Source organism: Triticum urartu, chromosome 3A (genome assembly GCF_056163025.1).
Source record: "Triticum urartu cultivar PI428250 chromosome 3A, HENAU_Tu73, whole genome shotgun sequence".
In the NCBI taxonomy this organism is placed as follows: Eukaryota; Viridiplantae; Streptophyta; class Magnoliopsida; order Poales; family Poaceae; genus Triticum; species Triticum urartu.
Window position 1 is genome coordinate 705,675,164 of NC_141875.1, and position 72,089 is coordinate 705,747,252.

A 72,089-nucleotide genomic window follows, 5' to 3' on the forward strand; every position below is an offset into this window, starting at 1 on the left:
TGAAAGTGGCGTTGCCTACTTCTATATGCTCCTACCGATGCTACCTTTTCACATGGTAACTATTCATTGGCTTGTCCTTCTCATTTGTTGTTCAAAAGCAATTCCTCGTGTCGTAATTGGTTGACAGGGATAGCTTGTGTTACAAATTATGTTGGCAGATGCTTCGCCATCTACAATATTTGGTACGTAATGCCAATGAGCAGGAAAGCACTGAAGCATCAATGCCATTCGGTAGAATTAGTCGAGTCCGTACCTGCTCAAAAGTTTCCATCCGATAGAGAAAAGAACGGATGGAATGTGGAGATCTTTCTTTGCTTCGAAAGCAAGACTACAACTTTGGTGAAGTGGTGGTACGTGCTGATCCTATTATTCTCCACTTCAATTTTGAGAATTAAAATATTTGGATGGAGAAACACCAAGTAGGCAATTACCAAGCTCATGGACAAGTAACAGAAATTCGGATGGTTTCGAGCATCTCCGCGTAGACGCACACACCTTGACATGACTTCACGGGATAAATGTCGACTTTCCAAAATGCACCCACGGACTTCCTCCTGCCTCTTTTGGTAGCATGGCAAAAGGCTTTTAGAATTGTGGCATGATTTGTTTTCTTGAGAAGGAAGTGATACAGCTTCTTTTTTAAAATCCTTCACTACGAAACATGTGCGAAGAGGGGAGTAGTAGCAAATGGCAGAGTAGCGCGCAATATATCATCGTGGAATCTTCGCACAATATTTGTATGGGCTCTCATCATAAACTTGTAGGGTTGGCTCTTATTTTTTGTGGGGTATCTGGAAGTACGGGAACCAATGCATGCTTTGAGAGCAAGCTCATTAAGTCACTAAGCGAACTAATATGTTACCTTTGCGCTCATTTTTGAATTATTGAGCAAGTCCACCAAAGCAGCATGACAAATAATATACTCCCTCGGTTTTATAATGTAGTGCATATGATTTTTTTTAAAGTCAAACCTCACAAACTTTAATTTGACAAAGTTTATAGAGAAAAACAACTACATCTAGAATTGCAAATATATATCGTTAGATTCATCATAAGATGTACTCCCTCCGTCCCAAAATAAGTGCCTCAAGCTTAGTACGGAGGGAGTAGTTTCATATTTTTCACTATAAATTTTGTCAAAGTTTACAAATGTTGACTTTTAAAAAAATCTATATGCACTACATTATGAAATAAGGGAGTACCCAGTTAGATGCGTCTATACTTCAACATGAGGCACTAAAACATTATCATGCCGGTGATCAGGTGTCGACAACTGGGGACCAACTGGTTGTGAGCACCGAACCTTTGCTTTGCGGAAGTGGATGAAGCAACGGACAAAGCGGTGGACATCAGGAGGCCGTGCAAGAAGCAAGCAAGAACAAAAATCAAAGAAAGGTGGTTCTTTTTTTTCTGCGGCACTGTCTTTTGTGTAGTAAGTTGAGCAGCCAAAACTGTTGAAGATAATTTCGTAATTTTTTGGTTTCTATGCTCACTTTCTTGCTATTACTGGTACTATCAGAGAACAGAGATAGCATCAACATAAGATGTTTATATTGGCAAATACTACATTTCTGCGTCTGGATGATGTTAGGCAGTGTAGTGCGTTTCTTTTCTAGTATTAATAATATAAAAAGTGAAATAATACTCCACGTGTTGCTGTGGGAATTGAATAACTTTATTTGAGCGAGATTTGGATGTATGAAACAAAAATTTCTGGATTGATAATATGAGAACTGAAACTAAACATACATATTTTTTTATTTAGTTAACAATATTTACTGAATACAAGTAGGATAATATACTGATCTTTTTCTCATGCATGGTTGCATCTTGGATATTTGCCTATGCATGGTTACATGCTGTGGCGGAACCTTCTCCCATGCATGTATGTTCACATGCTGAAATGAAATGTTTGCATGTTCAAAGACTTATGTAAGTGGGGATCACATACTTAGTCATACAGGGTTGTAATACACACATAAGCGGACCACAAAGAAAGTTCAATATACAATCAAGTCCATCTTACACAAAGGCCCCCACCCCCCAAAAAGGAAATCAATCTGATCCATGAGTGAAATTCCAACTTCATCGGAGACGCTCTAGCCACGGTCTATGCCTACCACCTCGCTGATACCCACCAATGGATCAAAGGCCACAATGTGGAGGTTGAAGATGAAGGCAAAGGGAGACAAGAACCATCGGCCAATAGTAATTCTAAACCGCACACTGGAGATGATTTGTTTAAGGATCCAACCCTCCAGTTGTCGAGGTCAACAATGCCCAGACTGAACAAGGAGAATAATCTAAGCCATCTCTATAACTCCTAGGAGCGCCAGATCTAAGGAGGGTGATGCGAGATCCACCCCCACCTTTCTTGTCGTCTCACAACGAGCAAGGAGGAGGAAACGATAGCCATGCCTGGCTGCCAGATCTAGCTCTTCGAGCAGCTTATTGACATAACCCTAGAAAACTCCATGTCTGCACCATAAGTAGCTTGATTCTACCATGGAAGGCTATATAGAGAGAGAAGATGGTAGGCCACCACAAGCTGCCTCAATGTTTTGCACCGAACACCACCATGACATTAGGACATGTGCATTTAAGGCAACTAGTAACCTAGGCCTACTATGTACTATAGCGGCCCGAACTCCGCTCCGGTCCCCACTCTGACCAGCGACGATGTCACAGGATGAGTAGGTGGAAGGGGTAATGGAGACAAGGCAACTCTCAAAAGGGTGAAATCGGGGGGGGGGGGGGGGGGGGGTAAACGACGAAATAGAGGTGCGTCTGTCACAGGACGAGTAGGTGGAAGGGCCAATGGAGACAAGGCAACTCAAAAGGGTGAAATCGCGGGGGGGGGGGGGGGGGTGTAGAGGTGCGTTTGTCACAAGACGAGTAGATGGAAGGGCCAATGGAGACAAGGCAACTCTCAAAAGGGTGAAATCGGAGGGGGGTGAAGGAGGCAATAGAGGTGTGTCTGTCACAGGACGAGTAGGTGGAAGGGGCAATGGAGACAACGTAACTCTGAAAAGGGTGAAATTGGGGGGGGGTAGAGGTGCATCTATGGGTTGTACGCATCTTAATTTGTGTATCACCTTATGATCATGGAAATGCTTCAAACGAATAAACATGGAAATGTTGTATTTATGAAATTAGTAAACTAGTAGTACTAGTAAACACTAAAACATAATTAGCATACAGTACAACGACTCTCGAAGATGAATTTATTACATTTTTTTAACGGAATTACAAAACGCGAGTACACGAATACAAAGTAAAAAGTGCTTAGACTAACGAACACGTGTGTAATACCCAATGGCCACAGCCCAAAGCGTTTATCACCTCAACGGAAATGCAGATTAGGTAGGTTGCTATTGTGCCAAATTTGTTCGATCTTCAGTCAATTCTCTTTGCGTTGGAGCCTGAGCGCGAATGCCTGCAGCGAGAGGAGCACCTTCCTGAGCCGGTCCTTGGCTTGGGCGTCGATGAGGTTCCCCTTGTCGTCGAACTTGGGCGGGTCCTCGTACGCCCTGATGTGGAGCTCCGGCTTGTTGATGAAGTGCAGGTCCAGGTATATCCCGATCTCGCGCAAGTGGAGCGACGCCCTGCCCCCGCCGAAGTCGCCCCCCGCGCAGATGATCGCCGCTGCCTTGTCAGCCCAGCATTTGTGTGTGCCCCTCGATGCCCAGTCCAGCGCGTTCTTGAGCGAGCCGGTGACGGAGTAGTTGTACTCGGGCGAGGCGAAGAGGAAGCAGTCCGCGGCGCTGACCCTGTCGCGGAACGCCTCCACGGCCGGCGGGAAACCGTCGCCACCGTCGGTCTCGAGGTCCGGGTTGGCCATGGGCAGGCCGGAGATGTCGACGTGGTCGATGCGCAGCCCTGGAATGCACTCCTCGCACAGCTCCTCGGCTGCACCACACATGCAAGGCACAGTCAGCACTGCACATAATCCCCACACATCAGGTACGAGCACATGGCTACTATGAACATTTTGTTGGCAAGTTTAGTTATGCAAGGATGGTAATTTTACTTCGCAAACATGGCATTTTCATATTTCAGTTTGTTTTTTGACAGAAACTTGCCATGTATTACTACAATTCATCGAAAAATGTAATGGCCGGAGTGCCACGTACATGATGTGTGACACTTACCGTCTAGAAAATTAAATAGGGAAAAGTCTAAAATAAACCTTGAATTCATGCTCTTAGTTTGAATTGAACCCTAACCTTCAAATCCCTGGAACCGACACTCTGTACTCTCTAATCCCGGTCTATCCTGGCGGATTTCTGCTAAATGTTCCTTTGGTGCACTGGAAAAAGGGCAATCCTGATCTAGTAAAACATACTAGTCTCAACAAATATAGGGGCACACTGGAAAATGCATTGTGCCGCTACTTGTAGCACGTACCCAAAAAAAAAGTTCCCCACGTATCACCCTTTTTTATACCAAATTCATTTTTTTATATATTATGGTGGAAGTATCAGCTTGACATGGCTAAACTGAGCATTTGTTTGCAAGGACTGAACTAACCTAAACTTTCTATTTACTACAAAAAGTAACTTCAGTTGTATCATATATATGAGGTTCACTTACCTGAATACAAGAAATACAAGGAAACAGCTAATAATGACAGAAACAACCGAACCAATCAGGATCTGATATATGCTCTGTGCTAGCACGTTAGCTTCATATTTGAGTGAGATAGAAAGAAGGAAAATGGAGAAGATGAATCTGACATGTGTTTCCGCAAAAAAAGAAAAGAAAAAAAGAATCTGACATGTGGACTAGTGTAGTCCGTGAGATTGTGTAATCCCTACCGGAGACATCCTTTCTCCCGGTGCACCAAATAAGTATTTTGTAGAAATCAACCGGGATAGACCGGGATCAACGAGTATAGGGTGACAATTTCAGGATTTCAAGGCTAGGGTTCAATTCAGACTTAAGAGTACGAACTCAAGATTTATTTCAGACTTTTCTCAATTGAATATGTTCAAACATACCGGCGCGGATGAGGCCGTGATGCCACGAGTTGTTGCGGAGGGAGCCGCTGAGAGCGGCCACGCGGAGTGTGGGCTTCGCCGAGGCCGCAACGGCTTCCATTTTCCCCTTGTTTCGAGCTTGATTTCTGTGATGACCTGAGAGTGAGTGGCTGCTTGGGTCACTGGTGTGGAGCTCGATCAGGTGAGTGCGGTCCATTGGCGGAGGAGACGGCTGCCTTAAATAGATGACCAAAAATCGATCTCAGCCAGGTCATCGTGAACGTCGGATTCGTTGACGTGAAGCTCGATCAGGTCTGAATTCGTGACATGTACCGGTCAGTAGTGGAAAAGCATAGATCGTCATCGATGGCATCATGTTTCTTATAGTTGCCTAATCTAGGAACAATATTATTGAATACTACTCATGGATGCACGTGGGCATATGGCCAACGACCACTCCACTTTGAGGGAGACAGCCAGCAGCCGGCACCTCTGTATTCAGACCTCATCGATGGCGTCACTCGCCTCGCCGTTTCGCGGGTACGGGAAACTCCAACGCATGAACCGAATGAGGTCAGTTGTCCTCCGAGCCCTCGCCGCCCGCGTCTTGCTTGTACTGAGAGCCGACCCCAAACGTGCGGGCGTAGGCGTGTGCACGACCTCACACCGACGCCATCTCCGTTCATGTCCCCGCCACCACCACCTCCCATGATCGAGGAGGAGAAGGAGGAGGCCGAGCTCATGAGGCGGGTCATGGAAGACTTCATAAACACCCACGACGAGTGCCAATGGGAGGGCTTTGAAACCCAATTGTCCCTCTCTGTGGACAGCGATGTGGCCATCCCGGAGCTGGCTTGACCGTCAAGGAGGAGGTGGTGGAGGAGCCGCCATTGCCGTGCGAAACCCGCGCCTGGTGGGCAAACGGTGGAGTTGGTCGTCCTCAGCGCCGGAGATGGCCGACGCGGTGGGTGTCGGGCCATGGTCATCCATGCCATCGCGGTTAACAGAGCAGGAGCAGGAGCCACGGGAGGAGGTGTTGCAGGCACCTTCGGTCTACAGGGGCCGCCAGCCCACCTTTGGCAGCCACCTCCATACATTGACCTCACCAACGACGACGACGAGTAGGACGGCGGCTACTGAAGATGACGGCGGCCTCACCAGCGACGGGCCTTATCTAGTTTAATTTATGTCTCTTAAGTTTTAGTTTAATTAAGAACTGTGTTGAACTTGGCTACTGTGAACGTGTGGACTTTTTAATGTTTATATTAATATTTTTATATTATTTGCAACATTTATTTGGGTTTTTCTTGGCAAAATTCAAGCCCAAATATACAGACAGTTTGGGATGCGGCGGGTCGGCCGCACGATCACAAGCAGCCGGGCGTATCTGTTTTTCTACCCTGAAATTCAGAATTTTTTTTTTGAGGGGTACCCTGAAATTTCAGATAAAACGGACATGTGTTTGGGGTCCTACGTTGGAGTTGCCGGTCTTGTGCAGATCAAGGTCTTCTTCTTTGGACGAGACTAAGAAAAACGAGGCGAAAGGGGCCGGCTCGGTGGCTGCGTTCCCGCTGTTTTTCATTCGATGCGATCCTACAGGGTTTCTCTTTTCAGTTTTTGTTTACTTCGCTTTTCTGTTTTAGTGTCTCTTTTTTATATTTTTATTTTTATTTATCGAATTTTTATTTTGGATTTAGTTAGTTTTTTATTTTTCTGATTTCGGTATGGTTTGTTATATCTCCTGGTTTCTGTTCCTATTTTCTCCTTTTGCACTATTTAATTTTTTATTTTCTTTATACAATATTTTTTAAATAGATGGTAAGCAGTTTTTAATATATTTTAAAAAGTATATGATGAATGTCTTTAGTACACGGCGAAAAGACCCACTGAAAAAAAATTAAACACAAACAAAACATTTTTGTAAACACGAGGTGACCATTTTAAATATTTTTAATTATTATAAACATATTTTTAAATAGTTAACTATGTAAAAAACACTGGAAACCCGGCTCAAAAAATAAAGATAGAAAACCTTTCATTGGACGATACATTGCCAGAGACGGCCGCCTACTACGCTCCAACTTGTGTGAAGTCTCGGCTATCGTCAAATACAAGGAATTATGAAAAGAAATCCATAAACCAATTTTTTACAGTCCGGTGTCGATCATGGGATTTTTTAGTGACTATACATGACTAAGGCGCAACTTGTTCCAAAACTGATGTAGGTCCAGAACGGCAAAGTACAAACGGCTGCTCTACCTAGCTGGATCCCCCACCCATTGGACCATCGCCCAACTTGCCACTGACAAGGCCAAGAAGGGGAGGGGAGGAGGCCGGAGAGGCTGCGGGAAAAGGGAATTCCTATTTGCTGCTCCTTGCGGCAAGTTAAAATATTGTTCTTCTTTTTTCAAAATGTTAATAAATTTCAAAAAATTCTGGTGTTTCTCCCAAATTTTAAATACTTTACACAAATGTTCTTATTTTAAAATTTTGTTCCCAAATTTAAATAATGTTCGTGAATTACAAAAATTGTTCAAACATTCAAAATATGTTCCTATTTTATTTTTTGTTCACAAATTGAAAGAATGTTCGTGACTTTCAAAAATTGCTCACATATTTGAAAAACTATACAACTTTTCCAACTTTTTCTTGGTGTTTAAGAAATTGTTCAGATGTTCAAAACATGTTCATGTTTTTTCAATTCTATTCGTAATTTTCACAGAAAATCGCAAGATTGAAAAAATGTTCGCTTTTTGCAATTTTTGTTCAGGTTTCAAAAAAATGTTGAAAAGGTGAGATTTCCCCCCTTTTTCCAAATTTTGTTCACAAATTCAAAATCGCTTCATGATTTTCCAAAAACAATGTGCAAATTTCCAAAAAATGTTCCCTTTTTAAAAAATTTGTTCAGGTTTCAGAAAATGTTCAGAAGGTTAAATTTTCTCCATTTTTTGAAATTCTGTTCACTAATTCAAAAACTGTTCGTGGTTTTCCAAAAACAAATGTTTAACTTTGAAAAAATATTCGGGGTTTCAAAAAAAATGCTCCTACTTTTCAATTTTTTTTGCACAAATTCAAGAAATGTTCGTGATTTTATAAAATGGTAGAAATTTTCAAATTATTTTCCTTTTCCAAATTTTGGTCAGAGTTTCCAAAATTTGTTTACATATGCAGAAAATGTTCATTTTCAATTATCATTCAGATTTCCAAAAAATGTTCATGTTTTCGAAAAACTACCAAGTGTTAAAATTTGTTCAGGAACTCCCCGTTTTGCTAAAAAAAATTAAGATTAATTTTTTTGATTTTCCATAGAATTTTTCAAATAAATTTCAAATTTTTAAATGTTTTGGATTGAATAAATATTCACTTTCCTAAAAAATTGTGTTTGAAATTCCCCAAAATGTTTAGATTTGTCGTCTCTTTTGTAGTTCTTTTAAACCACGTTGCATTTTCAAACAACAATTATCTTGTATTACACTGGTTCTGTACCTATTCTTACTGCCAGGATGTGCGAAGTACAATTCCTGTCGCGCCAAACATTTTTAGGAATTTTATGCCACTAAAGGTTCTCAATAGCTTGCGTCACATATTAATCAAGAAACATCAGCAGCTCATGTGGCTTGGGACACAAAGTCTGGAGTCACATGTCCGGAGTTCGAGTCCTCCATGTATTGCGCGATATTTTTTCCTTATTTGTTTTGCGCGTTGCCGTGTTCGCTACCTGGGCCGGCCCGTTAGTTTGGCACTCTGCGCCAAACTCCGACATTCTACTGCAGAACGCTACAGATAGAAAGGTCCCGCGGGAAAAGGAACTCTCTAGGAGGAGGTGCAGAGAGCAGAGGTGAATCCTAAACGGCGCTCTAAGCGCCCGTTATAGTGTTATCGGTACAGGGCGCACACCCCCGCTCGACAATGGGCCAGCCCATTTGTTATGTTATTCCTTTTTGTAAACTGCTGCAAAAATGACGCTGGTGTGGGTTTCGAACTCACGCAGCCAAGTTTATGTACAAGACACACTAACAACCCCAGCCAACCTTCCTTACGTGCTAGCAAACAAGTTTGTACCTCTTTTAATTCTTTTTTTTCCATTTTTTTTCTTTTTCTTTTCCTTCTTTTCGTTTTCTTTTTTCTTTTTTCCAATTCGATACAACAACTTCATCGGATTTTATGAACGTTTTTCTAAATTTGATGAACTTTTTTCAAAATATATGAACATTGTTCTAATTGGATAAACATTTTCCAAAATCGGTGAACTTTTTTTCAAAATCAGTGAACTTTTTTTAAGTCGATGAACCTTTTTAAAAATTCCTTGCATTTGTTTTCAAATTCGATGAACCTTATTTTTAAATTAGTGAACTTTTCTAAAAGTTTATGAAAAATTTCAAAATTGATCAACTTTTTTCAAAATAAGTTATTCTTTTTTTCAAATTCGATGAACTTTTTGTAAATCGATGAACTTTTTTTTAAAATTCGTGAACTATTTTTTAAGTTTGTCAACGTTTCTTCAAAACCGATGAACTATTTTTCAATTCGATAAACTTTTGTTCAAAATCGATGAACTCTTTTTCAAAACAGATGGATTTTCTTTCAAATTGATGAACTTTTTTCAAAATCGATGAACTTTTTTCAAAACCGATGAACTTTTGTTCAAAATCAATGAACTTTTTTCAAAACCTGTGAACTCATTTTTCGAAACGATGAACTCTTTTCAAAATCGATGAACTCTTTTTGTTTTTTTCAAAATGGATGGCCTTTTTTCAAAATCGATGCTATAATCAATGAACTTTTAGATAAATCTATGAAATTTTCTTGAAATCGATGATCTTGTTTTCAAATTTACCTTTTCTTTTTTCAAAAAGATTTATATTGGCTTTGCTAAGGAAACGTTAACTAGGATGGTTTTTCTAGGAGTGTACAGAAGAACTAGTGCGGTGTAGTGGTTATAGCATCAAGCCACGAATGATCTTGTGCTAGGTTCGAATCCCACTGTTCCCATATTTTCAGTTCGGATTTGTTTTTTTCTTCTTCATGTCTGCTTTGTTCACTCGGTTCATGGGCCGGCCCGCTACGCGTCGCTAGCGAGCGCCGGTAGAGCCAGCCGGCGCCTGAAGCGCTGGTTAGGAGCTCCCGAGAGCAGATGTTTATTTCAGCCAAATCATTCAAAGCATAGTGTGAAAGACTTAACCGTTCATTTATTTATTTTTTACGAGAAAACTTCCGATCTATTCCCATCTATTCATAATATCATCATTTATTTGACATGCAACTATTCTAAAATAACCACTTGCCTCTTAGCACACAAAGTACTTCACGAACTTCTACTGTATTGTCTCCTAGCGCGTTCATAAGACTGCTCACAGTGGGGAGTAACATAGAGTAGTAACTTGCTGATGTTACTAGTCTATGTTACTACCTCCATAGTGGGTAGTAACATATGAGTGGTATCATGAAATATTTTATTTATTAGGCTATATACTCATGATGCCTTGAAATGTGTGATGTTACAGTAACTATCTAAGTTACCACAAACCCCTCTCTCCTCATTAATTAGCTGGCACATAAACAATCTTGTATTGAAATTTGATGTTACTAGTTAAGTTACTCCCATTGTGGTTAGTCTAAACTTCATCAAGGGCGTGGCCCAACTAGTAGTTATACATTCAGTTAATTTTTTTCCATTTTTGTACGCATAAACGGCCCAGCCCCAGCCATGTAAACGCAGCCAAGGCATCAGCCCATATAATAGCGCAATATACGTAGCTTTCCAGCCATCGCTACCAGTTCGCAATTAGCCCACGATGCCATGATCGCTAGCCCAACCACACCGTTTCTTCTTCTCGCTCGTCTGATCAGGAAATAGATCTCGCTCAAGCGATCACGCTGCGCCGCCAGTTCCCCTAGTGGCGATCGCTCGACTAGACAGACGAACGTCCAGACCTACGCCCAGTCGGCTGGCGCTCGGAGCCTTGGATCGGATCATCTCTCGCATCATCGGAGCTACCCCCTCTAGCGCTATGTTCTGCGCCATCTACACAATGGACTGGATATCTGACCGATTAGGTTTGTGATCTCTTGTACCCTCTACTCTTTTTCCCTAGTTCGTTTTTGATCAACCGAAATCAAGGAATTGGTAATGCTAAATTTTATTTCTTTGTTATTTGTTAACAGGAAAAAATACCAATCAAAGATGAAGAAGACCCGGACAATTAAATCTGTTTTTCAAGCAACATTCAAACAGCCTGCATCAAACACATCAATGAATGACCAACCGAACGAGTAGGACTCGGAAAAAAATGCAAGGAAATGCAATGGTTTACTACCTTGTGCACTTTACGATAATATTTTTTTTGTAATTCATATGAACAATTGACCTAGTACATGTCCATTATCTTGATTTTAATTACTCTATTTTATGCTTACAGTTTCCGGTCCTAATATTGCTGGTGAAGAATGATGTCCTCAAATAAAGCAAGTCCTCACTAATATGGTACAAGGGTTTCTTCTCACAGTAAAAATGAGCTTATATTTCATTTTTTTTGTTAACTATTTCTTTTGTCGGATTTCTTCTCAGAGTAAAAGTGAACTTATATTTCATTTGTAATGGTGATGTACTTCTAACATGCATTTGTACGCGGTATTTAACGTTATTTGTAGTCCCCCACATTTTTTTATTTGTAGTCACTTTAGTTTTAGCCCTAGGCTTTGAGAAATCCTGGTTCTGCCTCTAAACTTCATGAACACAAAGTATTAACCTTCACGAACTTCTATTACACTGTCTCTTAGCGGTTCTCTTCACACACAGTATATTTTTAAAGGTACTTGATCCATTGTATTTATCTCTTAGGTGTTGTATCTAAGGCGCTTTATGTGATGTGTTTGGACCTCATAATTGCATTTCCACGGTGTGGTCTTGTTGTACCATGAAGTAACATAATTAACCGCTTACACACACAATTAATTGTGTAGTCTAAGGCATTTTATGGTGATTGGTTTGGAGATCATAATTGCATTTCTACAATGTGGTCTCATTGTACCCATTGCATTTTTAAAGGCAGTTGACCCATTGTATTTATCTCTTTGGTGGTGTATTAGGTGGTGTATCTAAGGGGCTTTATGTGTTTGGTTTGGAGATCATAATTGCATTTCTACACTATGGTCTCATTGTACCATGAAGAAACACAATTAACAGTTTACACACACACACACACACACACACACACACACACACACAAGGATGAATATATGAACGTAGATTTAATGGTGTTCATACCAAAACTACTAATTAATATATTGTTGTAACAATATGAAATGTTATTTTTGGCTATATGAATCAAATAGTGTGTTGTGTGGTTAAAACTTATTTTCCCACCCCAGGCTAAGATCCTGAAATTTGACGCAAGAATTTTTTCTTTTGTCAAACAAAGCAGGTTGAATAGGGTACAGTTGGTTTCCAAAAATATCTGTTTTAGATAAAAACAAATAAAAAATTATTTTGAAGCCTGAATACCGAGATCTTGTCCTTGTGCTTGAGAATGGTTAAGAATTATTCTTTTCTGCCGCAAAAGACCTCTTTTGTAGGGGGGTTCAATCCCGTGATCTCATTACTCTCACTCGAAAGGCCCACCACAACAACATCGTGACATTTTTGTAGATCCTAAATCTATGGTCTTTGTATATAGTTCAATGTTTAAAATTAAATTTATATGATTGCTTTAACAATTCAATGTTTCTGCGGTGACAATGGAATTTCTAGTACTGAGCAAAACAATCATCTTGTAAAACAACATTTTGGCAACCGGATTTGGATGAAACCCTAAAATCGCTTAAAGTTGGTCACAACTTTCTGCCAGACGTTGATGCCCCCCCAAAACATGATAAAGTTTAACACGCCGGTCTCCCATGCTGACATTGACTCGAACCAACCAAGCATGATCCTGGCCACTCCTTCTTTCTACCTGGATGGCACCTCAACTCCTAACGGCAAGGATGATCCAAGCTTAGCTTACCTTAATTAATTCTTAGTAGTTGTTGATGCTTGCTAGGATTCCAATCATATTTACATATTGACAATGAAACTGGCTTTTGATGCATGTTCGCATAGGCCTCCCCCACATATAAATCTGCAATGCACGGTTATAGATCTAGTATCATAGCCAATTCCCTAGGTTTAATTTCGCAACACCTACCACCGCTGCTCCACATCTACTATCTTTTATTTATCGCGAGTTTAGATTACAACATCTAACTTTTATTTTGTAGTACTTTGTTATCTTACGAACTATCCCTTTGATTCCCACAAAGTACTTTCAGTTTCGTAGTCTAGGTAAAGTAAACGTTCAGTGCACATAGGGTTGTGTCATTGGCAGATAGAATGAGAGAATATGAAACCTACCTTTAGCTCCTTTTCGGTTTGACACTCCATACTTATCATCTCCACTTTGGAAAGACGACAATGCTCATTGCATTTGGGGATTATCAGGTCTTGTGGGGATCAATGTTCCCCAATGAGACATGTTTACTTCAATGCCCAAATGCAGTTGAAAGAACATGCGGTGCCCCCATGTTTGGTTTTGGTAATTGATGACAATCTCTATGGACTAATGGTTGCCTTGAGTTATATTTGAAGGTTTTGTCCATAGGCTTTTCTTGGAGTACATGTGTTGGTTTCAAGGAGAGTTTGTGTCGACCAAGGTGCTATTCAAGAAATTATCCAAAGATTGGTCATTTGAGAGTTGAGCTTATTGCAAGCATGTCTTGAAGAAGAAGATTGTGTGATCATTCATGTTTACCTTCAAGACATCATCCAAACGAAGAGAGTTGGAAAGATTCAAGGTTGATCAAGACTAAGTCAAGAGTGAATCAAGTTGATCAACTCACAAAGCATAGAAGATGTACCGAGAGGGATCAAGTGATCCCATGGTTTGGTAAGCATTGTCCATTGTGCTTTGTGTACTAACCCATGGTCTATGTGAGAGTTCTACGTGGGGTTAGGTACATGTTCATGGGCTTGTGTCAAGAGGAAGATATCTCTCAACCCATGGAGAGGATGACATCAAGTGGTGATCGTCATCAAGATTGCCGTGTGCAAGTTCAAGTGGATCATCGCGAAGAGATCAAGTGCTTGAAGCTTGCCGGCCATTGTGGTGACAATGGACTTGTGAAGATGTGCCGAAGAGTGGCTCACCCATAGTGGTCTATGGGGGAGCAATCATCTAGTCTTCATCGTGCCAACGCAATCAAGAAAGGTGGTCCAACTTGAGGAAGTCAAGATCGTCATCATCTAGCTCAAGTGGACCATGTGCAAGGCAAAGGTTTGCCCTTGATAGGTTTTCTATTTTACCGGTCTCATGATGGTAGTTGGGAGACCGGGTTATAGGATCGATTGCCGTACTATCAAGGGGGGCTCTCGATGAGTAGCTTAATCGTATCATTCGTAGAGAGCTCAAACCATTGCATCCTTGCATCATCTTTCTTGGTTCTTGTTTGGTTCTCTTTGTGAGTCTTGGAGCTTATGGTCATCTTGATGACAAGCTTGAGTTCATCGAAAACGGAGTTCGCATGCATCTTCTATGATGTTTTCGATGTTGGAGGTTTTGCCGGTTCTTCTCGGTTGGAGGTTTCACTCCTCTATTTGTTGGCACACCTCCCCTACCTCTTCTTACTATAACCAGTCGTTGTTTTGATGCTACTCGTCGTCTTGTTTTCAACAAGCTTGAGTTTGCTCAATTCAGAGCTCATATGCAGAAGTTATGGCAGTTCTGATTTTCTTGAGTGTGGTTTTTGTCAGGGTCCCAGCGGTAGTACCGTGGTACCCAGCCGTAGTACCGCTGAGGAGTCACAAGCGGCAGTACCGCTCCGCAGTGGTAGTACCGGCGGTGACTCCGCAGCAGTACTACCGCTGGCTTACCAGGTCCCTACCGCGTCGATTCGAGGGGTCTTTTTCTGTGTCGGTTTGTGCGGTACCTCACTGTGGCAGTAGTGCGGCAGTACCGCTCCTTAGCGCCAGTACCGCCCTTCCTCCGCGGTAGTACCGCCCGGTTCCCTCTTTCCCTTTACCCTTTGTTCTGCGTGGTAGTACTGCCGAAGGGAGCGGTAGTACCGCTTAACCCAGCGGTAGTACCGCTGTCTCCTGCGGTACTACCGCCCTAAGGTTCTTATTTTGTTGCTCCTTTTCCCTGTTTCTTCCACCTGAGCGGTAGTACCGCTCGTGGAGCGGTAGTACCACTCGTGTGCGGGCTGAGCACATAACAGTTGGATTTTCCCCCTCCTATAAAAGGGGGTCTTCTTCCCCATTGAACCTTATCCTTTGAGCTCGTGTTCTTTCCCCATTGTTGACCTTCTTCGAGCTTACTAACTCTCAATCCCTCCATGGATTCTTGCTAGTTTTTGAGGGAAAAGAGAGAGGAGATCTAGATCCACATCTCCACCAATCACTTTCTCCTCTATGTGAGGGGAACCCCTTGGATCTAGATCTTGGAGTTCTTGGTGTTCTCCTTCTTGTTCTTCCTCTCATTTTCCTCCCTAGCATTAGTTGCTTCGGTGGGATTTGAGAGAGAAGGACTTGGGCACTCCGTGTGCCCTTGCCATTGCATTTGATGCATCGGTTTGAGTTCTCCACGTGATACATGGAAGTTACAAGTTGAGAAGCTTATTACTCTTGGGTGCTTGGTACCCTTGAGCTTGTTCCTCTTGGGTGCTTGGGCTCCCTAGACGGTTGTTGGTGTTCGGAGCTCAATCATTGTGGTGCAAAGCTCCGGGCAAGCGTCGGGGTCTCCAATTAGGTTGTGGAGATCGCCCCGAGCAATTTGACGGGTACCGGTGACCGCCCCCAAGGGTTGCCAAAGTGTACGGGTTCGGTGACCGCCCCCAAGGGTTGCCATTTGTACGGGTTCGGTGACCGCCCTCAAGGGTCCCTTAGTGGAATCACGGCATCTTGCATTGTGCGAGAGCGTGAGGAGATTACGGTGGCCCTAGTGGCTTCTTGGGAAGCATTGTGCCTCCACACCGCTCCAAACGGAGATTAGCATCCGCAAGGGTGTGAACTTCGGGATACATCGTCGTCTCCTCGTGCCTCAGTTATCTCTTACCCGAGCCCTTTACTTATGCACTTTACTTTGTGATAGCCATATTGTTTCTTGTCATATATCTTGCTATCACATAATTGCTTATCTTTCTTAGCATAAGTTGTTGGTGCACATAGGTGAGCCTAGTTGTTTTAGGCTTTGTGCTTGGCAAATTAACCGCTAGGTTTATTCCGCATTTGTTCAAGCCTAAACCGTAATTTTTTTAAAACGCCTATTCACCCCCCCCCCTCTAGGCGACATCCACGATCTTTCAGCAGTGAGTAGGAACATAACCTCTTTCGTCTACATTCCCTGCTACATTCGGGGATTATCAGGTCTTGTGGAGATCAATGCCCAAATGGACATGTTTACTTCAAATACAGAACAAAACCAATATAAAAAATGCACAACATAGACTCAATCAAATATCAAATCATCCTACCTCAAACCTCGCGCGCGCGAGAGAGAGAAATGTGTGAGGAGGGAAGACAGGAGCACAAAAAGAGAGCAGAGGGGAGGGAAATGAAAAGCCAGTTATGGGAGGGGGTGTGGAAAACTGAAGCACTGGTTGCACAGACTCCTCTTCTTCCCAATGTGATTGGTTTCTCCCCTTACCCTTTGCCTACCATGAACCCCTCCACTTACCAATTCCCTTCCCCCAAATTTGACCCCTCTGCTGACCATTGCCCCTCATCGTCTCAAAATTTGGGGGGGGGGGTGCGTTTGAGATGCCTAACCTCAGCCCTTCTATGTGAGGTGGAGACACGAGACACATCGACACACCATGACGATGCTGCACAGCGAGACGCGGCGATGCACCATGGCGACGACACGGGATCGCAAGCTAGATCATGACTACATGCCTGTTACGGAGAGGCTTGGCGGTGCCAGATCTGACATCCTGTGGTGTGATCTTATGGGTTGAGGAAAGGGGCAGAGCTGAGTACATTGGTGTTGGAAGCATGTGGGTGGTTCTAACTAGGAAACCTCATCGAATACTTCCCAACTATAGGTGGCTTCAAACCTTTAACTGCCTCCAAGAATTACTGCATGCAGTTCCAAATTTCCATCCGACTTGACACCAAAATAACCGCCGCTGCTGGATTATTATGTACAGCTTTTTCTACTAGTGTGGGGAGGCATGGTCCGACTGATAGTGAGCCCGACAGACTATCCCGAATCCCCTATTCCTCCCCTCGATTTGGGGACAGGGTCGGTAATTTTAGACGTTTAGTCCCGTCCATGGACAAAAGAGGAATAATGTTGGAGGCATAAAAGTGTCTAGACCTGACATGTACTCCCTGACATGCCCTGAAGTCAGATCTTGGCCTTGGTGTGCTAATGATTGTATAATTTTTTGTGTAAGGATAACCAAACAAACAAAACGTTTGTGAAAAATAAGAATTAGACTGAATGATGTTAAACAAACAAGATTTGTAATCTACATTGATGCCTAATTTTATTACCTTTTATGAGCCAAAGAGGGACCTACCTTCCAATTTGATATAAAGAAATCATATGCCTAATCAAGTTACTAATTGGGACTTAATGGCTTGTGCGTTGTAAGTTGTAACTTGTATATTTATTCTCGTTTCATTTCTGTTTTTGTTCTTTTCCCTCATAATGACTCATGTTTTCCATCCTTAATGAAACCAAGAAAAAATCCTTTTGTAAAGAGCAACCAAACTATCTTAATAAAACAAATCACCAAGATTTTTGAATTTGTTTGCACCAAATGAGCTTATTCATCATGGTATGGCTACCATGATACACATAAGGGGGCTTTTTCGGAAAGGAGGTGGGCCTTTGATTCAAGGAATTTGATTAGATTTGTACACGAGATGTATTTCAATGTTTTTTCTATATAGGTAGTCTGATTTGTCGGACTTCGATACTTAATATTTTTGCTTCAAACTCTTTTAAACTATATTATCAGGAAATTTTCATGAATTCAAATATCCCGTTACAATTTATTTGTGATTTTCGATGATATCAAACACTCTGTGATATAAAGAAGTGTAGTTTTAAATCTTGAAGAATTGAAAATAACATGTCACTCAGATCATGTATCTATTTTGCTCATGTATTTTTACTCCGGCTCATTTGAAGCGAGTGCTCCTAAACCCGAAGACCCGCCCATAGTATAGAGAGAGGGAGTAGAATCTTGCGAATAAAAGAACCCCTAAATCCAAAGACCGCCCATAGTATACGGAGAGCGAGTATAATCTTGCGAATGGAAGGACCCCTAAATCCGAAGAGGGGTATGTTTGGATTCTATATGAAGTGTACCTTGCAATTTTTTGGTTCTGACCCAAAAATTAGTCTTTGTTGGAATGGTTACTAAGTTTTTAATATGTCAAAGTACTTAAGCCAACTCTAGTTTATTTTCTTAGCAATGTTAACCAACTCATGGGCAATCAAAGCTTAACCAAAATTTAGACTAGCCAAACCAAGCAAGTTTGACCATAAACCAAATGCACTCATAGTACCCCCTCCGTTTTTATTTACTCCGCATATTAGATTTGACTGAAATCAAACTTCATAAATTTTGATCAAGTTTATAAAAAACAATATAAAAATTTACCATAACAAATCTATATGATGTGAAAGTACATTCAACAACGAATCTAAAGAAATTGATTTGTTATTGTATATGTAAATATTTTTGTTTATAAATTTTGTCAAAATTTATAAAGCTTGACTTTGACCAAAACTAAGGCCAACTCCACCGCGCGACCCCAAACGGATGTCCGGATTGGCCGGATTTTGTCCCTTTGGGGCGCCGATGGGTTCGCCCGTGTCCGGCTTTGTCAGATGGGTCGTGCGTGCGCCCACCGCGCGGCCACACCCCAAAACCTGTCCGGGGTGGACGTGAATAAAAAAAATATAAAAACTAGAATGAAATAACTAAAAAAGTAAATAAACGCGTTTAAAAAAATATAAAACATATATAGGGGTCGGCCACAAAACAACCCAGTTTCCATGGCCACTTAAAAGGCCTAGTTTCATAATTAACATATAAAAACAAAATTAAAAAAAGCCTCCCGCGCGCTCCTGCCGCGCCGGTCGGTGTCGTGGCCGTCGTCATCTTCACTGGCCGCCCGTGTTGCTGTCGTCGCTGACGAGGTCGACGTAGGCCGGCGGCGTCCACAGGTGGGCCGGCGGTGCATGGTAGACGGGGGCGGGCTGGACGGCCGGAGGTGCCTGCACCACCTCCTCCCGTGGCGACGCCTCCCGCTCCGGTGACCGCGGCGGAGTAGGGCACCAGTTCACGCCCACGCCGGCGGCCATCTCCGGAGCATTGGAGGACCATCCCCACCCCTGGCCCAGCAGCTGCTGGAACGCGGCCGGCGGGTCCTCCTTCATCGCCTCCTCCGTGACGGCCGCCATCTGCAGCTTTGGGAAGGCGACGTCCCCGGCGGCAGAGAGGGCCATGGTCTCCTCCAGGTCGTCCCACTGCCACTCGTCATGCGTGTTCATGGAGTCGTCTATGACACGCTGCAGAAGATGGGCCTCCTCCTCCGCTGTCATGCGAGGAGGGGGAGGTGGCGACGGAGACGGGGAAGGCGACGGCGTGGGCGTGACGTCGCGCACCCGCCTATGCCCGCGCTCCTGGGGAGCAGGCGCTGCGCGCTCCTGTCGTGGCCGCCGCGGCCCCGTCGAGGTGCCGGCGAAGAACGACACGTGCCTGGTGTCGTACTCGTCACGAAACCAGGTGTCCCAGAGTCCGGAGTCGGGGCGTACCTGGGGTCGTAGAACAGGTCGTCGGGGAGGAGGCGGTAGCGGCGCTCGATCTCCGTGTCGCGCGCACGGCCGCTCGTCGGGACCGGCGGGATCGGGACCCGGTCGGCGGAGAGATGCCAGTTATTGGGGAGATGGACGTCGCTCCAGGGGAGCGGCGTCCTCGTCTCCCAATAACGGCGGCACACCGACGCGCGGATGTAATGTCGGTCGCGCTTGCCGGCGGACGTGGGCGCGACGGAGAAGGCTGGCGGCGCGGGGGCCCGGCGTGGTGGCGATGGCAACGCGGGCTCGCAGCGGCGTCCCGACGAGGCACCAGCCTCGCGGTCGTGCTTGCCTTTGCGGCCCATGGCTGCGGGCGGCCGGCCGGCGAGGTGTTGGCTAGGGTTTGGGACTGGGGCTGTCGGGTTTCGAGGAGGCCGCGGGATGGCGTGGGGCAGTGTGGACGACGACCTGTCCACGCTTCCCACTTAAAGAAGGACGGCGACCGTTCGACATGCGGATGACAAGTGGGGCCGTCCGCTCGTGTGCATTGATGTGGGCGGGTGGGAGATAGGTGGCCGCCTGTCACGCGGCTTCGACGCGGACGAGGGACGCGTCCGTTTGATGTCCGTCGCGACCCAAACCCGACGCAAGTTTGCGCTTGAAATGGGTCGGCCCGGACACAAAATGGACAAGATGGGTGCGGGCCGTCGCGCGCTGGACCGCATCCTTTGTCTGTTTTACCTCAAATGGACGGGGCGGATAGGATAGGGTCGCGCGGTAGAGTTGACCTAATACATGGACTAAATAAAAACGGAGAAAGTAGCAGCACACACGGAAAAGAAGTAGGCCGAGGTATATCACTGTGGTCCGGTGGCCGCCCTCCACGAGCTGGAGTAGCAGTACCTGCTGCAGTGGGCTCTGCGGAACCGGAGCACGCGAGAGGGATCGCCTGGAAATGGAGCAAACTAGCTCGAGCCACGAGGAAGGAAGACTGCCGCATGCATCAGCTGCCTTTTCAGGTCTGCACACTCTTCTCCAAGCTGCCTTTTGACCCCGAAGCTGGCAACGCAACGGGCGGAGATGACTGCTGGGTGCGAAGTGGACTGCGGCACGGCACGCAGGGAACAGGAGGCGGCCCCCATGGCCTCGGGTGGAAGCTGCCTGCCCTCGCCGCCTGCCTGGTTCCCGAGAAATCACCAGTCTGCTCCATTCACCAGGCCATGAGATTCGCCGCGATTTTCATGGGACGCCGCGAGCGGCCGGCAAGTTGCACGACGGCAACAAAGGCCCTGTTTGGATCCCTAAGTTAAAGTCAGTTTTAGTTAGTTGAGGTTCAAATAAGCCAGAAGTAACCAAATATGATGGGTTAGTTTGGGGTTAGTTGGATCTAACCCATCCCAAAAAACTAGCCCACACTCTAGCCCACACTAGAGGAGCTTATTTGAGTTAGTTCTCCTAGGTCCACTAAAAAAAATAGTAAAAAAGCTTATCTCTTCCATCCAAACATGGTCCAAAGTAGTCAAATGATTGAGAAAGAATATTTATTATTAATCTAACACTATCATCTACACAGCTCTTTAGTTAGAGTTAGTTTAAGGTTAGTTTAGGGTTAATTTAGGGTTAGAATCTAACTCTAACCTCTAACTGGGTTAGAGTAACCAAACAGGGCCAAAGTCAGCGGCCGGCACACTAGCCAGCTTTTAAAATAAATAATTTTTTTGCATCGGTAACAAAGTCAGCGACCGAGACACTAGTCAGCCTTAAAAAAGAAAATGCATTGTCCACGGCCGAGGCCTCGATAGTTTAGACCGTCTTGGTTAAACATCTCCTTTTATTGGTTCAGAGCAACTCCAACGGGCCGACCCAAACGGACGGCGTTTTTGTCCGCTTTTTGTCCGTTTGGGTCGGCCGGCCGCCCGCCGACCGCCCTCTTTTAGTTTTGGGTCGGCAGTGCGCCCAACGGGCCGACCCATTTTCGTGACCGCGGGTGTTTAACATTGTGCCGTCGCCCTGGTTTTGGCGCTTCAGCGCACGGGAAAGGTTCGCGCGCGGGGGGAAAGCGGCCTAGCGCGCGCTGGTTTTGGCGCTCCAGTGCGCGGGAAAGGTTCGCGCGCGCGCCGCGGCCGGCGCTTGCTATAAAGAAGGCGCTCCATCCACACTCTGTCGGCCGCCCACTCTCCCCGCCTCTACACCACCATGTCGATCCGCCGCCTGGGCGCTTTGGATTTTCGCGGAGTCCGCGAGCGCCGCTCCGGTGCCTTCTCCGCCGAGATCTGGTTTTGCGAGAAACGTCTCGTCCTCGGCACCTTCGACACCGCAGAGGAGGCGGCCCGTGCGCACGACGCGGCGGCGTGGCGCCTCTTGAGGCCTTGTCGGGATATGAATTTTCCCAACGTGTCGAGCCAGCGGGCGCATGATCTGGCGCCTCTCCCGCGGCTTTTCACCGACGAGGATCGTCGTGTCCACCGGAGGCGGCAGCGTCGCCTCGCCATCGTAGAGAAGGACGTGGAAGCCTTGGTGGTGTGGCGTGGAGGCTATCCGCAGGACATCGTCGACGAGCGCCAGTTTTAGAAGCAATTGAGATCGGAGAGGGACGCGAGGAGGAGGGAGCGAGCCGCCTATCGGGAGGACAAGCGTTCGCGGAAGCAGGCAGCTCAATTGAATCTGGAGCTACGAGAAACTTCGGGTTGAGACTTTGAAGACGAGCAGCTTGCTAACGCCTACCTTCAAACATCGGAGGAGGACATTAACGAGTCGGAGTCAGAAAGCGACGAGTAGTGGTCTTTTTCTTTTATCTGTGTACGCTAGAACTATCTATGTATCCATTTTAATCTGAAAAAATGGCCGGCGGCGTCGGCGACGTAGCAGGCGGGCGAGTGTGTGAATCCAATGTGCCACCGACCAGCGGGCCCGGTGAGGAAAGAGGGCGAGCACGCGCGCGTCCGTCTTGTGTCCGCGCCGATGCAAATCAGGCTCAAAAATGGGCCGGGAATGGGTCGGCAGGCGGACGAAAGCGGACACGCATCCGTTTGGGTCGGCGCGTTGGGCTGGCTTTTTTGTCCGCGCCGACCCAAACGGACGGCCGCGGACGAAATGGGTCGCCCCATTTGGAGTTGCTCTCACGAACCAAGTATTTCTCTTCCAGGTCATGTTGGTCAGCTCGACACTCATGATTGCTAACGCCACATCTTTTTCCTCGGTGTCAGCATTGATGGCCTCAATCATGAGCTTCTTTGATTAGGCGGCCTCCTCAATATCGAGCTTCCTCCTCTTGGCGCCCTCTTTCATGTCAACCTTTTTCATTTGGAGCTCCAAGTATATCTTTCTTTGCTTCTCCTCTCCTCTATCACTTCCTTTTGAGTCATTATGCCGCACAAGGTTGCGTGCAAGGCGATGGATGACGGATCACGCTTCTCGTCGAGCTTTGAGTTGGTCTTTCCCCTCGGTCTCTTGAGCAAATCTCCATTCTCGGCCACGGCTGCCTTCGCCGGTCATTATACCAAGTCACCAATGCCTAGGCCACTCACGTGACGGGCTTCGACGCTCTCAAGCGTGTCGCAATCCTTGTTGCATTCTTATCGAATGAACCTCCATCTCTTTTGAATTGAGTTGCCTCGGGTGCTCGCAAACATGTAAGGCGCAAACTTCCTCTGCTCAAAAAGGGTTTTATGAACTCTCATCCTAAAGACAGATCCCTTTTGCTCGGCACCTTTCATGAGATCTTGGCCTATCTCCATCCAACTCTTGCAAATCAAAGTGTCCTCCTCTTTGTTGTATGATCCCGCACGAATGCTTTGTTTCCTCTTTGTGTGTGTCGGCCCTTTGGGTGAGCTCATCGATAAAAAACGGCTCCTCCGCAATGTTGACCTCTTCTTCCACATCTTCACGATACATGTCATCATATCCATGCGATGAGTTGACATGGTCGTCGACCTCCTCTTCTTCATGGGCACCGAAGGTGTCGACACCATATTGGTCGCGGCCGTCTTGGCTTTGGGTCATGTCGGGATCGAAAGCTTAGCCTTGGCCATCGACGTGGAAGACCCGGCCACGGCCCTCGTAGATGACGTTCTGCATGAACTGGCTGTAGTTAGGGTTGTCGGTCATTCGCGACGGGAGTAGCATTTCGTCGAACAGCTTGCGGGCGCCGGCATGGTCGGTCGTAGGAATTGACCGGGGCTGCTTCCTTTGCATCCCATCAGACAAGTGGGTTACACCAATAAACCCAGGCGTGACATTGAAGTCGATGATGACTGGGATGGTGGGGGTGTCCGGCGCGATCAGGCAGCCGTCTGGCGACGTGGAGAACCGGGTCTGGCCTTGTAGCCGTGGTGGATGAAACCCATGCATCTCCAGTGTGACGGAGGAGCTCGGGGACGGGTATTGTGGAGGGCGAACGGCCGACGTGCCTGTGCTCGCCACGGCCATGGCAGAGGTGGAGAGAATGGCCAAGCCGGACCGACACAAACACACACAGATTCTAACTCTTTTTTTATCCATTTACTATCTTGTTTTACTAGTCCCCTTCGTATTTTATGTCAAATTTTGATCATATACTTAACTAAGAAAATATTAATGCATGTTACTAAAAAAATCATTGGATTCGTATTTAAACCTAATTTCAAATGATTCGTATTTGAACATAATTTCAAATGAGTATTTTTATGACATGCATTAACATTTTGTTAGTTAAATATAAGGTCAAAATTTGACACAACATACAAAGGGGACCAATAAACCAAGACGAAGCTAGTAGGTCGCTTGAGGCCAGCATCCGGCCTCATCCGTTCAAATCAGGCGGTGCGCCCAGCCGGCCGACCCATTTGGTCCTCCTCACTAAATTGTATTCAATAAACGTATTTTACGCAAATAAATCTATAATTCATGCCAGCATTATAGTTCATGCCGACATACATGCCAGTGGCCAACATACATATTAGCACGCAACAAATTCGTCTTCTCGTCCATAGTTCATGCCGGCATATATGCCAGAACTCAATAAAAACGTCTCTTTTGGCCGTAGTTCATGCATCTTGGTCGTAGTGCATACCGGCACACATGCCTGCATACGAAATTATCGCGTCTCGGCCATGATTCATCCATCTCAAGCATCTCATTCGCTTCTTCTCGAACCAAGTCTTTTTTCTTGGGGACACCTTGCTCAAGTCTATCGTCATGATCTTTATTTCCTTGGAGATCCGTGCGAGCTTCACCTTGGTTGCTTTTGTCCAGGCATAGCTCTCCTTGATCTCAAGCTTCTTTTTCAATGAAGATCTTCATTTGCTCGTCTTTCTCTCAGTGCTCCCTCTCCTTCCTCACTTCCTTTTAGGTCATGAACCCCTTCAGAGTTTCTTGCAACGCAAGTGTCAAAACATCACGCTTGTCATTCAACTTGGAGTTCATCTTCCCCCTCCATCACTTCTCACTTTCACTTGGCTCAACGATAGCCGATGGCCCCCGCCTTTCTTTTGCGCGGCATATATTGCTCCTTATATTTTGGGTACTCGCAACTCATCATCCAACAATAGGTCAAGGTGAATGGCTTGTCTCCATGTTGCCTTGAAGCAGTACAAAGATTGAAATGTCTACAAATGAAGATGGAAACAACAATATACATTGATATGCAATGGAGATGAAAGCATCAAACAACAAGGAACACACATATGAAGAAGGGGAAGGAATTGTGTGCCATCTCTTTGATGCCTCCGGTGATGTTCTAAAGGGTGGCACAAAACTTGTTGCACTCTAGTTAGATGAAGGCCCACCTCTTTTGGATCAACACATCGCTACGGTTACTCTCAAACTTGTAGGGCTCGAACTTCCTACGTTCATGGAAGTATGTATGGACCCTCATCCAAAACGTTGTGCCTTTTTCCTCGACACCAGTCTTGGGATCTTGTACAATTTCCATCCAAGATTCACAAATCAACTTATCCTCATCATTGGTGTATCCTTCCGTCCGGATGCTTTGTCGCCTCCTTTGTGCACTTGCTTGCTGAGATAGCTCCTCATGGAACAATGGCTCATCGTCTATGTCCACACCATCTTCTTGCCCTTGGTTATCTTCTTGCACGTGGATGTCCATGTCTTCTAGCCCTTCACTTTACTAGTTACGGCCATCTTGAATTTGGATCTCGTCGCCATCGTACACTTGGCCACCCTTGTAGATCATGTTCTCCTTGAATTCATTGTAGTAGGTCTGGCCAACATGAATCGGCGTCGGGGTTGGCGGTTCGTTGAACAGGTTGCATGTACAGGGAAAGTGCCCGTAGGGATCTCCTGTATACGCTTCTTTTGCATCCGGCGGATTGGCCTACCACAGGTGTGACAGTGAGGTTGAGGGCCGCCACAACGGGAATACTGGCGCGAGTTCACTCACTTCTGGTGACCCGGCCCAAGGTGACCCGGTGAAGCGGGACGTGCCCAGTTCATGTTGAGGAAGGATCTCGTGTGTCATTGGCTTTGTCGAGGTGCACGACGACTCCAAACATGACGGACGGACAACCGACAATCCCATGCTAGCTGTGGCAATAGCCGTGGCGGCAACAAGAAGGACCGGCTCGCCACAAAACCCTAGCATGAGGTGGGCCTATTGCCTGGCCTTGGCGACGATCACATCATTCTCCGCAATGACGGTCTGGCGTTGCGCAACTATAGCTAGGGTGGCGGCGGCGTCGTTTTTGTCCTTTGCGACCTTCCTTTGGCAATCTCTCTTCGCCGTCTCCTTTGGCATCCGCACCTTCTTCGGAGGCTTCTTTGGGCGACGACCCGGGTGGCCGTGCAGTTGACTGTGGCGGCTGGGAAGGAGGTGATGATAGGGTTGGACGCGTCAACCATAGCGCGAGGGCGGGAAGGTTTTTGGAGAGAGGAGAGAAATGGGGTGGATGTGCCACCAATGGGTGGGCCAAAGGGAGGACAAGGGAGGGTGTCACGGGCGTCCACGCCATGTCCGTGCCAATCAAATCCGGTCTAAATTTGGGCTAGAAATCACTAGTGCAGAACCGGGCTATAACACCGGTTCGTTAGGCCCTTTAGTGCCGGTTCTTCTATAACCAGCACTAAAGGGTGGGGACTAAAGGTCCCCCCTTTAGTACCAGTTCAACACGATTACTAAAGGGCCACCACGTGGCACGAGCCAGCGGCTAAAGGTTTTTTTTTGGAAAAAAATGATTATGATTTTTTTCCGATTTTCAATTTTCTTAATTATATGACGATTTAGTCTCTAATCATCCCTCATAACTGCTCAAGTGTGGATCACTCATTCCAAATCGTCTAACTTCCCGGTCGGTCACCCATCCTCTCACTACTCGAGCGTAAGCACGCTTAACTTCCGAGTTCTATTCCTCCTAGTTTCCCAGTCTGCACTTGTTGTTTTGCTGGAAATAGTAAGCTATCAATCCTATTAACCCTCCGGAGTTTAGCTTGAGCATGAAGCCACACGTTTCACCGTTTGAGTTTTGAAACTATTATTTAAAAAACAATAATTATTTAGTAACACTAATATTTCTTGAATAAGTAGTTTGACCATGGTTTGACCAGATTTGACCAAAATTCAAAAAAACTAAAATGATTATTTAGTAACACTAATATTCTTGAATAATTATTTAGTAACACTAATATTTCTTGAATAAGTAGTTTGACCACAGTTTGACCAGATTTAACCAAAATTCAAAAAAATTGAAATTTAAGCATATCTTTTTTTCCTTTTAGAATTTGAGGATTCTAAAAATTTGTAAAACGGCCTACATCGGTCAAAATCAGATGCGGATTTTTGTGCTGAACATTTTGATATATTATACGTTTTTTTCGACATCGTATGCAAAAGATATAGTCGTTTTAGTTTTTCATCACACTTTTTTGCAAAACATGTCGAAACCTATGTTTTTAAATTTACCTAACTAGTAGATGTGTAGTAACATAACTATATCTCGAAGAATTTTAATTTTTGAGGTTTTTCTCATTTTCTTTTGGTTTTCTTTCAAAACTGAAAAGGCGGTTGGGAGGGGGGGGGGGTAGAGTTTGAAAATTGCCCTAGGTGACACAAACTGAGACTAAAAGTCTAACATTTAGTGCAGGTTTGTGACACAAATCGGGACTAAAGGTCCTCGTGGGGCCCTGGCCTGATGCCAGCCTGCCACCACCCCTTTAGTACCGGTTCATGGTACGAATCGGTACTAAAAGTTCAACACGAACCAGTACTAATGCATAGTCGTTCGAACCGGAACTAATGATACCATTAGTACATGGCCAAAATCAAACCGAGACTAATGTGTCTCACGTAAGGTCATTTTTCTACTAGTAAATGGATGGCGGTTGATAAAAAAAGACATATGTCCATTTACGTCGCCGCATGGGCCGTGTTTTTCATTCGCATGGACCCAAACGAACGCGGGCGGACGAAATGGGTCGTCGTGTTGGAATTGGCTTTAGAGCATCTACAAACGTGGTCATCTAATATGCCCCCTATGCCCGCCGTCACATCCGGACGTGTTCGCTGGAGGTAACCGAGCATACTGTATTTCTCATACTCCATAGCCACATCTCGGATATGTCCTACCCCAAATTCATACAAAATCATGGAAACGACATATTGTGCGTAGATCATCATATGAACATAGCAATCCGACATAAATGACCTATAAACATAGTCCAATGCGACATAGATATAATAACACATAAAAACTACACAATCGGATCCAAAAGGGCCAGCCCCTAGAGTTCATCATTTAACTAAATTAGATACTAATTGAAACTAAGAGATAGGGCGGCCGGATTTCACCACTTCCTCGTCGGATGCTTCCCCTTGAGGTCTTGGCGGTTGTCCTCGGCATGGACTTCAACGGCTCGAATACATCATCATCATCGTCATTGTTGTCCGACACAGAGGAGCACGATGCAGTTCTGCTCCATCAGGAGTTGTGCGGCTCTCTCCACTGCCGCTGCCATCTGCATCGCCAAGCGCTAGGACTTCTCGAGCCCTGTGCGAAGAGATGCCACATTTTCATGGCGACCACAGCAGGCGTCTCCACTCCACGGGTGTGTAGGAGCGGCGGATGGCGTGGTGGAGGGCCTTGTCGTCATCGCCGGCGGGGCAAAGGCTCCGACGCGAATCTGCAAGATCTGCACTTGACACCCAACTCAGCGAAAACCATCGATTCGGCTCGTTCCTCCTCAACTGATCCCGGGCTGCTTTGAGGTTCGTACGAATATGAGAAATTTTGAGAACTTCATTGAAATTTTGGAAACTTCATGGAAATTTGTTAACCTGATTGTGGACCGTGTCGTTGTGAACGACGAAGCCTGTTATTAACCGGAGCCCAGCTGATAACTAACTAACCTCGGCCGAAAGAAAGTCTCTGTCGCTTCGTGCCGTTTCATCCTGAGTTGATTTGACGTGAGACAGACCGGAGCCGAAAAGCGGCATTGGCACCTTGGCAGCGGGCGATGGCCAAGCCCAACGCCTCCGATTGGACGTCTCGGTCTCGGGGCCTCGATCCCTGCGTGCGCCGAGACTCGTGCGACAAGCCAACGGATCCGTGGCCCGTCTCGCTCCCGCTAGCAAGATGCGTCGTCTTCCCCGCTATAAGTAAACTTGTTCCCACCTTCTTGTTCCCGTATTTTAAGCTCAGCTAGGAGCTCTTTCACTATTCATCCCACTGTAGTGGTACTCTCAAGTCAAGTGCGAGCACGTACTAGCTCGTATATAAACCTCCACCACCTGCTAGCTTCGACTCCGATGGCGGGCAACGAGGGGCTGATCGAGCCCGCGCCGGCGCCCGAGCTCGCGCTGCTGCCGCAGCCGCAGGCGTCGGCGCAGGGGGCGACCCCCGCGAGCGCGCGGACGAAGCCGCGGGGCCGGCCGCCCGGGTCGAGGAACAAGCCGAAGCCGCCGGTGGTGGTGGTGCGGGAGAGCGCGGGGGCGATGCGGCCGGTGGTGCTGGAGCTGGCCGCGGGCTGCGACGTGGCCGGCGCGGTGGCGGCCTTCGCGCGGCGCCGCGGGGTGGGCGTGTCCGTGCTCTGCGGCCGCGGCGCGCTCGCCGCCGTCACGCTGCGGCTGTCGACCTCGGCAGGTACCTCACGCGCGGTCCGGCTGGATGGGCGGTTCGACGTGCTGTCGCTCTCCGGGACGGTGCTGCCGGCGGCCGGCGAGGGCGCGGGCGCGGCCCCGACGCCGTTCTCGGTGTCGCTCGCGGGGGGCGACGGGCAGGTGGTCGGCGGCACGCTCGCCGGGGAGATGACGGCCGCGGACGGCGGCGTCGTGCTGGTGGCCGCCACGTTCGTCACCGCCGAGGTGCACCGGCTGCCCGCGGTGGAGGCGGAGGCGGCGGTCGAAGGCGATGATGGCCGGGGCGGTCGTCAGGAGGAGGAGAAGCGCCCACCAACATCACCCCCGCCGCCTCCGCAGCAGCAGCAACACCAGCAGCAGGCGATGGTGGCCGCGAGCGCCGCCGACGTGGGCCACGTCGCTGCCTACGGCGGAGTTCCGGGCTGGGGCCCCGGCGGCCATCCAGGCCAGGTGGGGCACTACGCGCAGCATGCCGAGCAGATGCTCTCGCCGTGGGGCGTGTTCCCAGACTCACGCGCCGCCCCGAACCATCCTGCGAGCTCGAGTCATCACCATTACTTGTAGTATCATCACCGTTCACGTTCGTCCTCCTGTTACATACGGGGAAGTAGATCGTTGTTGCCAACATCTTTTTGGGTCTGTTTTAATTAGTACTCCTACTCTAGTCCGTATCACATTGTGCGAGTTGTGCGATCGAGCAGTATATGCAATGGTTTCTGGTAGTGCATGCAAAAGATGGCAGGTGGTTGCGAAGAAAAATGAGCATGAGAATGAACGATCCTTTGATGAATCATTGTTGAGCTGAATATAGAGATCGAACGCTCTGATCACAATGGCACGTACGCAGACCCAACTGTGAAACAAAGCCATTGGACTATCTGCTGGTCCATGTTGTGGGTGGAGCTGGCCGGCCTGACACGGCCTTGTGCACAATGGCTAGATGCTGTGTCTGGGAAGGAGCTAGGCATGCACGCAGTGGAGCTGCGGAGCACGATGATAAAGAGAAGATACTGCTGCATGTGTGTGCCTGCCTGCGGCTGCACGTATTTTCCTCGGGAAGGCGCGACATTGTGGGGTTTCCGATGTAGTCCATGCATGCAGCTGCCACGCATAAATAAAAGCTGAAGCCACCATGTGGTACAGTACGGCGCTCCTGCTGCCACACTAGCTTCACCTCCAGAGACTGGGGTAGAGGGAGCAAACTAGTAGCACGTCGAATCGCATTCTCGCTGCAAACATTTTTACCGAACCAAATAATATGAATCTACATTTCGTTGTTGAGAACAAACGTCAAGATGGCCGAGTTGGTCTAAGGCGCCAGTTTCAGGTACTGGTCCGAAAGGGCGTGGGTTCAAATCCCACTCTTGACAATTAGTTTTTTATTCATCAAAGAGAACCGCACATTTCGGAATCATGACTATTCAACGCCGTTTTACTCTGCTCCGTCTCGCCATTTTTTTTCTGGAGGAACATAACTCCAGTAACATTGGACTTGTGAAGTTCGCTGTTGATGATAGCTTGGCGCATATCGTGCTGTCATGGACTTTCAAGGGCATCCCGTTATGATCACGGCGAACGTGCTAAGTTTCAAGCCTCCAAAATGATTTTTGAGCTCGCGCACTGCCTCACGATATGCGATCACGGTCGGGTCCTTCGCGTCGCACTCCTTTATGATTTGTTGCACCACCAGATTCGAGTGTCCATGACACAACAAACGGCGAGTACCAAGTGATGCGGCAATTCACAAGTTGTGCAACAATGTTATGTACTCGACAACATTTATTGAACATCCTGAAGTGGATTTGAAGTATGTAGTCGAGCTTGTCATATTCGATAGAGATGAGAACGACGCTAACCCCCGAGCTTGCGAGCATCTTGGAGGTGTTGAAGTACGTAATCCAATGCTCTGACTTCACCTTGGTCGGCAGGGACTGGGTTTCAATCCACTCGATGATGAAATCAGCTAGCTAGAGCTTCAGACTTGATGGCTTAGGCGGCTCATAGATGATGTCGTGAGCCGCTAGATCGTTGACCCATTTTCCCACTCGGCCAGTGGCGTCCCTGTTGCCGATGATATCTGACAAGGGGGCACTAATGACCACAATGACCAGGTGGTCTTGTAAGTAGTGAATCAGCTTTCTCGGACGTCATGAACACGCCATAGACTAGCTTCTGATAATGAGGATATCATTGCTTGAACTCGGTGATGACCTTACTTGCATAGTAAACAAGTCGCCGGACCTTCTAAATTCGGCCTTCCTCCGCGCTAGCGGCGAAGACAGTCGGGGGCCGAGCGGGGGCCAGAACCCTCTATTGTTCAGCCCGCTTCAACAATATTTTTGAGCCCCCCCCCCCCCCCCCCCACCCCCACCCCCTCAACAATTAGGAGCAGGGACATGTACTACTTTTATGTTGGTACATTTGTTAGTATAGTCCACTCCATTATCAAATAGTACCCCCTCCATTTTTATTTACTCTGCGTATTAGTTTTGGTCAAAGTCAAACTTTGTAAACTTTGACAAAGTATAGAAACAAAAATATTAACCTATACAATAACAAATCAACACCATTAAATTCATTATCAAATGTACTTTCACATCATATAGATTTGTTATGGTAAATATTTATATTCTTTCCTATAAACTTGGTGAAATTTTAGGAAGTTTGATTTTAGTCAACTCTAATATGCAGAGTAAATAAAAACGGAGGGAGTACATCTTACTACGCACACGACAGAAAGGTCCAAGCCCAAGATGGTAGCCGAGCCAATAACCGCACGTATGCAGCCCGAGTTCTCCGAAATAACTAATCGATGGATCCTTCCGCTCCTGATTAGTTCTTCCCAGATCTTGTCACCGTCGGTACTAGGGCGGGGCTTGATAGCATCCAGCCGCCGTTTCAAGCCCTGAGCGCTTTGTCGTGGACTATCTGCCGATCAGTCGTTCCAAATGACCTTGGTTTGTCGTGAGGTAAATTGGACACCACGATACACACATACACATTGACGCATACAGATGATTCCCTTCATGTCTGTCATGTTTATCATTGACTCATTCGATCTGTTTTCGTTTCCAGTCACGCCTAGGTTAGGACTTCATCAAGCATTGATGTCAGCCTCTGTAGACTCGTAGTTGTTGAAGATGTACCCTTTGGCCCAAGACGCTTCGTTGAGCGTTGGTGACCAATGATGATCGTTGCATGCGGCGGAGGAACGAGAGGCTGGATCTGATCTTCTAGGTATGTGCTCCAATAACATTGATAACTTTTTCTAGTAAAACACTAGTTTACATTATGGTTTGGAGTACGTATTGGTAGCCATTACCGGCGGCAGGATATGACCAGGACCCAGGAAGCCATCGATGTTGAGTTGTATATTTTGTACATTATATAACATTGTACTCTTTCAGTGTACCGATCCTAAATTGTAAGATCTGAGCTTACTCCCGCATGGCCTGCGTGCCTAACTCTTCGGGACTTTCTCTTTCTCTATGTAAACACTGATTGTACCAGAAACACTCAAGGAAATCACAACACAGTTTCTAACTTGGTATCAGTCGCTAGGGTTCCCCCATGGCTGCGGACGATCTCTCCTCCTCCCCCGCCGCCGCCACGAGCTCCACCACGTCGCCGGGCTCCCTCTCCTCCTCCTCGGCGCCTCCTGCCGGCACCACTCCCCCCTTCGTCTTCGGCACCACTCCAGTCCTCTTCAGCGGCTCCTCACCTGCCACGGCATCCCAGTTTGCCCCTCTCTTCACCACCGCTGACTCTTCTCCCGCGCCACCGCCGGCCTCCTCCCAGACCCATCCTATCTTCCGCGACCACATCACGAACCACATCAAGTTTCTTCTCAATCCCGCGGATCACAACTACCATAAGTGGAAAACTTTCTTTCTGATGGTTCTCGTTCGCTACGGCGTCTCCTACCTTCTCGACCATCCCCCCTCCCAATGCTCCAGCGCAATATCTTGAGCTTGACGCCCACATTGTCCTGTGGATCTATGCCACCCTCTCGGACACCATGTGCGACCATGTGGTCGGCGCCGCCACCACCTACGCCCTATGGCACAAGATCAAAGACTTCTTCCTCGCCAATCGCGATGCTCGCTTCATGATCCTCAACCGCCAATACCGAAACCTCAAACAGGGTGATCTCTCTGTATCCGAGTACGCACGCCGTCTGAAGCTCCTCACCGACGCCCTCGCCGATATTGATCGTGCCGTCACCGAGGTGGATCTCACCACCCAATTTCTTCATGGCCTCGACAAGCGGCTCGACACCATCCGCGTCGTCCTCGGTGACCAGGGCCTCCCCTTCGACACCGTGCTCTCCCGCGTTGTTCTCGCGGAGGAGTCGCAGGCGCAGCGCGCGGCTGAGGAAGGCGCCTCTGCGTTCGCCATGGCGGGCGGCAGCTCTTCCGGCGCCGGCTCCTCGGCCGGTCCCTCGGGTGGTCGCGGCCACGGCGATCGCCCTTCTGATCGCGCCCCGGACGCCACCCCTCCGTCGGCCTCCTCCTCTGGCCGCGGGCGCGGTGACCGCTCTGGTGACGGCGGTGACCGTGGACGCGGGCATGGGCGCGGTCGCGGCCGAGGACGCGGTGACCACTCTGGGCGCGGTCACCAGGCGGCTACCTTCTCCCCCTTTACGGGGTACTTCGCCCCCTACGGGATGGCGCTCCCGTCGCCCCGCTCTGGCTGGATCCCGCCCAACGCCGCCGGTGTTCTTGGACCCCGCCCCGGCGCCCATGCTCAGGCGTACCACGCCTTCAGGCCGTCTCCGGTGCCATCTACTCCGTACTATCAGCCACCGCAGCCGTCATGGGACCATCTCACCATGCTCAACGCCGCCTTCAGTAACGGCGGCTACGCTACGCCCCCGGCCCCCGAGTGGTACCTCGACAGTGGCGCATCTTCGCACGTGACAGGCACCCAAGGTAATCTGATCTCGTCAAGTTCTTCATTTTCGCATTTACCCTCTAGCATTGTTGTCGGTAATGGGCATTCTCTTACTGTCACTGCCACGGGCTCTACCAACCTCTCCCCTCATGATTTTCGCCTCACTGACATTCTTGTCTCCCCCAATGTCGTTACTAGCCTCATATCAGTTCGTAAATTTACTAAAGACAATTCTTGGTCTATTGAATTTTACCCGTGTGGTTTTCTTGTGAAGGATCTTCGCACTCGATGAGTTCTCATGATCTCCGTTAGCCACGGCGATGTCTACCCCTTCGTTGGCACTAAACCGGCGCCGGCGTCCGCTCTCCTCGCCACCACCACCTCGGACTTGTGGCATCACCGCCTTGGGCATCCCGGAGCACACACCTTTTCCTCACTCGCCCAACACTTTCTTAATGATTGTAATAAGGCTCCCCACACCCCATGTAATGCGTGCCAACTTGGGCGCCAACCCCGTTTACCTTTTCCATCCTCCTTTAGTAAAACATATGCTTCTTTTGATTTAATTCATTGTGACTTGTGGACATCACCTGTTGTTAGCTTTTCTGGGTTCCAATATTATCTAGTCGTGCTTGATGATTTTACGCATTACTCGTGGACATTTCCTCTTCGCAACAAATCTGACACCTCCACTGTGCTTCAACGCTTTTTTACGTTTGTGCACACACAATTCCACGTGATCATCAAGAGCATGCAATGTGACAACGGCGGTGAATTCATCAATTCGTCCCTACGCACCTTCTTCTCCTCCAACGGCATTGCTTATCGCTTCTCGTGCCCACATACCTCCCCGCAAAATGGCAAAGCCGAACGCATGATTCGTACCACCAACGATATCATGCGCACGCTTCTCCTTCAAGCGAACCTCACGCCCCCATTTTGGGTTGAAACCCTTCACACCGCCACCTACCTTCTAAACCGGCGCCCCTCTCGTACCATTGCGCCACACACACCACATCTTCTTCTCTACGGCGTTCCACCCACCTATGACCACCTTCGTGTCTTCGGTTGCCTCTGTTTTCCCAACCAATATGCCACAATGGCCCACAAACTAACCCCACGCTCCTCCCGCTGCATCTTTCTAGGCTATGCCCTCGAACACAAGGGGTACAGGTGCTTTGACCTAGCCACACGCTGCGTGATCGTCTCTCGCCACGTTATTTTCGACGAAACAATTTTTCCCTACAGCCCCACACCAGACCACACACCCTCCACGTCCACAAACAATCCTCATGCACCATATCAGCCACACCCCATCCTCCCATCGGGATCGCCACCACCTACCACGCCTGGGCCCCGTCCTCCACTAGATTATGCGCCTCGCCAACCCTCCCCACCCATGTCGCCCGCTCCACCCCGCACCGGCCCAGACCTACTGTTGCGCCCCCCTCGCGCGGATCCACTTCGGATCACGTGCCCGCCAGTGCGCCTGCCTCGTCCGGGCCCGCCGCATCCTCCTCGCACCGCAGACTGGCCCCTGCGCCCGATTCGCCATGCTCTGCCGATTCCCTCTCGGATCGCGCGCCCACCCGTGCGCCCCCAACGCCTGGTCCCACCGCATCCGTCTCGTGCTCCTCGCCCAATCCAGCGCCCGCTGAATCGCCCGGGTCCACCGAATCTGCCTCGGATTCTTCCCCGCCTTGCACACCCACACCACCTCTTCCACCCCATGCAGTACCGGTACAGCCACCCGAAAACTCCCACAAGATGACCACACGCGCTAAAACAGGCTACTTAATGCCAAAACGCCTCTTTCTTGCCGACGCCTCCTCACCCATCTCACCCATTCCTCCCACGTATAAATCAGCCCTTAAGGATCCCCATTGGCGTCAAACAATGTTAGATGAGTATAATGCATTAATGAACAACTTCACTTGGTCTTTGGTGCCTAAGCCTGCAGGTGCGAATGTGGTGACGGGCAAGTGGATCTTCAGGCACAAATTCAACACGGATGGGTCTCTGGCATGGTACAAGGCTCGGTGGGTTGTTCGTGGCTTCTCACAACAGGAGGGTGTGGACTACGATGAGACGTTCAGTCCAGTGGTCAAGCCAGCAACCATTCGGGTGGTATTGAGTCTTGCCACCAGTCATTCCTGGCCCATTCATCAACTTGATGTCAAGAATGCATTTCTTCATGGTGAGCTCAATGAAACAGTGTATTGCTCGCAACCGACCGGTCTTGTGGACTCCTCCAAGCCGGATCATGTGTGTCTTCTCAACAAGTCACTATATGGTCTCAAGCAGGCACCTCAGACGTGGTTCTTACGCTTTCAAGCATTCCTCTTATCTCTTGGTTTTCGGGCATCCAAGAGTGACACGTCCCTGTTCATCCTACATCATGGTAACTCCCTTGCCTATCTTCTCGTTTATGTGGATGATATCATTCTCACCGCAAGCTCACCTCACACACTCACCCACATCATCTCCTCTCTTAAGCGCGAGTTTGCCATGACTGACCTTGGTGCCTTACACCATTTCTTGGGCATCAATGTCACCTCCAACCAGTCCGGCCTCTTCCTATGCCAGCAGCAATACACTCTCGAGCTTCTTGAGCGCGCATCTATGCTTACATGCAAACCCATATCCACACCGGCCGACACCAGCTCCAAACTGTCTTCTACTGATGGTACCTTGCTCTCTAACCCCACTGACTACCGTAGCATCACCGGAGCTCTCCAATACCTCACCCTAACCCGCCCGGACATTACATATGCGGTCCAACAAGCCTGTTTATTCATTCATGCTCCACGTGATATCCATTGGCAGCTTGTGAAGCGCATTCTCCGATACCTCCAGGGTACATCTCACTACGACCTCCAGCTTTTTCGGTCACCCTCCACTGACCTCATTGCTTACACCGATGCCGACTGGGCCGGGTGTCCGGACACACGCAGGTCGACCTCTGGTTTTTGTGTGTTCCTTGGAGCTAACCCCGTCTCCTGGTCCTCCAAGCGCCAACCCACCATCTCACGATCCAGTGCCGAGGCTGAATATCGAGGTGTTGCAAACTGTGTGGCTGAAGCCTGTTGGTTGCGGCAACTTCTTCATGAGCTCAGGGTACCACCCAAATGTGCCACCGTGGTGTATTGCGACAACATCAGTGCCTCCTACCTTGTGAGCAATCCGGTCCAGCATCAACGAACCAAGCATATTGAGATTGACTTGCATTTTGTTCGGGATCGTGTGGCCCTTGGCGACGTTCGAGTCTTGCATGTGCCATCCAGCTCGCAATATGCCGACATCTTCACCAAGGGACTGCCCTCGCCAGTCTTCACCGAGTTTCGGTCCAGCCTGAACATCCTTCCCAATGGAGTTCCGGCTGAGGGGGGGGGGGTGTTAAGTTGTATATTTTGTACATTATGTAACGTTGTACTCTCTCAGTGTACCGATCCTAGATTGTAGGATCTGAGCTTACTCCTGCATGGCCTGCGTGCCTAACTCTCTGGGACCTTCTCTCTCTCTATGTAAACACTGATTGTACCAGAAACACTCAAGGAAATCACAACACAGTTTCCAACTATCGAGGCACTATAGCACTGTAGCTACAGTCAACGAAGGATATAAGGCTCACTCCCCAGGCAGAGGCCCGAGCTGCCTGGGCCTGGCGCTGCCACTATTGGTAGCTATCATATCTATTTTTGCGCATGTTTGGGCTAAGTGAAACACGGATGGTACTTGGTATAAAACAATTGTAATTTCTGATGAGCCAATTATGTTTTGGCTTCACCCTATCTTGCCCCCTCTATGCCTAAATCCTGGCTCTACGCGTTCTACCACCAAAACAATGCTAAGAACTCGGTTGGTGGCAATGGTGTATATCAACAAGGGACTCCCCTATGCTGGAGCAGCGAGGACTTGTGGTGTACAGAATTGGCGCTTGAGGTTGTTGAAGGATGACTTGGCCTCATTAGTTCGCTCAAAGGGGTCAGACTTCTTGAGGAGTCGATAGAGTGGCAGGCCATTCTCACCGAGCCTAGAGATGAACTGAGTAGTACAGAGACGCATCCGGTCAGTCGCTACACATCTTTCAGATTATTGGCGTGGCCATCCTTACTTCCTTAGTATGGTGCCAATATTCTCCATGATTGACTCAATCTAAAGAGGTAGAAAATGTTTTGGGGATTTTGTCAATAAGGCACAAGGGATTGCCTATATAGACACCACGCAAAAAATAAGCCTTCTCTCCATTACCTACATTCATTATACAACACTTTTTTCTTTATTTATTTGCTTCCCCCTTCCCAAAATTATAAATCTCCAGGTCTAGTTTCACTTTTTTTTTCGAAAAGGGGGGTCTCCCCGGCCTCTGCATCAGAATGATGCATACGGCCATCTTATTAACCAAATGAAGCAGTGCCAACATGGTTCCAAGGTCTGCAAAAGTAATAAAAAAGCAAAGAAAGCTCACACACAGCCAAAAAGGGCTAGAAACACCAACTAGCCATGAAAAGACGCCACAACCGACTGGCTAAAACTAGATAGGTAAACTAAATGCCTATCCTGGGTTCAAGTATATCTCAAAAAGAAACCTCCTCATCCCCTAGTTTCTCCCGAAAAACTTCTTGGGCCATTTAGCTAAAGGAATGTACAGTGATGGGAATGTACATGTTGGTGATATCTGAATCTGAAATTTCAAAGCATTAATAGACTTTGGGTAGACAAACTAAGTGCCATAGAACCAAACAATATTTTCGTTTTGAATTTATCATCTTACAAGAATGTAGATGTACACATGTCCAACTTTTGTTTTTGAATCCCTCGAGTATTTACAACATGGTATCATAGCACTATTATTTGACGATTTGCATCACTACTGTGGACAATTAGTAAACCGTACGCATGCATGCTCTTGTTTCTTACCACCCCCCAATTTCCCTTTCCGCGATGAATGAACCATACACGGGGTAGTTGGTGTCTTGTAGTCCCCCAAATAGGATGTGTGCATGCAAAAATATAATGTTTGGTTGCTAAACCAAGGCCTTGGCACATACGCGCACAAACCACCCAGAGTCTGGCTCACCAGGAACACTCAAATCGGCCGTTTTTGCAGATCCAGGCCGAGGTGAGCGCAAAGGGGGAATGACATACGTGGAGGTGCACACATGGAGATGGCGGGAGACAAAAATCTATAAGCTCGGTGTGGCGCTAAATAAGCACGCTCACCCGTTTTACTAGATTAACTCTAGAGGGAGGACAGGGCCAACCTCAGAACTTGGCACCGGTGGTGGAAACATCTTAGATCCATGACACCATTGGCGACTCCCCTTCGTGAGCTACTCGTCCCCTTCATCTTTGTTTCTGCAACGTCTCGGCATGGGCGACTTGTCACCATCGCCTTCCATGGAGGCAAGTATCATACAACCACCCTCCATCCCTCCATTGTTAGTTCGTAAGGTGTTCGATCGATTTAGTCATTACTTATTGCAACCTCGATTTCACTATGGCGAACCAATGAAGCTGCTCGTTCAGGCTTCAACACTCGCTCATATATTTGATTTGGCTTAGGTTGGTGTTGGCCCACAAGAGAGCGATTCGTTACAACTCAAAGCCTGTCGTCAGATATGGTCCAACTTTAGCTGAAGATAAGGATGGCTAGTCTGAACTATACCTACAATCGTAATGATATTTAGAGGCTGTGAATATGCTTAGAATGAGAAGAGACCCTTTTGCCCAGCTTGCGGTGATGTTTGGGAGAAGGGTCGCTACAAGATAACACCCACTCCTCTTTCGAAGATCAAGTAGCAATGTTCCTTCATGATGTAGGTCATAACCTGAGTTTCAATGTGATTCACAACACATTCATGGGATTTGTTTAGATAATTTTTGATATTTCAAGAAAGTGTTGTATGCTATTGGAGAGCTTCGAGGAGACATGATCAAGGAACCTACTTGTTGAATTTCTACGAAGATATGGACGAGCTATAGATGGTATCCATATTTCAAGGTGAGAGTTACTAATTGTTAGTTCATGCAATGACATACTTGCATTATTGTGAGCCATAACACCTTTGTATATGTGCAACAGATGGTACTCATGTGACTGCTAGAGTGCTGAGGTCACATGCTGCAAGAAATAGGGATAGAATGCAATACACAAGCCATAATGTGCTTGATGATGTTGATTTCGATCTCAAATTCACATATGTGTTAGCTGGTTGAGTAGGACCATCCCATGATGTTAACATTCTTGCTGACAACGTGGATTGACTTGATGGATTCAATATCCATGATCGTAATTTCTACCTAGTAGGTGTTGGATATGCATGTCGACATCGAGTTCTTCCAGCAAGAAAAACAGGTGCCATCTCAATAATTTCTCTCGTAGGAACTACCCTAAGACTGTTGTCGAATTGGTAATTCTCAAACACTCTAGACTTAGAGTTATGATTGAGAGGGCATTTGGTACTTTGAAGAATGGATTTAAAATCCTTGATCAAAAGAAGATGAAGAGAAGTAGAAGAGGAGGAGAGGGTGAGAATGATGAACTTCCCGCTTGAACACCATTGATAAACCTTTGCCCATTAGCCATATGACTATTAATTTGGTACTGCCATTTGTTAGTAGTTAGATTGAACTGTCATATGTTTAGTAGTTAGGACTGAAACAATGTTAGTTTCGTACTTCCTATGTTGTCTACTTTGTGGTAAGGTCCTCGCTAGTGAGAAGGGTTGACTACAGTATTAGAACGGAACAACCAAATACCACGTAATTGCATCTTCATAGTCATAACCCCGAGGTGCTACCAACCAAATGCCATGTATCAAAAGATCTCCCAACGCATGAGGACGGCCAAACAAAGTGCAAATTGTGGTTTAGAGGTTGTATTTTCTCAGCCATGCTCTACCGAGCCACATATGCAACGGGAACATAATCCATGCAGAGAACCAACCACGCCCATATTGACCATAATTAGACTGTGTAGCAGGCCATACGGATGACAGTGCTAGAAGTATAAACCGATTGAAGTGGCTAAGTGCATCGCTTTCTTTATAGCACGAGCCTGATGCATGGCACCATGCTCTCTCGTAATAGTGGCTGGGTATCGAAATGTAAGGGTGATGTAACCTAGTAATAAGTATTGCCCTCGATTGAGAACCAATGTTTATCGAACCAGTAGGATTTTTTTCTGCAACGCTAACCCTCGATACCTGCACACAAAACACAAACAATCTTGTTCCCAATGCTTCAACAAGGTTGTCAAGCTTCTTGTCCAGATAGCTACAAGGAGAAATTGTCTGGTATGGTAGGAATTGGTAAATAGATAAAATAATAAAAATGGAATAGCAAATAAAGTAAGTTGTAACAGTTTATGAAATTAAAGGAAAATAGACCCGATTTCATAGTTTCACAAGAGGCATCTCTCCAAGCAAGATAAGTGTGTTGTGGTGAACAAATTATAGTTGGGCGATGATTAAATTACAATACTTATATTTACTAGATGACCTATTGCGCTAATTGGCGCAGAGACCAACTAAATGCCGGAAGCTATGCAAACTATTTGAAGGATCTTTTCCTCGACTTTCTGCAAATGGTTATGATCACACTACATTCTTATCTGCCTTGACGATGATCATTGAGCATGTCTTTCCTTCTCAATTTACTTTTGATGACAAGAGACTCTGTTTGTGATGGAAATTTTTTTCCGCAACTGTCCACAGATGCGGAAAAAACAACTACAACCAGAAGTTAGGCAGGAGACCTTATCTACCATGCTCATGTCCGTCTCTCGCATGCATGGGCAACCTCACAACCGGGTCAATAGTAGATGGCCTGAAACAAAGAAACCACCCACCCGGAACAAAAGAGATGACTCGAGACTGTCAGCTTTACCATTTAAGTTAGCATTGGCATTCCCATATTAGCGGCCACCCGTTCTGCCATTCGATGCTCTCCATCATTATATGCTTGATAAATTTTTATTTTTCTAGCATAGACACACTGGATTCATTTCAACAGGTTAAGATGAATAGCCCGCAACATAGCTAGCTTAGTGTTAGAGTTAGTTCTATTAATATTTGGGATTCCAAATCAATAAAGCAAGGTTGTATGATGCAATATTTTTTCTCTTTAGTTCAAGATTCACATCATTGATTCTCTTTTTTCTTATCATGATTTTGTAGGGCACATAGTGACATATATGGATGATAATAATAATAATATTATTTCAATGCAACATTGAACCTTGATTGTTACAGTTAGGACTAATTATATAAATATGGGGTAGATTAGTTAACTTATGTGGTAACATGGATGAACCCAATGGCTTTATTGTCCCTTGTTTTCACATATAATAGATGGATTGTAAAATTTTGCACATTGCCGTCTAGCTTAGTTGGTAGAGTCGAGGCTCTTAGGACGTGTTTGGTTAGCTTCCTGAGCAAACCTTACACGCCCTTAACCTTGTGGTCTTGGGTTCGACCCCCAAGACGGGCATTTTTGTGCGTGTCTATATATTTTTCCTTTGCTTTCTCGATGTATACCTTTTTAGACCAATTGATTTACGTGGGTGCGAGAAAACTGAGTTATGTATTTTTAGCAACATTAGGAACCCAATTTGGAAGTTAGATAGATGAATTAAATGTGCATTGGTGTGACACGGACTGTGGAGAATAGGAAATCGATGCTTGAAAAACAAGGTGGTGGTTTTGTTTTATTATTTTTGGCATTGTAGCTGTTTGCTATGCTTCGGGTTTTGGTCATCAGTTTAGATCGGTTGATTTTATTAGATGTGGAAATTGTGTTTAGTTTTCTATTATCTACAAAATTGTGGACCTCACATTTTATACCAAGTAGATGACACTACAATATTTTCTGAGGTGTGAAAACTAGGGAAAATGTACGTTGCAATGAATCACAAAGATACGCTCATTCTCCCAAAACCATATATAAGGCGCACTTGACTTCCATTGTATTGGCCCATTGAGCAATAATGATTATTCCTTAGTTATCATGCATCCTCTATGCATGGTTTCTACATTACCTACATTCATTCTACAACATATGTTTTTCTTTCTTTATTTTCTTGCCCCTTTCCAAAAATTATAAAATCCAGGTTTAGCTTTCACTAGACTCGGGGTAGAAATGTTCAAGTGTATCTCAAAAAGAAACTTCCTCGTCCATGGTTTCTGCAAAAATCTTCTTGGGCCATTTAGCTAAGAAAGGAATGTACACGTTGGTGATATCTGAATCTGAAATTTCAAAGCCTTAATGGTCTTTGGGTAGACAAACTAAGTGCCATCAAACCAAACAATATTTTCCTTTTGAATTTATCATCGCTCACAAGAATGTAGATGTACACACGTCCAACTTATGTTTTTGAATCCCTTGAGGAATTATAACATGGTATCATAGCACTATTATTTGAAGTTTTGCATCATTACTGAGTGCAATGAGTAAACCGTACGCATGTATGCTCTTGTTTCTCACCCCTCCAATTCCCTTTATGTGATGAATGAACCATACATGGCATGATTTGTATCATGCAGTCCCCCAAATAGGACGAGTGGATGCAAAAATATCATGTTTGGTTGCTCACCCAAGGCCTTGGCCCATACGTGAACGAAACTCAAACCACCGAGAGCCTGGCTCACTAGGATGCTGAAATCGACTGTTTTCATGGATCCAGGACGAGGCGACCATAAGGGGGGATGATGTATGTGGAAGTGCACACATGAAGATGGTGGGAGACAAAAATCTATAGGTGTGGCATAAAGCTAAATATGCGGGCTCACCCTCCTTTTACTAGGTCTCCTCTAGAGGGAGGACGAATCCAACCTCACTTCCTAGCACCGACGGCGACAACATCTTAGATCTGTGACGCCAGTGGTGACCCCCCTCTATGAGCTACTCATCCCCTTCATTTTCATTTTCGTCTCGTCTCCGGCATGAGCGGGTCATCTTGCCATCAGCTTGACGAAAACTGACGGCAAAGAATGAGCTAACGGCAAAGAACATGTTTGTCGTCAGCTAGCCGACGGCAAAGAGAGTGGGTGGCCCACTAATGAGAAGAACTTAATGGTCACTTTGCTGTCTGGTAGCTGACGACAAAGCTTTTTTGCGTCCGCTAGCGGACGGCAAAGAAAATGGCCAACCTAACGGTCGTTCCTCCCCGGCCCCACCCCACTACCTAGGCTCTTTGTCGTCTGCTAGCAAACGGCAAAAAGATTTGACCTATCAAAAAGGTCAGCACCCGCGCCCGCGCCATCCTCTTTCTCTTCCCTCTGTCTCTCTCCCCTCACCGCGCCGTCCCCATGCCCGGGCCGCCCCGCCGCTGACCACCACCGCCCCCGACCCCCACCGCCGCCGACCCCCACCGCACCCGACCCCCGAGGCCGCCCGCCGCCCCGGCACCGCTCCGCCCCCCGCCGCCCGACGCCTCTCCGTCCAGCCGCCCCCCGCCGCCTGTCGCCGCTCCGCCCCTGGTGAGGTTCTGCCTTTATTTTTTTGCTATTTTAGTTGATTCAGTTGCTTTAGGTTAGTTGATTTAGGTTAGTTGCTTTAGGTTAGTTGATTTAGGTTAGTGCATTTAGTTGCTTTAGGTTAATTAGTTGATTTAGTTGCTTTAGGTTAGTACATTTAGTTGCTTTAGGTTAGTTGATTTAGTTGCTTTAGGTTAGTTGATTTAGTTGCTTTAGGTTAGTAGATTTAGTTGCTTTAATTAGGTTAGTAGATTTAGTTGCTTTAATTAGGTTAGTAGATTTAGTTGCTTTAATTAGGTTAGTAGATTGTATATTGTAGGTTAGCTTTTTTTAGGTTAGTAGATTGTAGGTTAGATTTTAGGTCAGTTTTTATATTAAGAAGAAAAGAAGAAAAAGTAGAAGTGAAGAGGAAAAAGGAAAATAAGGAAAATGAAGAAGAAAAAGAAGACAAGAGGAAGAAGGAAAAGAAGGAAGAAGAAGAAAAAGAAATATCGAGGGGGAAAGGAGTTTATTTTAGGTTAATTTAGTTTAGTTTAGGTAGCTAGGTTAGTTTCTAGGTTAGTTAGGTTAGGTTAGTTATCTTTAGACTAGATTAGGTTAGTTTCTAGGTTAGTTAGGTTAGGTTAGTTATCTTTAGAATAAGTAGAAGGTGTTAGTTATGTTAGTTTGATTTTCTAGGTTGGTTTGATTTTTTAGGTTAGTTAGGTTAGTTATATTTAGACCAGGTTAGTTAGGTTAGTTTCTAGGTTAGTTAGGTTAAGTAGTTTGAGGGGTTTTGCTGATGTCATTTTGTTCTCCATGAGATGATACTTGGCAAGATAACCAAATATGGCATTGTCATACATGCTAGAATTTTCTTGGAATTTATAGAGAATATTTCCTATGTAAATATTCCAAAAGCTTGAAATATCAGAAAAGGGTTTTTGGTGTTGTTTTCACCCACCAATTTTTTTATTATGTTTATGTTGTACTAATTTCGTTTACTCTTTGTCATTGCAGGTGTTGACAGATGGTGGGCGCGGGTCGAGAGCGCTCCGAGCCTCCTTCCTCGGCGCATGCTGGGAGGGGTGGCTATATTCCACCCAGCAGCTTCGTAGAGCGCTCGTAGACAGCATGGCGACACCGGCGGGCCCTTCTTCTTCGACCGGGAGAGGTTGGGGGAAGACGAAGAGGAGATCTAGAGGTGGACGTGGCGGCGGGAGAGGTAGGAAGGCTGTTGTGCCTTCCTCGCCGCCACCTGAAGCTGATTCTCCGGACCACCAGAGTGCTCCGTCTCAGGTGGAGCCGTCAGACTTGGACCCGTCTTGGACTCGGGTCCACGAGCCTTGGGCCGACGAGCCTCGTGTCGCCGAGCCTTTGTCCCAGGAGACTCAGGCCCCAGTCTTCGTCCCACGAGACTCCGGTCCTAGAGTCTTCGTCCCAGGTGGCTTCGTAGACTAGTGGCCATGCTGATGGCGAGGAGACCTGGTCTGACGATAGTTTTAGCGATGGCGAGCTGGTTGAGCAGGGCAAGAAGGTCTACCAGTGTGGTGGTACGAAGCTCCCCCCCGTGCCGCCGACCCGCGATCAGAGGTGGTTGATTCAGCCTAACGGGGAGAAGTAAGTGCGTTTACCTGTTTAACCTTTGTCCTTCATGTTTCTTCAAATTAATATCTAATGTGTTGGCCTTGTCATACTGCAGGGGTTGGATACACCCCGATGGTGTCCGCAGGCCCAACCAGGTCCTTGGTACTCTAATCCAGCACCAATTCCCGGGGTGGGTCACGTTGCCCGGTGAGGGTCAGGCTCCACAGCTAGCAATGAGTTGGGAGCTGTACGTGGCTGCCCCGGCCCCGCCAGAGGAGAGCGTCGACTGTGTCATGTGCGAGACGGTGGCCGACATTGTGAGGCGACGGTTTTGTGTAATTTCTACTTTACGGAATTAAAAAACAACATTACCTAGTGATTGTACTAATCAGTCTTTTCTTGTTCGATTGCAGACCCTCTACAGGGTTGCTGAGGAACACGAGGCAGAGGCGGCTAGGGTTCTCGAAGCCGAGTGCAAGCGCCTACTTCAGAACTTATGGCACGAGGCTAGGGTGCTGTTGGGTAATGCAGTAATTTCAAAATATTTGCTACGCACATGCAAGATCATGGTGATGCATAGCAACGAGAGGGGAGAGTGTCGCCCTTGTACCCTCGTAGACCGTAAGCGGAAGCATTATGACAACGCGGTTGATGTAATCGTACGTCTTCACGATCGACCGATCCTAGTACCGAACGTACGGCACCTCCGCGATCTGCACACGTTCATCTCGGTGACGTCCCACGAACTCACGATCCAGTAGAGCTTCGAGGAAGAGTTCCATCAGCACGACGGTGTGATGATGGTGTTGATGAAGCTACCGACGCAGGGCTTCGCCTAAGCACCGCTACGACATGACCGAGGTGGATTATGGTGGAGGGGGGCACCGCACATGGCTAAAAGGTAAATGATCAATTTGTGTGTCTATGGGGTGCCCCCTGCCCCCGTATATAAAGGAGCACGGGGGGAGGCCGGCCGGCCCTAGGAGGGTGCACCAAGAGAAGGAGTCCTCCACTATAAGAAATATGTCAACTTGTGACCTTGACTATTGGTCACTGAATGGTCATTATTTTTCATTTGTGACCTTTTTATGACCAAAAATAGATGGTCAAAAGCTGGCAGTCGTAAACTGAAATTAACGAACTTCTCTGTGAGAATGTCGTAGACGTTTACGACCAAAATATGCCTACTGTTTTGTTTTGGTCACTAGCAGCCTCCCCAGGCCACGTAGCATCCGACGTGGCAATCTGATGTGGCACAAGAATCAGCCCGGTCCAATTCGGTGTTTATATGGGCCGAGCCCATTAATTCGGCCTTTTTAATATTTATTTTTCCTATTAATTTTTGCTAGCTACATGGGCTGCCCCAGCAATTCGACCTTTTTATTTCTAGATGCGGCCTTTTTACAGCGTATGATCTTTTATTTTTTGCCATTTTATTTTCCACTGTTTTACATTTGTCCCAAGAGTTTCAGTTTTTCTTTTTCTTAGAAGATTGGTCCCAATTGTCAGTTTCTAGTAATAGGACCCGGTTGTCAGGATCAATTTCTTTAGATTTCATTTCATAGTAAATAAGTAACAAATATCTAAATCAGCACTGGCAAAATACACTGCTTGAAATAGTAGCCAGAATGGCAATCATAGTATTACAACGTGAATACATTTTTTTGTGGGTAAACGCGGATACATCATACAACACAAATACAATGGCAATGACAGTATTACAAGCTCTACTGCTTCTGTCGACCTTCTTCAACATGGACCTCCTTCAGTCCTTCTCCTTCTCCTTTCAACCTTCTTTTGCATGGAGCTATTGTGAGAGGAAATCTACAGTTAAGAACAAAATACGTATATAAGCAGTTGGGTACATATCACTTTCGAAAGCACAATATATCATTTGGCTGGACATGAATATCACTTGTGCATGGGACAGTAAAATGAATTACAACTAAACAACAATTACATGAATTGGTAAAATGAACTGGTAAAGAATGCACTGTCCAACTGATTCAGCATGAGAGTCCGACGGCGACAGCACCAAGCAAAATTCAGTAAAGCGTATAAATAGATTCAGACCAATTGGTAAAATGAAATCTACTCCATGAGATTTAGTCAACTTTAGGGAGCATCGCAGATTCAGACCAATATTTGCAAGCATGTAAATACTGATTCAACACTAGGGAGTACTGACTTTTTCTGGCAGCGAGAAAGCAACTCGATTTTGCAAGCAGTGCAATACCAAGTGAATTTAGTCAAACATTCAAGTGAATTTAGAGCAGTAGCACTAGGGACTAAGGACTGACAGCAGTAGCACTAGATTCAGTCAAGTGAAAGTGAATTTAGAGCAGCAGCAAAATCAGGGAACGTGAGAGAGGTAGATGGAGGCTCAACCATGAATTGTTGCTGCCCCATGGTTGGGTATGTAATTGTCGCCGCTCCTCCTTGTGGATGCCAAGGTCGGAGACGCCGGATCTGTGCGGGCATCCACCTCCTATCCGCACGAGCTGAAGCAAACCGTAGCAGGTAGTCCACCAGAACCTTCTTCCTCTTTGGTTGCACCAGCGGCGTCTGCAGATCCGCCATGGCCGGAGGCTGACTTCTGAAATGAAAAAGAGCACAATGAGATGTTAGCTTTGCCATGATGATATAGTAGTAACAGGGAAGCATACCAGGGACAAACTGTACACAGGGAAGACGATAAATAACAAAAGCAGCAGTAACATATTCTCATGACAACCAGGACATAACCATCCCAATTCCATTTTACCATGTACTGTACAGTTTAAAACTGAAGCATATCAAGAAGAAATTGTACACAGGCAAGGCTGAAAAGAAGAACAGGACATTGTATCTTGCGGGCATGCAACAAGCTGTGCGGGCATATATAGTAAATCAACATTGTATCTTGCAAGTCAACAATTATCACAGAGAACAAGATACCATAAGATGAATGATGGCACTCAAATTCTAATCTCACATAGATAAAATTCACTGCCATAGTAACAGTACATCTTCACTTGGATATATCTGAAGTCCAGTTGGTTCTCATAAGCAAGTGTTCTCAGGTTTGCCTTAACATGATAGGTTAACTTATACTTAACTGTGAGCAAACAGTACATAACAAAATCATGGATTTGACTTCAAATAACCAAGAGACTAATTAATGTGTTACTGCCTGATACTGTCGACCAGAAAAGCATAAGCAACAAACAATATCCTGCATATCAGTGGATTCACTCAGTGGAAACAAGGTGACAAACTAATGTTCCAGGGAGGTAGTTTTACATAATAAAAACAAACTATGCACCTGCATAATCACACGGCGGTAGTTTGAGATAATAAAAACTAATGTTCCCCGCATAGTCTGATTCAATGGCAAAACAAGCTAAGCTACTTATGATGCAGCAGCAGGTGACCATCCAATCAATGATACAGCAGGTGCAAATACAATATGATGTGAAGAAGAAGAAGCTAGATGGAGTGGTGGGGGATGACACCAAAATTACAAAGCATAGTCAGACCTCACATCAACACAGTTTTATGGTTTTATAACCAAATAGAAACTATGCAGAGCAGAGCAAGTCAGACAGTAAAAGAATTATCAAGCAGAGCAAAGCTGCAGCGGGACCATCAAGTCGTAGCCCTGAAGAAAGAAAGAACCAATAGTGTCAGCTACTTATTTATTCAGAGTTGAGAGTTGAATAATCATTAGAAAACTAAAGATACTGCTCAGCCTACTAAATAACACATGATTCAGTCACACGGTATAATTCTGACTATAATATAACAAGAGAACTAAAGATACTACATACTTAGAACTCAACTAACAAGTGAGAATGATCCAATCCGATGCAAACAACTGATTTTATTTGTTGATATTACATAAGGAAGTGAATAAAACAATCTGCAGCAAACAAGCTTTGATTTGCTTCTCCAAATAAAGGACCCTGGGATTGGGGTGCTGATCACATAAGTAAATAATAGTGAATGACAAACAATCTGCATTTAAGATCGCACACACACCAACCAGCACCAAAAAAGTAAAGGGTAAAGAACAATCTCACACTATTATCACTAGTGCACAATTCTTCATAGAAGAAACACTGCCTAATACAGACCTACCTAGGAAATCAAAACATTGTAGGAATAGGTATATCCATATATTTTGAAGATGAACAACAACAAATTCATATACTTACACGCACACATGCAGTTTTAATTAATTAAATGAGCAGGCAACAAAGGAAATAAAAGATAATAAGTTATGCTAGACTATTGTTTCAAAGAAATATATTAGAATGTTAAATTTAACATGCTAGAAAATTAAAGGAGAGTGCCCCACACATACAGTGTAAGTAAGACTAGCATATAGTAGTTTGTCTTGTATAGAATGCTTCTAATCTAAGTAAGCATGAGAGTGTATGTGTTGGAGCTTTGTCATGCATGCAAATATTTTATGAGGAGAACTAGATACATGTATGCGACCATTAGAATGCATACGTGTGTAGGGGAGCTCCCCCGGCATCGCTGCTATCGTGATTGACCAATGAAACAAAATGTTACATGGAGCTTTTAAGTAAAATCTGTTTGTGCACACAACAAATCTGAAAATGTGATCTCGGTATGCTCTCTACTAGTCTCCGGTGAGCTGATCCTGCTAATATATCTACGCAATGGTGGTTAGAGATGGGGATGACAGTCCAGAATATGATTCACAAAAAAGAAAAGAGCAATCTGTCCAAAAAATCATGTGCTAGATTATGAAGCAAGTGACCATAGTGGGGTTGTCGGGGTTGAAAACTTAACACGCACAAATCATCAGTTTACAAAGTAGGCTACTGCATTACTGCTTGAAATAAAGAGCAGCAACTGCTAATAAGCTATGCAATATGACAAACAAACTACAATTCATTGTGTAGGTAAGACTAAGTACCTATAAATTAAATGGCTAAGTACCAAGCTTCAGTTCTACATCTCTACATCTTCTATATTTACCAACCCACTTGCCCACAGACCGATTTAAAGTTTTTTTAGCTTAGGTGTAAACCAAGGTCAGCTCAGCACAACACAGCACACCACAGAGTAATAGCCATAGCCAGCAGCAATGGAGATAGAGTCAATCAAGTGTGGGTGTTGTGGCCTGAGGGAGGATTGCACCCAGGACTACATTCCGGCGATGATGTATCCCTCGACGGATCTGCATCCACAAGGCGAGGGGAGAGAAGGGGTTAGTTGCAGAGAGAGGAAATTTAGATAGGTAAATCAAAACAGAGAGATAGTGGGGGAATAGAGAGAAAGAGAGAGAGAGAGAGAGAGGAGGCCGACGGACCCTGACCAGGAGCTGGAGTGAGAGCACCTCGTTGATGTTGGTGGCTTCCAAGACACCTCTGTCGCCCGCTCCGCCATGCCACAACCGAACCACATCAGAACCCTAGCCGTCACCGGAGCAAGCAGCAAACCTGGACATCGAGATCTGTAAGGGAGGCAAGAAGAGGTGAGGAAGAGAGGGAGGTATGTGACGAAGAGGAGTGGAGAGACTCACTTGAGTCATCGGAGCCACGACGACAACATGCTAGCCACAACCCTAGCCGCTGGGAAGGGTTGCGCTTGGCCACTGGAGGAAGCGCGCGCCTGATCTGGCCCGATGGGAGGAAGGAGCGTATGCAGGAGGTCACGGTGGTGTGTTGGGCGCGCCAGAGAATGCCGGGGTGGGCTTGCCGGCCTCGACGACGACCCAGAGCACGGGCGGGCGGACGACGCACAACATCTGGCCCATTCGGCTGAGGTGAGACGAGGGAGAGATGGTGAGGGGAGGGAGGGACGAGGTCGGCGGTGGTGGGTGAGGAGGACGGCGAGGTCGGCGGTGAGTGAGGAGGACGGCGAGGTCGGTGGTGGATCGGGAGGCGGCAGGGTGAGATTGGATCAGGAGGTGGCGGCGGCGAGCAGATGGGGGGAGAAGGGTGCGATGGGGGAAGGGGTGTGATGTGAGCTAGGGTTTGTGCTGCGGTGGGGTATCTCTTTTTCATTTTTTTATTTTTTTCTATAGATAGATGGACGGATGGATGTGGGATGGTGAGATGGATGGATGGATGGATGGGCGCCATGTCATCAATCCGTGGGAAGAGTCCCGATTGGTTCGGAAAACCAGTGATTTAAAAAAGTATCTAAGTACTAAAAATAGAGGCATTTTGTGAAGTGTCTATCAAAAATATTTTGCAAAATGGCACTACACAAATTTTCACTAGAGTTAGACCACATTTTATGGATAAGGACCAATTTCTATGCAGTTCTAATCTTTCTAGCTATTTTTAATCATTTTCCGAGTGCCCAAAATGAGTTTTTTTGTGAAGGACCTACCATATATTTGTTTCAAAATTGTACCAAATCAATTTTCTAAAATACTAGGAAATATTTAATTCACAATTGACCAAATGGTCGGGTGTCAAAAGTTTTGATCCACCTCTCGTGAAAAAGACAAATTTCCGCTGATTCGGTAGGAAGCGGGTAAAATTTGAACTGCAGCTGCCTCATAGTTTGCTCTTTATTTTTTTCAAAAATCATTTCTAGGTACACAAGTATCTATTTAATCACAGAAATATCAAAAGTTTTCCAAGATTCAACCTCTAGCTAGGAACGGTCAAGCCCGCCGATTTGACCGCATTTTGAAACAGGCATAAAAAATTTAAAAAAATAAAAAATTTGGAAAACCTTCGCATTGTGTCATTATATGTGACCAAGTTTCTAGGAAAAATAATAAACTTGTAATACGGCAATTATTTTAAAAAAGTGTTCTCAGAAATGAGCTATCACGCGTGAAGATTCAAGGTTTTCAAGCCAAATGATCAATCTTATGGCCACATTCATGGCATAATTTGTTCAAATGATCTCATATTGTGCACAAGGGTGCATCTTGGAATTCCAAACAATGTTTCCTAAGGGAGTTTTCATTTTCTTTGCACGGAAAATTCATTTTCCATTTTCTGAGTGCCCGAATTCAGTTTTTTTGTGAAGGACCTACCATATATTTGTTGCAAAATTGGACCAAATCATTTTTCTAAAATACTAGGCCATATTTGATTCAGAATTGACAAAATGGTTCGGTGTGAAAAGGTTTGATCCACCTCTGGTGAAAAAGACAAATTCCTGCCGATTCAGCAGGAAGCGGGTCAAATTTGAACTGGAGCTGCCTCATAGTTTGCTCTTTATTTTTTTTTTCCAAAAATCATTTCTAGGTACATAAGTATCTATTTAATCAGAGAAACACCAAAAAATTCCAAGATTTAGCCACTAGCTAGGAACGGTCATGCCCGCCGTTTTGATCGCGTTTTGAAACGGGCATAAAAAATTCAAAAAAAAACAAAAAAAATTGGGAAACCTTCGCATTGTGTCATTATATGTGGCCAAGTTTCCAAGAAAAATAATAAACTTGTAATACATCAATTGTTTTAAAAAAGTGTTCTCAGAAACGAGCTATCACGTGTGGAGATCAATGGCTTTCAAGCCAAATGATCAATCTTATGGCCACATTCATGGCATAGTTTGTTCAAATGATCTCATATTGTGCACAAGGGTGCATATTGGAATGGCAAACAATGTTGCCTAAGGAAGTTTTCATTTTCTTTGGACGAAAAAACCATTTTCCATTTTTCGAGTGCCTAAAAGGAGGTTTTTTTGTGAAGGACCTACCAAATAATTGTTGCAAAATTGGACCAAATCAATTTTATAAAATACTAGGACATATTTAATGCACAATTGAAAAAATGGTTGGGTGTAAAAAGTTTTGATCCACCTGTCGTGAAAAAGACAAATTTCCATCGATTCAGCTGGAAGCGGGTCAAATTTGAACTGCAGCTGCCTTATAGTTTGCTATTTTTTTTTTCCAAAAATCATTTCTAGTTACATAAGTACCTATTTAATCATAAATACATGGTTTGGTGGCAATACGTCGTGGTTTGGATGGTGGCCGAGGGCCCCAACTCTAGAGCGCGTAAACTCGCATGCCCGCCGCGTGGTCACCGCGTGACCGTGGCGTTGCCATGTGTTCTGGGCTGCCTAGGCATGTCTAGTGGGTTGGGCACTCCCTAGGTAGGTGCTAGGAATAAAATCACAATAGAAGATTCTCACGAGGAGACCGATCGATGCTCAAACATGAATAAGCAGCCAAGTGTTTGATTAGCGGTATGGGAAATCCACATGGCTAATGGGTTTGAGTTTTGACTGAGGATGATCAATTATTGAGAAGACCGTCTTCACAAATTTTCACCTCAAAAGGAGGAGCCTAGATGGTACTTGCTTTGCAAAGTACCACACTGGACATAAGTACGAATGTTGAAGCCGGGCTCAAAATAATGAATGGATTGAGCTGGCATTTGGTGGAGGATGGTTATTTGGGTAGAGGAAAGCACTGTAGAAAATGGATACCATTTGGACATGCTAAAATGGTACTTCCTTCACAAAGTGTTTTTCTGAACAGAATAGGAAAACGAATATTTTTGAATTATTTTTGAACTACGCAAGGAAGGTTTTTTTTTACATATTTGACGAAGATATGACCCAAGGAATTTATGAGATTTTTTTGGGAATTTTGGGAATGACAGAAATATAGGTTGCTTCACAACCTAGGGCAAAAACTTCCACATGGACATGACACATAGGCAAAACTGATGAGGTGGCGCCTAGTCATAGCAACCCACCACAATTTACAAGGTTATGACCATCTATATTGGTCATGATCAGCTAGAAATAAGGCAGCGGACTAGTGCTATCTTCTTTATGACCATTTCGTGTAAGCAAATTACGACCTTTCTGACCAAAATGGTCGTTATAGTTTAGGGTTTGGAGCCCCCCGAACAACTTTTGACCAATTGGTATAAAATGGTCATATTTCTAAGACCAATTCTTACAGGGTCACTGACAGAAGGTCACTAGTTTACATATTTCTTGTAGTGCTCCTCCTAATGGGATTAGGACTCCCCTTTCCTAGTCCCAGTAGGAGGGGGAAGGAAGGAGTGGGAGAGGGGAAAGGCAAGGTGGGCGCCGCCCCCCTTCCTTGTCCTATTCGGACTCAAGGGGAGGGGACGCGCGGCTTGCCATGGCCGGCTCCTCTCTCTCTCTCTCTCTCCACTAGGGCCCATCAAGGCCCATTAGCCCCGGGGGGGTTCTGGTAACCCCTCCGACACTCCGGTTTTCTCCGAGATCACCAGAAACCCTTCCGGTGTACTAATATAGCCGTCCTATATACCAATCTTTATGTCTCGACCATTTCGAGACTCCTCGTCATGTACGTGATCACATCCGGGACTCCGAACTACCTTCGGTACATCACAACACATAAACTCATAATACCGATCGTCACCGAACGTTAAGCATGCGGACCCTATGGGTTCGAGAACTATGTAGACATGACCGAGACTCATCTCCGGTCAATAACCAATAGCGGAACCTGGATGCTCATATTGGTTCCTACATATTCTACGAAGATCTTTATCGGTCAAACCGCATAACAACATACGTTGTTCCCTTTGTCATCGGTATGTTACTTGCCCGAGATTCGATCGTCGGTATCTCAATACCTAGTTCCATCTCGTTACCGGCAAGTCTCTTTACTCGTTCCGTAATACATCATCCCGCAACTAACTCATTAGTTGCATTGCTTGCAAGGCTTATAGTGATGTGCATTACCGAGAGGGCCCAAAGATACCTCTCCGACAATCGGAGTGACAAATCCTAATCTTGATCTATGCCAACTCAATAAGTACCATCGGAGACACATGTAGAGCACCTTTATAATCACCCAGTTACGTTGTGACGTTTGGTAGCACACAAAGTGTTCCCCCGGTATTCGGGAGTTGCATAATCTCATAGTCATAGGAACATGTATAAGTCATGAAGAAAGCAATAGCAATATACTAAACGATCAAATGCTAAGCTAACAGAATGGGTCAAGTCAATCACATCATTCTCTAATGATGTGATCCCGTTAATCAAATGACAACTCATGTCTATGGTTAGGAAACTTAACCATCTTTGATTCAACGAGCTAGTCAAGTAGAGGCATACTAGTGACACTTTCACTAGTAGAAAACAGGGCTTTGGTTCGGGCAGGGCAAGCCCATTAGTCCCAGTTCAGTCACAAACTGGGACCCATGGGGGCATTCGTCCCGGTTCTTTAGCCCAGGGGGCCGGCCGAGGCCTCGTGGGCATTGGTCCTGGTTCGTATGGACCCATTTGTCCCAGTTCTAGGCACGAACCGGGACCAATGGGCCTCGCTCCTGGCCCACAAACATTGATCCCGGTTCTTGGCTCGAACCGGGACAGAAGGCTGGGCTTTAGTCCCGGTTCCAGCCACGAACCGGGACAAATGAGTTGCCTATATATACCCCGTCGCCGCAGCAGAGCACTCCACCGTGCTCTGTTTTTTCTGGCCGGCGAGGAGAGGGCTTTTGGGTGCTCTAGCTCACCTCCTATGCACATGAGGTGTTCGATGCAATGCCCGAGCCACGCTAGTTAAGCTTTCTCCTCTCAAAGCTCGACCTCCAAGCTCCATTTTTCCCGAGATTTGTCTAGGTTTAGCAGTCCGTCACGTCCCGTCCCCGTCTTCACCGCCATCGATCGCCCGCGCCGATTTCGCCGTCTGCACCACCGTGGTGAGCCTCTTGTTCTTATCTTCTTCTGAAAGAAAAAAAATCTTACTTTAGATAGATACTTGTCTAATTTGCTTACTTTTATTATTGCTTGTTATTATATAGTGCGATGGTTTTGGTATCCGCCCACGCCGGCCCTCGTCCTGGCTATGATTCGGATGTGGTATATATATATATATTATCTTTTATAACTATTTGGTTCATTTATTGTTTATGATAATTATGCCCATCAAGTTGACATAGATTTTATTTATGTAGGAGGTAGTTGAACCGGAAATTCCAACCGACCCTATTGTCTTAGAGGTTAAATTTAGTTGAAGAAGAAAACAATTACTTGAAGGAAAAAATAAAAAAATTGAAGAGGAGAAGATGATATTGGAGTTGCATGTTGCAGATGTCGTCGATGATCACAAGATCAAGATGGATGCAATGCGGTTGAAGATTAGAAAATATGCCATTCATACCGAGGCTTGGTATCATTATGCCGTTGGATCAATTTTTACCTTCGTTGTGATTATGATCGCATTTGTTGTTGCATTGAAAGGTTTTACATAGTTTCAATGTATGGTTTAACTAGATGCTCTGGAGAGCTATATGTTGTTCAGTGAGAACTATGTATGTACTTTGTTTTTAATGTGATGAAGAACTTCTATTAATTTGGTCACTTATCTATTCATGAGAGCTATATGTACTAAATTGATGATGTGGCTTTGAATGGTGCATTTTAAACACAAAAAAACTATGGCGTTCAAACAAGTTAAAAAAATGAAATCCCTTTGTAACAGACGAGTTTCCGTATGAAACCCTCATACTTCGAAAGAGATTGTCCATTTTGTACACGAAGTGCATCCAGTTTTTGCCGTAACCCTCTCTACTTTCTTGCACATGCTATGTGGGTGAAATGATGATACCATGCCAACTTTCAACCTTTTCAGAGTTCATTTGAAATGCTTTTCAATTTCAGGGTCTTATAGCTCAAAATAATCAGTAAATGCATGAAAAGTAACAAATTAAGTCAGAAAGGGTTGAAAATTGATGATGTGGATTTGAATGGTGCATTTTAAACACAGAAAAAGTCTGGAGTTCAAATAAGTTCAAAAAAATGAAATCCCTTTGTAACAGACGAGTTTCCGTATGAAACCCTCATACTTCGAAAGAGATTGTCTGTTTTGTACACGAAGTGCATCCAGTTTTTGCCGTAACCCTCTCTACTTTTTTGCACATGCTGTGGGTGAAATGATGATACCATGCCAACTTTCAACCTTTTCAGAGTTCATTTAAAATGCTTTTCAATTTCAGGGTCTTATAGCTCAAAATAATCAGTAAATGCATGAAAAATAACAAATGAAGTCAGAAAGGGTTGAAATTGATGATCTGGCTTTGAATGGTGCATTTTGAACACAAAAAACTATGGAGTTCAAACAAGTTCAAAAAAATGAAATCACTTTGTAACAGACGAGTTTCCGTATGAAACCCTCATACTTCGAAAGAGATTGTCCGTTTTGTACACGAAGTGCATCCGGTTTTTGCTATAACCCTTTCTACTTTCTTGCACATGCTATGTGGGTGAAATGATGATACCATGCCAAGTTTCAACCTTTTCAGAGTTCTGCTACCTCTTGAGCACTGCGTTGGATTTCCCCGAAGAGGATAGGATGATGCAGCAAAGTAGCGTAAGTATTTCCCTCAGTTTTTGAGAACCAAGGTATCAATCCAGTAGGAGGTTGCGCGCGCGTCCCTAGTACCTGCACAAAACAAATAACTCCTCGCAACCAACGCGATAAGGGGTTGTCAATCCCTTCACGGTCACTTATGAGAGTGAGATATGATAGAAATGATAAGATAATATTTTTGGTATTTTTGTGATAAAGATGCAAAGTAAAATAAAGGCAAAGTAAAGAAGGAAAGGAAATAACTAAGTATTGGAAGATTAATATGATGGAGATAGACCCGGGGGCCATAGGTTTCACTAGTAGCTTCTCTCAAGAGCATAAGTATTTTACGGTGGGTGAACGAATTACTATTGAGCAATTGGCAGAATTGAGCATAGTTATGAGAATATCTAGGTATGATCATGTATATAGGCATCACGTCCAAGACAAGTAGACCGACTCCTGCCTGCATCTACTACTATTACTCCACTCATCGACCGCTATCCATCATGCATCTAGAGTATTAAGTTCATGAAAACAGAGTAACGCCTTAAGAAAGATGACATGATGTATAGGGATAAATTCATGCAATATGATAAAAACCCCATCTTGTTATCCTCGATGGCAACAATACAATACGTGCCTTGCTGCCCCTACTGTCACTGGGAAAGGACACCGCAAGATTGAACCCAAAGCTAAGCACTTCTCCCATTGCAAGAAAGATCAGTCTAGTAGGCCAAACCAAACTGATAATTCAAAGAGACGTGCAAAGATAACCAATCATACATAAAAGAATTCAGAGAAGATTCAAATATTGTTCATAGATAATCTTGATCATAGACCCACAATTCATCGGTCTCAACAAACACACCGCAAAAAGAAGATTACATCGAATAGATCTCCACAAGCGAGGGGGAGAACATTGTATTGAGATCCAAAAAGAGAGAAGAAGCCATCTAGCTAATAACTATGGACCCGAAGGTCTGAGGTAAACTACTCACACATCATCGGAGAGGCTATGGTGTTGATGTAGAAGCCCTCCGTGATGGATGCCCCCTCCAGCGGAGCTCCGGAACAGACCCCAAGATGGGATCTCGTGGATACATGAAGTTACAGCAGTGGAATTAGGGTTTTGGCTCCGTCTCTGATCGTTTGGGGGTACGTAGGTATATATAGGAGGAAGGAGTATGTCGGTGGAGCAACAGGGGGCCCATGAGGGTGGAGGGCGTGCCTGGGGGAGGGGGGGGCAGGCGCGCCCCCTACCTCGTGGCCTCCTCCTTTGTTTCTTGACGTAGGGTCCAAGTCTCCTAGATCATGTTCGGCGAGAAAATCACGTCCCCGAAGGTTTCATTCTGTTTGGACTCCGTTTGATATTCCTTTTCTTCAAAACCCTAAAATAGGCAAAAAACAGCAATTCTGGGCTGGGCCTCCGGTTAATAGGTTAGAACAAAAAATAATATAAAAGTGGATAAGAAAGCCCAATAATGTCCAAAACATTAGATAATATAGCATGGAGCAATCAAAAATTATAGATACGTTGGAGACGTATCAAGCGTCCCCAAGCTTAATTCCTGCTCGTCCTCGAGTAGGTAAATGATAAAAACAGAATTTTTGATGTGGAATGCTACTTGGCATAATTTCAATGTAATTCTTCTTAATTGTGGCATGAATATTCAGATCCGAAAGATTCAAGATAAAAGTTCATATTGACATAAAAATAGTAATACTTCAAGCATACTAACTAAGCAATTATGTCTTGTCAAAATAACATGGCCAAAGAAAGTTCATCCCTACAAAATCATATAGTTTAGTCATGCTCCATTTTCATCACACAAAAATGCTCTCATCATGCACAACCCCGATGACAAGCCAAGCAATTGTTTCATACTTTAGTAATCTCAAACCTATAAACTATCACACAATATATGAGCGCGAGGCACAGACATAACACTATGGGTGGAATAGAATATGATGATGGGGGTTATGTGGAGAAGACAAAAAGGAGAAAGTCTCACATCAACGAGGCTAATCAATGGGCTATGGACAGCCCATCGATTGATGTTAATGCAAGGAGTAGGGATTGCCATGCAACGGATGCACTAGAGCTATAAATGTATGAAAGCTCAACAAAAGAAACTAAGTGGGTGTGCATCCAACTTGCTTGCTCACAAAGACCAAGGGCACTTGAGGGGGCCCATTGTTGGAATATACAAGCCAAGTTCTATAATGAAAATTCCCACTACTATATGAAAGTGACAAAACAAAAGACTCTCTATCATGAAGATTATGGTGCTACTTTGAAGCACAAGTGTGGCAAAGGATAGTAGCATTGTCCCTGCTCTCTTTTTCTCTCATTTTTTTGGGCCTTCTCTTTTTTTGTATGGCCTTTCTTTTTTTCTTTTTTTATATATTCCTCACTTGGGACAATGCTCTAGAAAATGATGATCATCACACTTCTATTTATTTACAACTCAATGATTACAACTCGATACTAGAACAAAAGATGACTCTATATGATTGCTTACGGCGGTGTACCGGGATATGCAATGAATCAAGAGTGACATGTATGAAAATTATGAACGGTGACATGTACCGGGATATGCAATGAATCAAGAATCTATGAAAAACAGAACAGTCTGTAGTAATCTGGATCAAACATATACGTCTGGAACTCATAAAATTCTCGAATAAATTGGTGGACCCGAGGAATTTATCTATTAATCATCTGCAAAAAGAATTAACTAAATAGCACTCTCCAATAAAAAATGGCAGCAATTCTCGTGAGCGTTAAAGTTTCTGTTTTTTACAGCATGATCATAAAGACTTCACCTAAGTCTTCCCAAAGGTTCTACTCGGCACAAACACTAATTAAAACATAAAACCACATCTAAAAAGAGTCTATATGAATTATTTATTACTAAACAGGAGCAAAAAGCAAGGAACAAAAATAAAGTTGGGTTGCCTCCCAACAAGCGCTATCATCGTTTAACGCCCCTAGCTAGGCATGATGATTTCAATGATGCTCATATAGTAGATAAGAATTGTAACATAAAGAGAGCATCATGAAGAATATTACTAGCACATTTAAGTCTATCCCACTTCCTATGCATAGGGATTTTGAGAGCAAACAACTTATGGGAACAAGAATCAACTTGCATAGGAAGGCAAAACAAGTATAACTTCAAAACTTTAAGCACATAGAGAGGAAACTTGATATTATTGCAATTCCTACAAGAATATGTTCCTCCCTCATAATAATTTTCAGTAGCATCATGAATGAATTCAACAATATAACCAGCACCTAAAGCATTCTTTTCATGATCTACAAGCATAGAAATTTTATTACTCTCCACATAAGCAAAATTCTTCTCATTCAGAATAGTGGGAGTATCATAAGATACTCGAATACAATAAATTGTTTCCACATTAAAAGAGTAATGTTCAGAAAAGGGGTAACCATAATCATGACAAGTTTTATAAATATAATCACTACTTTTTATAGCATAAGTATCTTCACAATAATCATCATAAGTAGGAGGCATGCTATCATCATTATAAATTTTCAAATCAAAACTTGGGAGACTAAAAATATCATCTTCATTAAACGTAGCATCCCCAAGCTTGGGACAAACATTAATTGCAGCAAATTTATTCTCGAAAACATCATCTTCATCAAACATAGCATCCCCAAGCTTGGGCCTTTTCATATCATAAGCATAATCACTCTCATCATTAATAGTATGGATAGCACCAATAGTATAGCAATTATCATATTCTTCCAAACAAGTGCCAAAAAGATTTCCAAGATCATAAGAAGTATCATTATCTTCCACAATTATATTTTCATCAGGCACAATAGTAACAGGAGCAGCATTATTTGGGAGAGATGTCTTTTTACCTCTCTTCCTTTTTCTTTTATTCTTCTTCACCTCATCATGTGTGGGTTTAATCCTCTTTTTGGAGCTCCTCATTAATGAGATTGGTTGAATAGGAGGCTCCTCCTCATTACCTGATTCATCATAAGAAATAATAGGAGGATATTGGGAAGTCTCTTCCCTTTCATTAGTATTATCTTCATCTTCTATTTGTTTTCTTTTCTTTATGTAATTGGCAATATAAGGATTTTCAATGTAATTCACCGCACAACACATATAAATTTCCTCTACATCAAAATGAAGAACTCTATCAAGGGCAAAAATTGGAATATCCTTAGTTATACATTTCATTTCTTCATAACCCAAGAGCAAATTAAATTCATTATTATGTTCAAGGGAAATCAAGTCATCACAATTTTTGGACATGATACGATCATGAAACAATTTGCATTGGGTACTGAAATGATCATGTTCATTGCAAAGTTCACAAGTATGTCTAAGAAAGTTCAAATTTTCAGCACACACATCTAGCGTTTCTTATAACCATTTAGTTTCTAAATGCTTATGCCTCTTGCAATATCTATCTTCCCTATTTGGTGTGTACTTGCAAACCCAATGTACTCCACAAAAATTGACATGTTTATAGGAGACATTATCATCATGACTAGTGCAATCATCATCAGTACCATGGATATTCAAGGAGTTCATACTAACAACATTGCAATCATGCTCATCACTCAAAGATTTAGTGCCAAACATTTTAATGCATTCTTCTTCTAACACTTCGGCACAATTTTCCTTTCCATCATACTCACGAAAGATATTAAAAAGATGAATCGTATGAGACAAACTTAATTCCATTTTTTTGTAATTTTCTTTTATAGACTAAACTAGTGATAAAACAAGAAACAAAAAGATTCGATTGCAAGATCTAAAGATATACCTTCAAGCACTCACCTCCCCAGCAACGGCGCCATAAAAGAGCTTGATGTCTACTACACAACCTTCTTCTTGTAGACGTTGTTGGGCCTCCAAGTGCAGAGGTTTGTAGGACAGTAGCAAATTTCCCTCAAGTGGATGACCTAAGGTTTATCAATCCGCAGGAGGCATAGGATGAAGATGGTCTCTCTCAAGCAACCCTGCAACCAAATAACAAAGAGTCTCTTGTCTCCGCAACACACCCAATACAATGGTAAATTGTATAGGTGCACTAGTTCGGCGAAGAGATGGTGATACAAGTGGTATATGGATAATAGATAAAAGTTTTTGTAATCTGAAAATATAAAAACAGCAAGGTAACTAATGAGAAAAAATGAGCGTAAACGGCATTGCAATGCTAGGAAACAAGGCCTAGGGTTCATAGTTTCACTAGTGCAAGTCCTCTCAACAATAATAACATAATTGGATCACATAACTATCCCTCAACATGCAACAAAGAGTCACTCCAAAGTCATTAATAGCGGAGAACAAACGAAGAGATTATGGTAGGGTACGAAACCACCTCAAAGTTATTCTTTTCAATCAATCCGTTGGGCTATTCCTATAGGTGTCACAAACAACCCTAGAGTTCGTACAAGAATAACACCTTAAGACACAAATCAACCAAAACCCTAATGTTACCTAGATACTCTAGTGTCACCTCAAGTATCCGTGGGTATGATTATACGATATGCATCACACAATCTCAGATTCATCTATTCAACCAGCACATAGAACCTCAAAGAGTGCCTGTAACGCCCTCGATGCGGCTATATCTCCCACGTGTCGAAGCACGACTTAGAGGCATAACCGCATTGAAAGCAATGTCGCAAGAGAGGTAATCTTCACACAACCCATGTAATACACAAGGGAAAGAGATACACAGTTGGCTTACAATCGCCACTTCACACAATTACATGAATAAAGCATTACAACATCCAAATACAATCAAGGTCCGACTACGGAACCAAAATAAAACAAGAACCCCAAATGCGACAAAGGTCCCCGATCGACCCCAACTGGGCTCCACTACTGATCAACTAGAATGGAACAACACAAAGGACAAGATCTTCATCGAGCTCCTCCTGAGCTGGGTTGCGTCATCTGCACGGACTCATCGGCACCTGCAAACTGATTTTGGAAGTATCTGTGAGCCACAGGGACTCAGCAATCCCGCACCCTCGCGATCAAGACTATTTAAGCTTATGAGTAAGGTAAAAGTATGAGGTGGAGCTGCAGCAAGCGACTAGCATATATGGTGGCTAACATACGCAAATGAGAGCGAGAAGAGAAGGCAAAGCACGGTCGACAAAAGTATGATCAAGAAGTGATCCTATAGCAACCTACATCAAGCATAACTCCAACAACCGTGTTCACTTCCCGGACTCCGCCGGAAAGAGACCATCACGGTTACACACGCGGTTGATTCATTTTAATTAAGGTCAACTTCAGGTTTTCTACAACCGGACGTTAACAAATTCCCATCTGCCCATAACCGCGGGCACGGCTTTCGAAAGTTCAAATCCCTGCAGGGGTGTCCCAACTTAGCCCATCACAAGCTCTCACGGTCAACGAAGGAATAGACCTCCTCCCGAGACATTCCGATCAGACTCGGTATCCCGGTACTCCAAGACATCCTCGACAATGGTAAAACAAGTCCAGCAAGACCACCCGATGCACCGACATCCCGATAGGAGTTGCACATATCTCGTTCTCAGGGCACACCGGATAAGCTAAGCGTACGGGAGCCAACGTAACCCAAGTTGCCAAGGGACGGCCCCGCATGGTGCTCTGGGTTGGACCAACACTTAGACAAGCACTGGCCCGGGGGGGTTAAAATAAAGATGACCCTCGGGATGCGCGACTCCCAAGGGAAAAAGGCTAGGTGGCGAATGGTAAAACCAAGGTTGGGCCTTGCCGGAGGAGTTTTATTCAAAGCGAACTGTCAAGGGGTTCCCATTATAACCCAACCGCGTAAGGAACGCAAAATCCGGGAACATAACACCGATTTGACGGAAACTAGGGCGGCAAGAGTGGAACAAAACACCAGGCATAAGGCCGAGCCTTCCACCCTTTACCAAGTATATAGATGCATTAATTAAATAAGAGATATTGTGATATCCCAACAAGTAAACATGTTCCAACAAGGAACAACAAATCCATGTTCCAACAAGGAACATACTTCAATCTTCACCTGCAACTAACAACGCTATAAGAGGGGCTGAGCAACACGGTAGCATAGCCAAACAACGGTTTGCTAGGACAAGGTGGGTTAGAGGCTTGGTTCAACAATATGGGTGGCATGATAAGCAAGTGGTAGGTATCGCAGCATAGGCATAGTAAAGAGCGAGCAACTAAACAAAGCAAAGATAGAAGTGATTTCGAGGGTATGATCATCTTGCCTGAGATCCCGCAAGGAAGAAGAACGAGTCCATGAAGAAGACAAACGGACGTAGTCGAATGGTTCCTCACAAACGTGACGTTATCGGAACCAACCCGAAGAAGCAACACCGGAAAGAAGCACAACAACAAAGTAAACAACCATCACATAAGCATGGCACGATGCGCAAACAAGTATGATGCATGTCCGGTTTAATGAAGCATGGCATGGCAAAATGCACAAACAATCCTACAAATTAAGTGGAGCTCCACATGCAACGCCGTTGCATATTGACGAAACACCGCATTCGAGTTATTTAGTTCGATCTCGTTTATGTACCCCATAATATTAAATGTTGTTAAACATGGCAAGAGGGTGAAGAAAAGTAAAACTACCTATCTAGTCAAGTTTAAATGAGGACGGAAACAACGAACAACAATTCCGGAAACTCCTCATATGCATATATTAGGTTTGGTACTGTTCTGTCCTAAACCATATTTTAGAGTTGTTAAACATGCAAAGTGAGCCCACCATGTTAAACTAGGCAAAATTCTACCCCATTTACATATAAAGATTATTTAATTCGGAGCTACGGTTATTTAGTTATGAATTAAATCATTTTAGCATGGCATAGGAGCAAATTTAAACAAACATCATTTTAAACATTTCAAACATGGATGAAAGTTACATATTATTAAACTAGACAAAATTCTGAGCAAGTTTCATATATTAAGTTTTTACATTTGATGCATGGTGGGTGAGTTATTAAATGCATGAAGAACAGGGACTTTTCTGTAAAACAGTCATCTCTGGAATAATTAGGAAATTCATAGGTCTGGAAAAAAAACATGGATGGGCCAAAATAGAGGCCGGCCCAACAAGCAACAGGGCGGGGGCTGCTCACTTCGGGCTGAGGCCCAGATCTGTTGAGAGGGAGGCCGGTTGAAGGGGAGGCAGAGGTGGGCGCTGGGCCTGAGGCTGAGCGAGGCCCACCAGGGTGAGGGGGCGGCCTGGACGTCGTCCTCGTCTCGCGCCCGTACGAGCAGAGGACCATGGCGGCGGCGTAGCAATGCTCCGGCGAGGGAGGGTCCGGTGGCGCTCGCGAGGACTGGAACGGGTTGTTGGGCGGCGGATCCGGCCTCGGGGTGTCAGATGTGGTCGGTGGCGAGGCGAGACGGCGGGGAGGCGCGGATCTCCACCGACGACGACGACCTGCGGGAGAGAGAGGATGAAACAGGGAGGAGAGGGACAGGTCAGGGAGGAGGGAGAGGGTGACGGGGCTCCTGCCTGGGGTTCGCCGGCGAGGGTGGTGGCTTTCGAGGACTTGGCCGGCAAGGAGGGATCGAGGAGCTCGGGCTCCTACCTCCTGGACGAGGGGAAGGATCGGGCGCGAGGTCCCTTGCTCGGCTGCTGCACGCACGGGAACGAGGAGGCAAGGGGATCAGTCGTCGGGGCCGGAACCGATGCAGAGGAGGTCACAGGCGAGGCGGGGGAAGACGACGGCAGCTGCTGCTTTCGAACACAGCGCCCATGGTTGTTCCCGTTGCAAGAAGAGAACGAGGGAGATGAGCACCAGAGAGAGAACCAGGGAAGAACGGAGAGATGGAGCGGGGACACGGGGTCCTGCTGGAGCGGCGGCTTGTTGCGGTGGTGGATCGGGCAGAGCGAATCGGGGAGGAGCAGTGGGGAGCGTTGGTTAGTGGGTGGAGGAAAACGAGGAGAATGGATCCCGAGGTGGATCGAGACCGGGTGGCGGCGGCTGAAAGGAATGATGGGACAGTTCCCCTAGATTTTAGGGTTTGTCCAAAATAGTCTAGGAGTGGACTATATATATGGCAAAGAGGGAAGTTTAGGGGCTAATCCGTCCCTTCAATTAAAATCGAGCGGTCGAGAATAAAACACTAGGAAGTCCAAATAGAAAAACGATGACGTTTTGTAGATGTTTGGGGTTGATCCGGACACAGCGGTAACGACTGTCCGGGTCGAGTTCGGGACAACTTTCGGATGCGCGCGCGAGGAGCTGCGGGCTGACGAGAGAGGTTAGGTTGGAACTGGCGGTAGGTAGTGAGCTGTGTAGACAGTCTCGAGCTGAGAGAAGAGAAGAGAGGGAGGCCCGGCAACAGTTTTCGGAGGCCGAAAACATCCGATGTTAGACCGGCTATACTGCTGCTATAGTTATTCGTTGGGGCGTCAAACGGACTCCGAACGCGATGAAACTTGGCAGGCGGCCTACCTACAACAAAACAACACCGCACGCCAACTTTCATCCCATTCCGAGAACATTTTCCGGCCACTTATAAAATACTATTTCGGACATGCCTCGGGCGCGTGCAAGTGTGTCTGGGCTCAGAATGGACAACGAAAAGAACTGGGGGAAACCCGAATGTATGCATGTTTTGAAAACATGATGCTGCAATGCACATGATGACATGACAAGATGCAACACGCAAGCAAATGACATGGCAACAGCAGCGAATAACTCGAAGACACCTGGCACATCGGTCTCGGGGCGTTACAACACTCCACCACTACGAGAGGATCTCGTCCCGAGATCTAGAATGGCACCGGAGGGAAAAATGGAAGAGAAAGAGAAGAGGTAAACTAAGTTGCTTCTTGACAAAAGAGTGAAAACAAAGAACCTTGCGAGGTTGAGCAAAAGACAGAAAGAAAGCAACGGAGATGAACGAAGTTGAAAACACTCCGTTAGGAAAGAGGAACGAGGAAGAACAAAGTCGGACAACACTCCGGTTGAAAAGTGATACAAGACTTGATAAGATGAAAAGAACTGAGCAGAGGGCACAACTCTCCGGTTAAATGGATAGGCATGAAAAGAACATGATCTTTAACAAAACGAGATGATGGGTGAAAATAACAACATCGCAATACCTCCGGAACGAAAGAATAGAAGATAGATAATAGAAATAGGAGAATGGAGAAGAAAATGCCAACTTCTGCCACAAAAGATTTTGATAAGGCATCTTTAGGAGAAGGGTTGAATGGGGTTGTTGGAAAAACCTCCAACGAAAAGAATAAGGTTGATATGGTCTTATGGAATACATCTCAAATTATGAGGTGACAACCTGCCACTCACGGGAAGAAGAATTGGATTGACAAGAACAAGGAGACAAGAAACTATTTTACCGGGAGGATAAAGAAGAGCTTGGATCATTTATGAGCACCATAGATAGCAACAGTCCTTAGGGATGGCTTTAGGTGAAATATAACCCAAGATAGCTCCAATGACGAGATTGGTGGATTTAAAATATCCCAATCTTGACAGCATGTGAATCATTAAAACATGAACTCAAATTATCAAGAATGACATAATACCACCTCCAATGATACAGTAGACAGAAATGCACTCCGGATTGCAAGATGAAGAATGCTTGAGCTCCTCTGAAAAGAATCTTGATGAACACTTCGAGAAAGAATTAAATCCTTGATGAACCATCATGTAGAACCTTCATGAAGAAACTCCGGTAATAAAAGAATGATCCAAAATAATTGACTGGTGGAAAGAATAAGATTGAAGCCTCGCAATGATTTAGATGGATCTCTGTGGTGATAAAATTGCGAGAGCTAGGAACTCCGGGAAAGAAAAGATGAGAATCTCGAACTGAGAATGTGATACGATGAACCACTCCGGAAAAGAAATTGAATAAACTTGATGAAACAAGAATAAGAATTATGTTATGCGTATCCTTCACCAATTTAATTGATGACGAGCAAATGGATTTGGCACACAACTTATTCTCGTAGCAAGGATAGCGCAAACTTGAGAAGGTCTTCAACGAACCACCGGTAGAATTTGAAAAGCACAAATGCATAGATATGATACATTAAGGGATATGATACACGAAGGAAGAAAAACTCTTGAACGAACCACCGGTAGAATTGAAAATGAACGTAGTAGGGGTGAATCACCGGTAAGAATTAACAAATGAACGAAGGTGCTTGAGACAAACTAGATGCATGAGAACAAAGAGATCAAGAACTGATTAGAGGATATTTGATTGATGCACCGGCAAGATAGGAGAATGATAACTGACAGCTGAGAATGAATAAACCTGAATAGATGGACTCCGGATAACAAACTGAGAAGACTCTTGAATTGCTTCGGATGGATAAAAAGGATTCTCACAATCAAACAATTATGAGAGGATGGCAGAGAATGGGGTAAGATTTGAAAGAAACTCTTCTTCGGTCTTCAAATGATGAGAAAGACAACGAGAAACACCACCAAGAATTATTGAGGCACACCGGAAGAATCAAAAGCGAAGAGGTTGAGCCAACTATGAAAAGAATTTGACAGATCTTGGAGAAAAGCATTTGACTGATGATAACTCATTCTTACGTCAAACTTGGAGAAGAATTTAGGATAGCTCCAGGAAAATAGAAGAGTCAGGTAAGATCCTGGGAAAAGACCTGTGGGTTAGGACCCACTCAAAATAAGCACCGTTGGAATGATTACTTGAAAGATATTGCACCGGTTGAATTAAATGACTTGAAAGAGATAACAACCTCGAAATAGGTTGAACTGATCTTGAATGAAAAAAAAACGAGCCTTCTGAGATATCTTGAGCACTCCGGGACAATAAAATAGCGAGAGGTGAACGATTAAGAATTGCACCGGCATGAGAAAGTATTTGAAACAAGGAAAAGAATATGAGATCAACACCAAAAGCTTGATTTGAATCCATCGGGGGAGAAAACGAGTGAAGAGTGACGAACTTGAAGCTTCGTTAGCATCTTCTTGAGAATCAACGGATAAGAACATTGACGGAAAAGAATGGGGAGACTTCACATGAATAAAAGGATACTTGAATAAGAAATATGGTTCCTCGAAGAAACAAGGGTGGGAGGGAGGGAAAAACAAAGGCAGCTTGGGACGAATTAAACAAACACCATTGAGAAGAAGTGATAATTGATCTTGCGGGAGTTGAAATGATCGGATCCACTTGAAGAGAAACACGCCGGTTTAAAAGAAATTGGCATGACAATCTCGATTATCCAGAAGGATTAGTATTCACATAGGAATATGAGAACACCATTTAGGAAAGGTATGGAATCAACACTTGACATTGAAGCAACTCGAATACCACAACTCAAAACAAAACAAAGGATTGGCTTGCAGAATAAGCCGGAACAAACATATGATAGAGATTTCGTCCGAAGTTTTTGTGGTGGGGCCTACACGGGCTCGATCGTACAGCACCATCATGTACAAGGCAGTGCACATGACATACGAAGCGTCCCCGAGTCGGCATAGCCAAGGACTCTTTAAGACACAACGAGACCACTGTAAAATTGACCGTGAATAGGCGGACCACTAGACGTCGAACCCCAATTTCATATCATACATTTGTCGGAAAGATATCCTAAGAGCTACTTGAATTCCCACCTATGAAACTCCCGAAATTTTCCGGTTATGCAATCAGGTGTTGGGGATACAGGGGAAGCATAATATCTCAGCCAAACTAGCAAATCCTACATCCAGCTGTATCCATCCTTCAACACATAACCAAGAAACCTTCGGAAACCATCTACCTCAACCTTCGAAAAGCATCCGTTATACAAGTTATGGCGATACTCCCGAACTCCCGCCCCAGTACTGGGTGGCGTCGAGGTTATCTCACCAACGAACTGCATAAAAGAGATTTTCGATGTCGGCGAAAATATCTCAAGTATTCCAGAAGTGGAACGATAAAAATTATGATGACAACACCTCAGAGCTCAACTCCCCGGGACACTTCCACAAAACCCCTGATAGGAGGCACCAAGACAATGTTCTCATCA

At 45.2% G+C, this 72,089-nt stretch overlaps 3 protein-coding genes and 1 non-coding gene across 4 annotated transcripts; 3 read left to right on the top strand and 1 right to left on the bottom strand.

The window, feature by feature from the left end:
* Positions 1-3,214: 3,214 nt before the first annotated feature.
* On the bottom strand, positions 3,215-5,170 carry LOC125549343 (putative NADPH:quinone oxidoreductase 1). Its single transcript, XM_048712780.2, has 2 exons — positions 5,001-5,170; positions 3,215-3,909 (listed from the first exon to the last, which is right to left on the bottom strand). The coding sequence occupies exons 1-2, from the start codon at positions 5,098-5,100 to the stop codon at positions 3,401-3,403; spliced, it is 609 nt and encodes a 202-aa protein (XP_048568737.1). The 5' UTR covers positions 5,101-5,170; the 3' UTR covers positions 3,215-3,400.
* A 16,791-nt stretch (positions 5,171-21,961) lies between these two features.
* LOC147981919 (ethylene-responsive transcription factor ERF098-like) lies at positions 21,962-22,336 on the top strand. Its single transcript, XM_087516145.1, has one exon. It carries the CDS (start codon positions 21,962-21,964, stop codon positions 22,334-22,336), a length of 375 nt encoding a protein of 124 aa, XP_087372271.1.
* Positions 22,337-29,423: 7,087 nt separating this feature from the next.
* Positions 29,424-30,570, top strand: LOC125549344 (AT-hook motif nuclear-localized protein 28-like). Its single transcript, XM_048712781.2, has one exon. It carries the CDS (start codon positions 29,502-29,504, stop codon positions 30,393-30,395), a length of 894 nt encoding a protein of 297 aa, XP_048568738.1. The 5' UTR covers positions 29,424-29,501; the 3' UTR covers positions 30,396-30,570.
* A 550-nt stretch (positions 30,571-31,120) lies between these two features.
* Positions 31,121-31,201, top strand: TRNAL-CAG (transfer RNA leucine (anticodon CAG)). The gene has a single exon. It is a non-coding gene; the product is annotated as a tRNA-Leu (tRNA).
* Positions 31,202-72,089: the final 40,888 nt, after the last annotated feature.

What these genes read in the sequence shown, in the direction of transcription:
- LOC125549343 (XM_048712780.2), bottom strand. Translation starts at nt 5,100, where the DNA reads ATGGAAGCCGTTGCGGCCTCGGCGAAGCCCACACTCCGCGTGGCCGCT. An exon ending in TCACGGCCTCATCCGCGCCG is followed by an intron (nt 3,910 to 5,000) that starts GTATGTTTGAAC and finishes TGTGTGGTGCAG; the next exon opens with CCGAGGAGCTGTGCGAGGAG.
- LOC147981919 (XM_087516145.1), top strand. Translation starts at nt 21,962, where the DNA reads ATGTCGATCCGCCGCCTGGGCGCTTTGGATTTTCGCGGAGTCCGCGAG.
- LOC125549344 (XM_048712781.2), top strand. Translation starts at nt 29,502, where the DNA reads ATGGCGGGCAACGAGGGGCTGATCGAGCCCGCGCCGGCGCCCGAGCTC.